Source organism: Malus sylvestris, chromosome 14 (assembly GCF_916048215.2).
Source record: "Malus sylvestris chromosome 14, drMalSylv7.2, whole genome shotgun sequence".
Lineage (NCBI taxonomy): Eukaryota > Viridiplantae > Streptophyta > Magnoliopsida > Rosales > Rosaceae > Malus > Malus sylvestris.
In genome coordinates this window covers 12836107-12907216 of record NC_062273.1, presented here as the reverse complement: position 1 = coordinate 12907216, position 71110 = coordinate 12836107, and the positions used below count along the sequence as shown (strand labels likewise).

General features: G+C 37.7%; 5 protein-coding genes, 1 long non-coding RNA gene and 1 pseudogene across 10 annotated transcripts; 4 read left to right on the top strand and 3 right to left on the bottom strand.

Moving 5' to 3' along the window:
- The first annotated feature begins 15773 nt into the window (after window positions 1–15773).
- On the top strand, window positions 15774–19156 carry LOC126599772 (cytochrome P450 76A2-like). Of its 2 annotated transcripts, none has more exons than XM_050266215.1 (3): window positions 15774–16768; window positions 17000–17615; window positions 18577–19156. In XM_050266215.1, the coding sequence occupies exons 1-2, from the start codon at window positions 15815–15817 to the stop codon at window positions 17612–17614; spliced, it is 1569 nt and encodes a 522-aa protein (XP_050122172.1). In that variant the 5' UTR covers window positions 15774–15814; the 3' UTR covers window position 17615; window positions 18577–19156. The 2 variants fall into 2 exon arrangements, with proteins under 2 accessions (XP_050122172.1, XP_050122171.1); XM_050266214.1 differs by having other exon boundaries at window positions 18530–19156.
- Window positions 19157–19308: 152 nt separating this feature from the next.
- On the bottom strand, window positions 19309–22131 carry LOC126599771 (protein PSK SIMULATOR 1-like). 2 transcript variants are annotated; one of them, XM_050266211.1, is made up of 2 exons: window positions 21845–22131; window positions 19309–21423 (listed from the first exon to the last, which is right to left on the bottom strand). In XM_050266211.1, exon 2 carries the CDS (start codon window positions 21353–21355, stop codon window positions 19625–19627), a length of 1731 nt encoding a protein of 576 aa, XP_050122168.1. In that variant the 5' UTR covers window positions 21356–21423; window positions 21845–22131; the 3' UTR covers window positions 19309–19624. The 2 variants fall into 2 exon arrangements, with proteins under 2 accessions (XP_050122168.1, XP_050122169.1); XM_050266212.1 differs by having other exon boundaries at window positions 19309–21417.
- Window positions 22132–27153: 5022 nt separating this feature from the next.
- Window positions 27154–30472, top strand: LOC126599770 (AT-hook motif nuclear-localized protein 1-like). Its single transcript, XM_050266210.1, has 5 exons — window positions 27154–27889; window positions 28346–28413; window positions 28560–28688; window positions 29267–29428; window positions 29879–30472. The coding sequence occupies exons 1-5, from the start codon at window positions 27454–27456 to the stop codon at window positions 30221–30223; spliced, it is 1140 nt and encodes a 379-aa protein (XP_050122167.1). The 5' UTR covers window positions 27154–27453; the 3' UTR covers window positions 30224–30472.
- Window positions 30473–52670: 22198 nt separating this feature from the next.
- LOC126599030 (protein kinase and PP2C-like domain-containing protein) lies at window positions 52671–55346 on the top strand (annotated as a pseudogene).
- Window positions 55347–55490: 144 nt separating this feature from the next.
- Window positions 55491–56348, bottom strand: LOC126599769 (uncharacterized). The gene is made up of 2 exons (XR_007615233.1): window positions 56043–56348; window positions 55491–55925 (listed from the first exon to the last, which is right to left on the bottom strand). It is a non-coding gene; the product is annotated as an uncharacterized LOC126599769 (long non-coding RNA).
- Window positions 56349–57314: 966 nt separating this feature from the next.
- LOC126599768 (ubiquitin-conjugating enzyme E2 22) lies at window positions 57315–61080 on the bottom strand. 3 transcript variants are annotated; one of them, XM_050266207.1, is made up of 7 exons: window positions 60914–61080; window positions 59356–59495; window positions 58726–58870; window positions 58543–58620; window positions 58229–58341; window positions 58013–58116; window positions 57315–57827 (listed from the first exon to the last, which is right to left on the bottom strand). In XM_050266207.1, the coding sequence occupies exons 2-7, from the start codon at window positions 59356–59358 to the stop codon at window positions 57452–57454; spliced, it is 819 nt and encodes a 272-aa protein (XP_050122164.1). In that variant the 5' UTR covers window positions 59359–59495; window positions 60914–61080; the 3' UTR covers window positions 57315–57451. The 3 variants fall into 3 exon arrangements, with proteins under 3 accessions (XP_050122164.1, XP_050122165.1, XP_050122166.1); XM_050266208.1 differs by having other exon boundaries at window positions 59356–59508; window positions 60914–61076; XM_050266209.1 differs by having other exon boundaries at window positions 60919–61075.
- A 5623-nt stretch (window positions 61081–66703) lies between these two features.
- On the top strand, window positions 66704–67585 carry LOC126599767 (uncharacterized). The gene is made up of 2 exons (XM_050266206.1): window positions 66704–67348; window positions 67452–67585. Exons 1-2 carry the CDS (start codon window positions 67132–67134, stop codon window positions 67565–67567), a joined length of 333 nt encoding a protein of 110 aa, XP_050122163.1. The 5' UTR covers window positions 66704–67131; the 3' UTR covers window positions 67568–67585.
- The last annotated feature ends 3525 nt before the right edge of the window (window positions 67586–71110 follow it).

Sequence of the window (71110 nt, the reverse complement as noted above, 5' to 3'; positions counted from 1 at the left end):
TCTTGAACTGTGCTGGAGGGTTTTCTGGTTCCCTTCAGAGTATAAGGCCGACTCAAGAATTTGAGGGTCAAAACAAGTCCATCAAATCTAGAGTACGTTTGACCTTGATGATATGGGATACTTTTGCTGTTGACTGAATAATGAATGTGGTATGGAAAGGTGTCGTGCTGTAGTGATCTGTTTCAGCTCACCGTTGAGCCTTCTGCTTCAATCTTTTGCATGGCAGAAGTGGTGTGCAACCTTTGCATTTAAATGGTCTTTCAGAACATTCCTTCATAGTGACTCATCCACGCTTGGCAGCTTCAGTGTAAAGAGCCAATATCTGATCAACTGTCATGAGGTATGTGCCAGTGGAATTCATGACCTTGACAGCAGTTGAGGATGATTTCTCGAGAGCAATGCTAAGTAAGCAACCAGGCAAAGGTCTCAGGCAGTCAGTTCCAGATTGGAGGTTTGATTTTAGGTTCCGACTGACTGCTCTCTTTCTCTTTGTCATGCGGGTGTGGACAAGGATGAAGACAAGGACAGGGAGAAAGCATGATATGGGATACTCTTGCTTTCGACCCTGATGATATGAGATACTCTTGTTCTTGGTGTGGCTTATTTGCTGAGGTATTATCGGGGGGAAATAAAGCTGAGTATTTCGAGAGGTTATGTTGAGGGTGCATTCTCGAATGCGAGAAAGGGTTGAGCATTTTTGCAGGTTTGCCTGTCCGTTGAGGAGGGAGGTTGATGTATATAGGGATTTCCCAATAACAAGTAGTAATGCTATTCCTTTACCCTTCTTGGTCACAGCAATGTAGTGGGAGCTGCCAGCTTCACGTGTTTTAACTTTGTCAGAGCATTTTGAAAAAGTGGTATGTGGTATCTGGAAAGCTGATGTTGCGTGTGAAGATTACAGACAAGCTTTATCTAAGGAAATCTGGCTCTCGAAGTTCTGAGAGCTGTGCCTCTTCGGTTTTCGAACAAGCAATCCTGTCGGGGATCTGGCTCTCGAGATTCGGAAAGCGGTGCCGCTTCGGTTTTTGAGAAAGTAATTATGTTGAGAGTCTTTTCTCGAATGTGAGTAAAGGTTGGACGTTCTTGCTAGCCTGTCTTGCCACGAAACACGGAGGTCGACACACATAAGGACTTTCCAGTTGTCAAGCAGTGGTGCTGTTCCTTTACCCTTGTGGGTAATAGTAGGGTAGCTGGAACTTCGAAATTCTCGTGCCTAAACTTTGTCAGAGATCTTTGGCAAAGTTATATGTGGTACCCGAGGAGTTGATGGTGCGTGTGGAGAGTGGTGATTGAACAGTAAGATTCACGTGCTTTCTACTTCACCAGAAATCTTCGACAGATTGCCCGTAATTTCCGCAAAGCTGAGTGTGCATGTGACAGGTGCTGACGAGGTTGAAAAAGCAGGTGCTTCTTCGATTTCTGAGATCGGCCCTCATGGTCTCTAAGTAGCCCAGCTTTTGAGAAAGGAAGCGCCTCTTCGATTTTTGAGATTGGTCCTCGTGGTCTCTGAGCAGCCCAGCTTTTGAGAAAGCAAACGCCTCTTCGATTTCTGAAGCTCCATCAAGTGCAGATTTTTATAGAGGCTGGCATTAAGTTCCACAGCACACCTGAATCTCCACCAGTAGAAGCTCCCTTCTTGCACTTCTAAGATCTTGATTTGTCTGACCTCTTCTCTCTTCAACACCTTTGAAAATGTCTGGCCCCTCCGACCGTCGTTTTGACTTGAACCTTGGAGAAGAGGCAGCCACGCCTTCTCCAGACAACATATGGCGCCCATCATTCATATCCTCTACTGGTCCTCTTACCGTTGGGGATTCTGTGATGAAGAATGATATGACCGCTGCGGTGGTGGCCAGGAACCTTCTCACTCCCAGAGATAACAGACTACTTTCCAAACAGTCTGATGAGTTGGCTGTTAAGGATTCTCTGGCTCTTAGTGTTCAATGTGCAGCTTCTGTGTCTAATATGGCCCAACGCCTATTTGCTAGAACCCGCCAAGTTGAATCATTGGCTGCTGAAGTGATAAGTCTCAAACAGGAGATTAGAGGGCTCAAGGATGAGAATAAACAGTTGCACAGGCTCGCGCATGACTATGCTACAAACATGAAAATGAAGCTTGACCAGATGCAGGAATCTGATGGTCAGGCTTTACTTGATCATAAAAGGTTTGTGGGTTTGTTCCAAAGGCATTTATTGCCTTCGTCTTCTAGGGCTGTACCGCATAATGAAGCTCCAAATGATCAACCTCCAATGCCTCCTCCTTCTGGGGTTCTTTCCAGTACTGAAACTCCGGATAACCACCCTCCGGTGCTTTCTCTTTCTGGGGCTCTACCGACTGCTGAGACTTCCCCTAAGCAACCTTTGTGAAGGCTCCCTCTTGTTTGTTTATTTTGATTCATGTATATGTACATATTTGTAACTTATCAGGAATATCAATAAACAAGATTTGCTTCATTTCAACGTATTGTGTTAAATACACCAATGCCTTCTTCACTAAGTTCTTTGAATTTTTCCTTTTGTTGAAGCTTGTATGTTGAAACTTTGTGAGTGAAGCATGTAGGTTGAGGTAGTGCTCCCTTAATTTCCCGAGTGAGGAAAACTTCTCGTTTGGAGACTTGAAAAATCCAAGTCACTAAGTGGTCGTGAGACTTCCGAGTATCAAGGTGCAGTAGCATATGGTAGGAGTCCCCCAAGTCTCTGGTCGAGGGAGTTGACGAATGAGGCATTTCCTTTCTAAGTGGTAGCCCAAAACTCCTTCTTCATATATATGTGTGATGAAAGTTGTTAGGCCCAAAGAAGAGGAGGCCTAGGTAATTTATTTTTTTTTTTTTAATTTAATTTTATTTTATTTTTTTAATTTTCAAATTTCCGGATTTTTGAATTTTTGAATTTCCGAAAAAATAATATATATATATATATATATATATATATATATATATATATATATATTTAAAAGCTTTGTTGGTGAAGCTTTGGTGTTGAAGCTTTGAAGGTGAAGCTTTGTTGGGCATCATGAATTGATTTTGCTTCACACTATCTTGATGAAGAGTGTGTGAAGCTTTTATATGTTTTGGTGATGAAATTTTGTATTGTAGGTGAAGTTTTGGAGTTGAAGCTTGATATGTGAAGCTTTGGTGTTGAAGCTTTATAGGTGAAGCTTTGGGGTTGAAGCTTTATAGGTGAAGCTTTGGGGTTGAAGCTTTATAGGTGAAACTTTTGTTGGCACCATAAATTAATTTTGCTTCACACTATCTTGATGAAGATAGTGCAAAGCTTTTGAGATTGATATTTGTCCTCCATTGATGAAGCTTTTGTTGGCACCATAAATTGATTTTGCTTCACACCATAAATTGATTTTGCTTCACACTATCTTGATGAAGAGAGTGCAAAGCTTTTGAGATTGATATTTGTCCTCCATTGATGAAGCTTTTGTTGGCACCATAAATTGATTTTGCTTCACACTATCTTGATGAAGATAGTGCAAAGCTTTTGAGGATTGTAGTTGTGTTCCATTGATGAAGCTTTGTTGAATTTCCCAATTTCCAATTTCCTCTTCTTTTTTTTTTTTTGTTTTTTTTGGTTTTTTTTTTTTTTTTTTTTTGTTTTTTTTTTGTTTTTGTTTTTGTTTGTTTGTTTGTTTTTTTTTTTTGTTTTTTTTTTGGGAAAACTAGAAATTTGAAAATGTGGGAGAGACAACGTATACAAATTTTGCTTCCATACTGTTAAGCGAGAGATTGTGATGCAAGCCACATCTTGTAGTAGTCGAAGGTTTGGATAAACCATATAAATTGAATTTGCTTCGAACAGTCTTGATCAAGAGCGTTTGAAGCTTTCTATGAGTTGTAGTGTTTGCATTGTTACAGAGGAGAAATGTCTGAAGCAGATGCAAGAGGGCTGAAGAGCTTGATCTTCGTATACCATGCATTGAAGCCATTGTTGGCTTGCAATAAGACTTTGTTGGTGACTATAGCTCTTGTTAGGCATAAGTGCTCCCCTAGTTGAGTTGTAAAGCTTGATGGTTTTTGATTATTTGTGAATGCTAGGAGTTCACATGTACAAGTTGTACCACTCGTCTTCTGGTTAATGGAATGAATGGTAGGTTGCTTTCATCACTTGGTTGGTGGTACGAATGTGAATTCCTTAATCACCTTTCATCATATTTCATCACCTGGTTGGTGACATGAAGGAGAGTACGCGTTGTACATTTCATCACCTGGTTGGTGGCATGAAGGAAAGTACGCGTTGTACATTTCATCACTTGGTTGGTGGCATGAAGATGAGTTCCTTCTTCACCTGATTGGTGATAACGGTGGCAAGTTTCCAAATAATATTAGAGTACGGGTTGTACATTTCATCACCTAGTTGGTGGTACGAAGGTGAGTTCCTTCATCACCTAGTTGGTGAGAATAAGGGCAAGGTGTCGAGGCACATTGTGGCAAATGTCGAATGACACAAAGTGTGTTGAACCCTTTCGAAGCACAGTTGGCTTATGTATGGATGTGTTGGAATGTATGATGTTTATGCATGAATGTGTTGGAATGTATGATGTTTATGTATGAATGTATTGGAATGTATGATGTTTATGTATGAATGTGTTGGAATGTATGATGTTTATGTATGAATGTGTTGGAATGTATGATGTAGATCCTTTGTATAGTCTTGTTGACACATACTTAGATTTTGTTTTGTATTGGAAACATTTGCGTTGAAGCTTCAACACTTGAGTGTTTCATTGCTCAGAATGGAAAAGAGTTTATGGCCGAGTTGGCTAAATCACCTCTTTATTGAATTCATACCAAATGTTCTTTGTTACATAGGATGCCGAACGGCTGTAGCTTAACACTTGTACAATGTGAGTCTATTTGTAATAGTACTTCAAGTGGTCAGCATTCCATGGATGGCCAAGGGTCTTGCCGTTGGAGTTTCTGAGCTTGTAGGAGCCAGGGCGGCTGATGCCGATGACCTCGAACGGTCCGTCCCAGTTAGGACTGAGTGTTCCTTCACTCGGGACCCTATCACAGGGTAATCTTTTCTTCAGTACCCAGTCTCCCACTTTGAAAGAGCGAGGTTTGACCCTTGAGTCGTAGTAGTTGGAAATGCGCTGCTTGTAGGCGACATTCCTCAGGTGAGCCTGATTTCTATGTTCCTCGACTAGATCCAGGTTGAGGGTGAGTTGTTTGTCGTTCTCACTCTGCATGTAATTCTGGATTCGGTATGTTGCTTGGTCAAGCTCAACCGGGACAACTGCTTCTGTACCAAAAGCAAGTGAGAATGGAGTTTCTCCTGTGGAAGTCCGATATGAAGTGCGGTATGACCAAAGAACTTGGGGTACGAATTCTGGCCAACAACCTTTAGCTTTGTCCAAGCTAGTTTTCAGAGTGCGCTTGATTATTTTGTTAACGGCCTCGACTTGTCCATTAGACTGGGGATGGGCTAGAGAGGCAAAACATAAGTTGATGTTGAACTTAGAGCAGAACATCTTGAACTTCTTGTTGTCGAACTGCCGCCCATTGTCCGTGACGATCGCATTGGGAATGCTGAATCTACAGAGGATGTTCTTCCATACAAAGTCTTCTATTTTTCCCTCAGTAATGGTTGCCAAGGGTTCTACTTCAGCCCACTTTGTGAAGTAGTCAACTGCAACGATTGCATAGCGGACCTTGCCCTTCCCTGCAGGCATTGGGCCGATCAAATCAAGTCCTCATTGGGTGATGGGCCAAGGGCTGATCATAGGAGTGAGCGGCTCGGGAGGGGAGTGAGGGATAGTTGCGTAGCGTTGACACTTATCACATGAGCGAGATATTCTGATGGCATCTTGGTAGAGTGTTGGCCAATAGTATCCTTGGCGAAAAGTCTTGTGTGCTAGGGATCGAGACCCAGCATGATCTCCGCAGACTCCTTCATGTATTTCCCGAAGGACAATTTCCGCCTCCGCAGGTGTAAGGCATCTTAGGTAGGGCAGGGTAAAACCGCGCTTGTAGAGTTGGTCATTAATGATCAGGTAGCGAGCAGACTTGTATCGAATCTGCTTAACTTGGACTTTGTCATTTGGGAGGGTGCCATGGGCAAGGAATTTATAAATTGGGGTGATCCAACTATCTCCTTGTTGTAAATTGCACACTTCCGCGACCATGGTGCTTGGTGCTGCCAACAATTCGACATGAATTTTTCTCCCAATCTTGTCTTCCACTGCCGAGGCGAGGCGGGCCAAAGCGTCTGCATGACTGTTTGCCGCTCGAGGAACTTGGGTGATCTGGTAGTGGAAGTGCTTGAGCAAAAGTCGTGTTTGCGCAAGATATGCTGCCATGGAGCTATCCTTAGCATCAAAGTTGTTCGTGACTTGGTTGACCACTAATTGGGAGTCACTGAAGATATCAATTTGTTTAACTCCAAGATGCTTGGCCAAACGTAAGCCTGCTAGAAGGGCTTCGTATTCGGCCTCGTTGTTCGATGCCTTGAATTTGAAACGAATAGCGTATTCTATCGCCACTTTGTCAGGGGTAGTGAGGACTAATCCTGCTCCGCAGCCCTGTTGGTTGGATGAGCCATTAACATACAGACTCCATGCTGGGGTTGCTGATTCTATCTTCTGAGCTTCCGATGGTAATGAAGCTATTGCTTCAGGTGTAGAAGCAATGTCAACAGGATATGTGAAGTCGGCGATGAAATCTGCTACTGCTTGACCCTTTTCGGCTGGTTTTGGTTGGTAGGAGATGTCAAACTCACCCAATGCTATCGCCCATTTGATCATTCGCCTGGACGTGTCAGGACTCTGGAGTATATGTCGAAGAGGGTGATTAGTAAGCACGATGATGGCGTGTGCTTGGAAATAAGGGCAAGCAGACATGACCAATGCTAGAGCTAATTTCTCAATGTTGGAGTATCGTGTCTCCGCATCTTGTAGGGCCTTGCTAGCATAGTAGACGGGTCGTTCGACACCACTGTCGTTTCGAATAAGAACAGAACTGACTGCTGAAGCCGAAACCGATAGATAGATAATGAGAGTGTCACCAACTTCTGGTTTGGAGAGCAGATGGGCTTTACTCATGTACTCTTTGAGGTTCCTGAATGCCTTGGCACATTCCTCCGTCCATGTAATGTACTTCTTATTTCCCTTGAGTGCTTTGAAGAAAGGAGCACATCTGTCTGTGGCCTTAGAGATGAATCTGGTTAAGGCTGCCACCTTGCCAGTAAGGCTTTGGATGTCTTTTGAAGTTACTGGCTCTTTCATGTCGAGGATTGCTTTGATTTTTTCAGGGTTAGCTTCAATGCCTCGTTGGCTAATCATGAAGCCTAAGAATTTGCCAGGGCCCACGCCGAAGGCATATTTGTTGGGGTTCAACCTCATTCGATACCTCTTTAGAATGGTGAAAGTTTCAGATAGGTTGGTGATGTGTTGGTCAGCATGTTTGCTCTTGACTAACATATCATCAACATAAACTTCCATGTTCTTCCCAATCTGTTCGGCGAACATTGAATTGACCAGTCTCTGATAAGTTGCTCCTGCATTCTTTAGACCGAAGGGCATGACTTTGTAGCAATATAGTCCCCTGTCAGTAGTGAAGGCTGTGTGTTCTTGGTCTGAGGGGTTCATGAGGATTTGGTTGTATCCTGAATAAGCGTCCATGAAGCTCAAGAGCTCACACCCTGCCGTAGAGTCTATAAGTCTATCAATGAGAGGAAGGGGGAAACTATCCTTTGGGCATCCTTTGTTTAGGTCGGTGTAGTCGACACACATTCTCCACAAGACCTTTTGAAGCAGGAGACTTTCCTTGGTCGGATTTTTCTTAACAAGGACAACATTTGCTACCCATGTTGGGTAATTGACTTCACGGACGAAGCCTATGTCCTTGAGTTTTTCAACTTCTGCTTTCATCGCCTCGTATCGTTCAACATCATAAGATCTTCGCTTCTGTTTTACTGGTTTAGTCTTGGGATCAATACTCAAGTGGTGACAGATGATATCGGGAGAGATGCCCAGCATATCTTTATATGACCAAGCGAAGACCTCGGCGTTCTCTTGCAAAAAGGAGATCAGCGACAACCGAATGGGTGGTGACAAAGTGGTGCCAATCTTCACCATGCGATCTGGATGGTCTTTGGAGATAGAGACATTCTCTAACTCTTCAGCGGGTTGTGCTTGCTGGGTGAATGAGTCATCTCGAGGGTCGTCGGGTTGACTGTTGCCATCATGAAGATCCGAGTTGGCTTCATCTGGACTGGTCTTTACTATCTGGTTATGTATAGAGAGGGTCTCCTTGGGGACAGGCAGGTGTTGTTGCTTAACTGAAGTGTTGTAACATGATCGAGCACTAAGTTGATCTCCCCTGATGTATCCATTGCCGAAAGGGGTTGGAAACTTCATCAACAACATATGTGTGGATACCATGGCCTTGAGATCATTGATGCCTGTGCGCCCAAAGATGACATTGTATGCCGTCGGGCAATTGACCACTAGGAAGTTAGTGGTAATAGTAGCTGTGTAGGGGCCTGTACCAATGGTGAAGGGTAAGTGTATACTCCCTAAAGGTTGCACGATATCGCCAGAGAAGCTTATTAGAGGAGAAATCGAGCGATCGAGCAAGTGTTCAGCTACATTGAGTGCCTTGAAAGCTTCAGCAAACATGATATTAACTGAAGCACCTGTGTCTATCAGGATTCGTTTCACATCAAAATTTGCTATGTGAGCCTCCACGATCAGCGGGTCGTTGTGAGGGTAGATGATACCTCTTTCTTCCTCAGGGTAGAAACATATTGGATCCCAGTTAGGCTTTTGATACTTGCCTCCCCTGATGTCTTCCACGTGAAACACTTGATGGCCAGGTCTCAAAGTTCGTTCACTGTTTTTCATGGCCCTATTGGAAGATTCAGACATAGGTGTGCCGCCGCTTATAGAATATATCACATTCACCTGGCGTTGGTTACGGTTATCCCTTGGAGGGTGAAAGAGGAACTGATCAATTTTTCCTTCACGTGCCAAAGCTTCAATATGATCACAGAGGATGACGCACTTCTCGCCATCATGGCCATTATACTCGTGGTAGCAGCAAAACATGCCTGTGTTTTTCGTGGACTTGTAATCTGACTGTCTTGGCTTTGGCTTTGGTATCAGATGAGCTATACTGGGGTAGATGGCCGCGCATGTAGCGTTCAAAGGTGTGTATGTCTCATACCTCGGGGTAGGGCCTGTCTTGACATATGATTGGCCCACTGCATTGACTGCCTGGGGACGGGCGTTATTGTGACGATATCCTGAGTTATCGCGATAGTGCCCCTTATTCTTTTTATTAAAATGAGATTGGTGAGGATGGGAATCTTTCCTTTTGCCCTGGGATTGATATGTCTGCTGACTTGGCGAAGCATTAAATGAGGCAGGGGGGTGTGCTGCTACCGTTTGGAAGGTTGAGGTCTTCTCATTCGGTTGGATCTGGCCTCCACTCCCTACTTGCTGATAAGGGGTGACTGTAGGGGGTTTCCCTTGATATGTTCTTGCCTCGGCGGAGGCATGGTTGTAAGTTTGTGCCATCACCTCAGAGTAAGTCTTCCAAGTGTTGGCATTGATCATGTACTTGAAGAAACAGTCACGTAAGCCTGCCGTGAAGGCCTTGAGGGCGGTCTTGTCATCTGCCTCAGCGCAACGAGAATACTCATGGCTGAAGCGGCCAGCATACTTTCGTAATGACTCGTCTGGCTTCTGGCGAATAGTGTACAAGTCATCTGCAGAATGCAAGCGATCGGTCTGGAAGATGTGTTGAGAGACAAACAGCTTCCTCAACTCTTCAAATGAGTCTACTGTCTCAGGCGGAAGACGGCAATACCAGTTTAAAGCTCCGCCAGAGAGGGTGGAGGGGAAGAGAAGGCACCGTTCTTCGTCGGTGTGTCTCCGATATACCAAGGTGGACTTAAAGAGGTTAAGGTGTTCAATCGGGTCTTCCTTTCCAGTATAAAGTTGTAAGCCAAGCTTCTGCTTTGTCTTTGCTTGGAGGGGGGTGTTGAGGATCCTTCTTGTGAGGGGCCCAGGCCTGGGTTGGTTCCAGTCAGGTATCTCGGCTTGACGTTCAGCCTTCAACTTATTTACTTCCTCCAGGAGTTGTAGGACAAGGGGGTCCTGAGTGGAGTCGTGCACCACTGAAGGTTTCTTCCGTAAGTCCTCATCGCCTCTTGTAAGTAGGAAAGTTTGATCAAGATAGCGTGATTTTTCTTTGGACTCATCACACTGACTCCTAGAGTGAGTATGTCGGAACATTTTCGAGTCCCCTGTACCTTCATGTTCTTATGGGACTTGTTGCCCATTCCCTAGATTAACTGCTGGCCTGGGTCGTGGGAGAGGACCGAGTCTTTCAGAAACTCTTGGGTCATTGATCTTCGAGCTTATGTGGATGGGATTCTCTCGACGTTGCTTTAGGAAGTCTCGACAATCGCGATAGACGGCTTTTGATCCTTCCACTCCTTCTGTGAGGAGGTGCTTTCCTCTACTCCTTCTGCTTCGGGTTGAAGCAGCTGGGTTGAGAGAAGTCTCATGTTGATTATCACATTGATGTGTAGCTCGATCCTTATCAGGGATGTCCGTGTTGGATATCGGTGACCCTCCGTGTTGGGGGGCATTCAGATGATTGTTGACCTCAGCAGGGGCGACGAGCTTGTGTGCTTGAGCATGCCTAGCCTCGCGAAGCATCTCAAAAAGTTTTTCATACTGCTCCTGGAGAACCTCGTTCCTCATCACTATCTTGTTGTTCTGAGCTTCTAACTCATCGACTTTAGCTTGAAGAGTAACTCTATTTCCTTCCTGCTTTCGTTGCTTCATACTAGGTCCAATGGGGGTGTCATTCTGTGTGCTATGGCTTCTTTCACTCCCCATGTCGGAGAGAGATGCTTGGCCAAAAGAGAGTGTACGAGCAGTGGAAACCAGCTTGACAAAGCTGAAGAGAGTGGGAATAAGTGTCGTTTCCCACAGACGGCGCCAAATGTTGATGCACAAAATCAGCGAGGACTTTGGTACAACAGAAAGTGTCAGGTTTGTGACCTTCGCTTCGTTGCTTCGATCACTAGTGAAGATAAGTACGTAAATGAATAGGGACAGGGAAGCAAACACAAGATGTACGTGGTTCACCCAGATCGGCTACGTCCACGGAGTAGAGGAGTTCTCATTAATTGTGAAGGGTTTACACAAATACATAGGTTCAAGCTCTCATTTTGTGAGTTCTAGTGAATAGTTTAGTACAAAATGACATTAGAGATTATTGTGGGAGAATGATCCCTATTTATAGAAGAGAGTTTCTAGTTTTGTTCTAACATTGACACATGTCGTGTTATGATTGGCTTCTGATGTTGACACGTGTCGAGCTGTGATTGGCTTCTGATGTCGACACGTGTCGCATTTTGATTGGCCTCCTGGTTGAAGGGAAGCTCTTCTGGGTCCTTGATGGTATAACGTTGACCGGTGCTCAGTAGTTTCAGGATTGGTCAAGTATGGTACAAACAAGGGTCACTTTGTAAATGCACAAATGTTCACAACTTTATATTATTACAAGTAAAACCAAAAAATTACAAAAATTTCATTGATGGAGTAAAACAATTTGTCATTTAGTGATTTTGGGCCTTTATGTAAAAACATAAACTTTTGGGTAAAGTGAAATACACAAAAGTATCAAACTTTATGTAATTGCAAGAAACCCCCAAAAATACCCTACTTGTAGGGTTGGTCAGATTTGAAGAGAGAGATAGTGTGAAAAACTTTTGGTGAGTTTCACAATTCAAAATGCGAGAGGAAAGTGGCCACTTAGTACTACGGTGTAGTGGTATTCCTCTTCACTTGTGTGAGAGGTTTTAGGTTCAATTCTCGGCAAAGATGAATTTGAACCACACTATTGCTAGCCCATTGTGAGGCTTAGTCTACTCCCTCACCCCCCTTAGTGTAGATAATGAGTGGAAAAGTACCACAAGTGGCCCTCTACTATAGTGATGGAAAGGAATGATGCCCTTGCACCACGGTGTAAGTTCAAACCCCGTCGGCTCTTTAATCTAACATCTAATCTAGCAAATCTATCGTTTGGCAAAAAAATAGTGGAAAAGTACCAATCTAATCACACAAACCAAGACAAACAAACACTATACTAAGCACAAAGTAATTTTGAATCAAAAACTCCCAAACTTTTTGTTCTTGTTATGAACGTGAAGAATACAACAAGAACAATTAAGAACATTCATGAAAACACATAAGAGTTTCATGAACATTTTTCATCCAAAGAAACCTAAAACTCCCTCAAACAAAAGAGGATTAACATATTGACGTACTTGGGTACTTAGGGATTCCTAATGTCACTTTAATACTCTTTGAATAGGACAAACATGAACCCAAAAATCCACCCATGAATTTGCCAAATTTCCCCCAACAAAAGGCTCTAAATTTTAGCTCCAAAACTCATGCTCATTTGAACTACATCTACAACTTTTGAGATGACAAATTTTCATGCAAAATTTACATTCCAAGAGGCAAGAATAAAGCTCGTAACTATTACAATATTCAAATCATAAGCTATGAACAACAAAACCCAAAAGGGTTCACCAACTAATAGACATAGGATCTTGATACTACTTGTAGGAAATTTTTTTTTATAAACTAAGTTCATTGAGCAACATAATACATGCATTTAACAATGGTAGAAGAGTGCTTGTATGCACTCTAAAACAAAATATAAAACATGAAATTCGAAGCTTAGTAGTTGTGTTAACCAAGACTCAACTAAAATCAAAAGGATAGTTGAGGTTTGTTATACCTTTGAAGCACCTGTTTGCTTAGCAAAGGTTAATCACCCATGAAAAGGCCTTCAATCCTTTGCATCCTTGCTCCTTGGCTCCATGAATATGGATGTAAGAAGTTTGCTTCTTGGCTCCTTGTCTTCTTGGATTTGGATTGAAGAATAGACTCTTCAAAAGCCACCAAAGTTGGAGGCCTCTAAGTTTCAACACACGGATGATGGAAGGAAAAAGATGAGTTATATGGGAGGAAGTAAATGCTAGTTTCCTTCTCCCATATGGCCAGCCTGTCTAGAGAGAAAGAGAGAGCTTGTGTTCTCTCATCTTTCCTCAAAGAAAGCCTAAAGAGATTAAAGCTATAAAGTTGCTCTTATACCTCTTTACAAGTGAATGGCAAACTTGTAGTAAGTCAACCATCACACTCGCTCTAGCATGGATGGTTAAAGCTATAAAGTTGTTTTTGAGTTAATTCCCATTTAATTTTAGTTGTCATACAACTTAAACTCAATGGGCCTTGTGGACCAAAATCTATTTGGGCCCCGAAGTCCGAAACCAACTTAAATTCTAAACGAACATTTCGTATGATTAATTAACATATTAATTAATCTTTGCATATCCAATTAAACTATTTAATTGTCCTTACTCAACTTGGTTATGTCCTTCAATCATTACCTTACACGGTGTGCGATCCATTAGGTTCTCCTTTTAGTGAGGCAGTGAGTGATTAGAAATCTTACTAATCAATTGTGAATTGAAACTTACTTTTCCTTTAGTGATTATACATCTTCAGGGATTCCACAAACCATGAGTGACACCTAGCAGTATGTCATGGCTACCTAAGCTAATTAGAAGAGGTTGGAGAGCCTATTTAGTTTAGGATTACAATGCAATACAGTCTTTCTCTAATCTAATACTCTTGATCACATTATTTGGTTGATAGCTTATTCATGTATACTATCCAATGTGATTCTCTTGTCCATATGATTATCTTGAATGTGATTTGAAACGACTTCCTAAATCTCATATGTACTCTAGCAAGAGATTCTTAATCATAACATAGAGTATTATCCCTCAACGGTTTGAAGGTTAGAGATCCCTTTGTATACATTGACATGCTCACTTGAATAGTAGCTTATTCCCAGGATGCCCTCAAATGGAATGCCTTTAACATAATCAAAGACTAAGACCAAACCACCAGACAACTATCATGTCTCAGGTCAAATGATTACTTTGCATTATCCCAACCATGAGTTCTCGAGTCGCATGAATATGGGAACTCCTTGTTGATCGCGTTCAATAGACTCACTCTCTATAGAGCACCTACATACTTGTCCTGGTGTCATTTAGACCAATGACTAGAGACCAGTCACTCTCCTAGTAGAGAAGACATAACATGTACTGACCAGTCTCTCATGAATCTAACTTCTTTAGATCACATTCTATTATTACATATTACTTGGACTTATCATTTAAGTATAACGTTTAATGAGACAGCTTTAAACAATAATCTTTCCCTTTACACTAAACTAGTTTAGTTTAACATGAAATGCTTGTAAAGTATCATTTTATAATTGCCTTTTGGGCACATTTCCAACAGGATGTTAGAGAATGAGTCTTATACAAGCAAACCGTTTCTCCTAAGGTTTAGGAATTAATATTTTAATATAATTATGATTGTATTCCTAATTTGTAGATATCCTTACTTGTACACTAAGTCTACACATTTGTATAAATAAGCATTTATGCTATGAATATAATTATCAAGTTTATAATTTCTACATTCTGTCTGTTCAAAAGTGGCCACAGAATTTGCGAACTTATAATCTTCTGTTGAGCAGGAAATATTTCTGGCCGGCTCGGAAACAATGGTCACTGACCGAGCTGCCATGCCACCCTGAGAAATACCTAAAAACACACAGGCTTTTGAGTTCTTTCCATTTGGAGCAGGAAGAAGAGTTTGTGCAGGCTTCCCACTAGCTCATAGAATGTTGCACCTTACTTTGGGCACCAATTTGACTGGGAACTTGGTGGAAACGTCACTAGAGGCAACATTGATTGGAAGGACAAGTTAGGGATAGCAGTGGCAGTGCCTAAAAAGTGCTCAACACTAGGTCAAATTATGTGGCCGGCGATGGCTTATAATCGTATTTCTTGGAAATAATTATGTGGTGGCCGAAAAGTTACCATCTTATTTGCCAAAAATCAGTAACGTTCAAAGTGATCTCACAGTTATCGCATTTTTGTTGGATAATGTTGTCGAATTATGCATACTATCTTGAAGAAATAATTTCCAAAACCCTAATCATGCATTCAAATCACTTTTTTTCTCACCAATGAATTGAGTAAATTAATGAGAATTAAGGATTAAAAAAAAAACACAGTGCAAAATTAGAAACTTTAAGTCTGGAACATTTTTTTTTTTTTTTACACGACGATATATTTACACTAAAGAGATAAAGAATTAATCGAATTCATCACAAACGAGATTCTTACTTAAAATATCTCACTTAAAAATGCAAAAGAATATTACTAAACTGTAATATTAGAAAACGGTATCATTTTTCCTACCTTATAGTCAAACACGTTTATTGTTATATGAGGAGTAGTATTAATATAAAAATGATTAAGGTGGGTTGTCTTGTCCTCTGAAAGTCCAAGGGATTAATCCAATCAAACGTTGCCATTTCAAGGTCTTCTGTGGGTAGATGCGTCACACAAACATACCAATTAATTTCTTTCAATTTACTATGGTTATATGAGACAAAATGATTCCTTCAAGTCTTGTGTTGATTCTTTCAAAATGATTCTCTAGTTTCAAAAATAAACTAATTAAAAACAAAATAAACACTAAAAATTTATTATAATATTTACATCACTGCCTAAGAACAGGTCGTAACTAATTTTTTATTTTTTTTTATGTCGAATGTCGTAATTAATTCAATAATGTTCTTTATTACCTTTTCTAAACAATAATCAAAAGGCTAATATTATGAGACTTTCCCATGAAATCTAGTTATAAATCAACAAAAACTTTGCTCAGTCTGCTCACAACATCCTAATGATTTTAGAGAGCAAAAACGTTACAATGCTTCATTTCTTCAACTTCAATGAGTGGAATTTTCTTGTCTGTTTGATAATCTTCTTTTTACCAGTTCTGGTCTTCTTGATCCGCCGGAGTTCATCAAGCTCGGGTCACCGTAGGCTTCCTCCCGGACCAAAAGGATGGCCTGTAATCGGCAACATGTTCGACCTCGGCACAATGCCACACAGGACTCTCACTGACCTAGGACACAAGTTTGGCCCTGTAATTTGGCTTACACTTGGTGTGAGAAACACTATGTCAGTTCAATCTGCCAAGGCAGCTGCAGAGTTTTTCAAAAACCATGACCTCTCATTTGTAGAGCGCACAGTCAACGAAAACGCTAGGGTTCATGACTACCACAAAGGTTCCCTGGCAATGGCCCCGTACGGCACACACTGGCGCGTGATGAGGCGGTTAGTGACAGTGGAGATGGTGGTGAACAAACGCATCAACGAGACGGCTTTCATAAGAAGAAAGTGCATAGACAACATGCAGTTGTGGATTGAAGAGGAAGCGTCCAAAGTCAAAGAAGGGCGTGGGGTTCATGTGGCGCGTTTCGTGTTCCTTATGACTTTCAACCTTCTTGGCAACCTCATGTTGTCTAGGGACTTGGTGGATCCGAATTCGGAAGAAGGGATGGAGTTTTTTAAAGCAATGAATGGACTGATGGAGTGGAATGGGAGTGGCAACGTGGTAGATTTTTTTCCATGGCTGAGGTGGCTTGATCCGCAAGGCCTGAAGAGGAAGATGAAAAGGGATCTTGGAAAAGCTATACAAATTGCCTCTAAGTTTGTCAAAGGACGCATCCAAGAGAGGGAGGTGGGTGGAGAGAAAACTAAGGACTTCTTGGATGTGTTGCTTGAATTTGAAGGCAACGGAATTGACGAGCCAGCTAAAATCTCTGATCACGATCTCAATATTTTCATACTGGTAAGTTTTTTATTAGCTCTAAATTAACCTTCAAATTTGTTGAAATGTTGTATTGTCATACTGCCTGAGAAATTGTGAATTTGGATTATCATTAGCTTGATTATTGCCTTAACGCTGTGTTCGAGATTGACATCTGACAATATATATATCTCGCACGAGAACATTAATTACCCTTCACGTTTCACTTAAGGAATGAAAAGTGAGAAACTGAAAATGTGTGGTGTGGTGCAGGAAATATTTATGGCTGGTTCAGAAACAACAAGCAGCACCACAGAATGGGCATTGACCGAGCTGTTATGCAACCCGGCAACGCTTGTCGAGGCGAAAGCCGAGCTCAATCGAGTAATAGGTCCAAGCAGAAAGATTGAAGAGAGTGATATCGACAATCTTCCATACTTGCAGGGCATAATCAAAGAAACACTCAGATTGCATCCACCAATTCCTTTCCTAGTACCAAGAAAGGCAATGCATGACACCAGTTTCATGGGGTACTTTGTACCCAAAGACACACAGGTGTTTGTGAATGCTTATGCAATTGGAAGAGATCCAGATGCGTGGCGTGATGAGCCGACGTTGTTTAAGCCCGAGAGGTTCATAGGCTCAAAGACTGATTACAGGGGGCAGAATTATGAGTTGGTTCCGTTTGGAGCTGGGAGAAGAATGTGTGCCGGTGTGCCTCTGGCTCATAGAATGCTGCATCTTACATTGGGGACGTTGCTTCACCAATTTGATTGGTCACTGGATGCAAATGTTACTAGAGAAACCATGGATTGGAAGGACAAGTTGGGGATAACAATGAGAAAATCTGAGCCATTGCTAGCAGTGCCCACGAAGTGCTTCTTATAAGGTTTGATCAAGACTTTTGATATGTCTCATTTGATTGTTTCTGGACAACAATCTTGCATGTTATTTTTTTTTTTTAACAAAATATATTATCTACACTAGGGGATGGGAGAGTAGGTTAAGCCTCAAAATGGGTCATCAATATGTGGTTTAAATTCGTTTTTGGCGATAATCAAACATAAGACCTCTCACTTACAAGTGAAGAGAAATAGCACTAGACTATAGTACTAAATAACGCGCATGTTAAGCTTTTTGAATAGTTGACCTTCACCATTGATGTTCATGTGTCTTGAATGCTTGGTTCTAATAATCGACTTGTTTAATATTGGAATATTGTGGCCAACACTAAATTTATTCACCGAAAGACGTGACAATGTTCTATTAATGCTTTTACCAATGACCATGATAAGAGTCCGCTTTGACACTCATTTATTTTGAAAAACAATGCTTGACTCCTCAAGATTAAGGAGGAATTCTTACTCAATTCATTTAGTGACCGATTCAGATAAATTTGTGTTTCTAGTCAAAACTGTTCATATTATAATTTACTCTGTTAAAATCATCTCTTTAAAAAATTAATTTTATAAGTTGTCTAGTCAATCAATTGTAACAAAAAATAGACAATTTTTACCAAACCCTTCTATTTATTTTTATACCATTCGATGATGATTGAAACATTATTGCTAATAAATAATAATATTACGTCAAACTGTTACTCAACTTATGTGCTACAACAACGTTGTATTATACGATGTGTGAAAGCCACAAGTTGGGTGAAAAAAGTCTTAAAATCTAGGTTGTATGGCATTATTGAAGAATCATTGCGTAGAAAAGGAGATCAATTGAATAATTACGCATGGTTTTTTATTAGTAAAAATTACATAACAAAAAGTTAATCATCTGGATTTTTCCTTGTAGTTGGTATGATAAGGGCCCAACCGGCTACCTAATCATTTGGTATGCAGACGAAACGAGACAGAACGGAATGGGACGGGACGGGACAGAACGGAGATGAAGCAAAGATGCCCTCGGATGGAAACAAGGAGGAAGAAGAAGGAGACGGAGAGGTTATAATTTTGCATTCCACAGATATGGAACAAGTCGTTCTAAGGGGGTGAGGCGGAACGAATATTCACCCAAAATTCGTCCCGTAAAACAGCGCATTCCACCCGTTTTAGACGCACCAAATGTGGAACGAAACGCCTCGTTCCACTTCATTCCGTCTCGTCCCACGTACCAAACGGACAATGCAGTCAAGACATGAACGATTTCTGACCGTTGATACATATGAAGAACATAATTAACCAACAGTCAAAACTTGCCCACAAGGACTGACCATAGCAAAATATGATCTTTCCAAGTTAAAGACTGGTTAGTGGTGTTACAAGATACAGCCTATGCTTGGTTCGGTTCGGTTTGACTTCAATTTTGGTCAACTCAGTTGTCTTCGATTGTTTTCCCTTGGTGTGCTTCGGTTTCCCTGTTTGTTGGTTTTTTTGCCCAATCCGAGTCTCTAATACTTCCGAAAGAGGAGTGATTTTGCCTTTTCACATCTTGCAATCCTCTTTAGACATTTCTTGTAGTCATCGGATTGAATAGATCAAATGAGAGTCAAGGAACAAAATGAGGCGTAGGAGTCGAGGAGGGCAAAAGGGAGTGCGGCAATCATTTCACCTTCCGAAAAACAGATATGGATATGTCAAAAGAGCAGTGCAAATATACCATTCCGTGATGCCGCAGAGTTTCGAATTACAAGATATGCTTTACAAGAAAGTGACCGTTGGCCCCCAATTCATCCATCATATGAACAAATGAAAGATTCTTTGAGTTCCACGAAGAAAAACAAAATACAAAAAGAGAAGCCAAACGTGTTAATTTGATGCCTTAAACATCTCAAGAGTGGAGTTATTCGATATCCGATCGCTTAGAAATACCTCTTCGAAGTGTTGTCATGTAACTCATGCTTCTCTAAATCACTTCATTGATTGAACATCTTCATCTTATAATGCAAGTTCAAAACGCTATTGCCGTCTCCAGAATTTCTTGAGAAATTTCATCCCGTTTGAGCATATAATCATCGTATGGTCGGCTGCCACCAGCGTCTCGCAAAGCCTTCCTATTAAGTTCGTCAACCATGCACATGTAGTTCAGACCTATGAGAAGCTCTGTAATTGCAGCTTCAGTTTTAGCCTGACTTGCAAAGTAGAGGGTCTGGACCAGAAGCACATTCGTCTTGGAAACTTCCTGCTGCTTCATAATTTTGCGGTCAGAATGCCACCGTATCATGTTATGGGCTAGTGGAGCAAGCCATTCCAAGATCTGCTCCATCGCCAGATTCCACTCTCCTGCAAGGTCAGGATTGTAGACAGATGAGCCCATAGTTTTGGCATATGACTTCAGTCTAGCTCTCAGAGCAGTCCTTATAGTTGTGGTCAACATGTTGTAAAGATTAGATCTTTCGTCAGGGCTGATCAAGTGAGGTGATGAAGCTATCTTTTCAATCAAAACAATCACATGTGCGTAATGGAGCGCTAGAGCAGCATCGCCAAGGGTAGACGGCGGAGCATTCAGTAGTGTACATTTTGAATTGAACAGGGATAGTTTAGAATAGATGCCATGACTGAAAGATTGGGATCCCATATGTGTGTACTTTAAGCTATCAAAATGTTTGATACCCGTACTTCTCAACCTCATAGAACCACCCATTTCAGGCTTGCAGCTCTCAAAAACAGGAGAATTACTTCCACCCGTCATGCATCCTTTAAACGGACCAAGATGAGCAAACCGTTTGGGTTTTAGTTGGGAGTAACTTCCATGTTGGATGGATGACTGGTGATGAGCTTGCCGCTGGTTGTTTGTTATATTCTTGCGAGCATTAAGTCTCGCCTTTGCAAGCGACCTCCCAAGAGGTCCAGACCCACATAGATTACCATCAGATGGATGAACAGAAGAGTGCATAAGAGCAGAAAATGAATGACTGCGAGAAAGACAAACAGAATTGATAACTTCAGAGCTATCCATTCGCTCTCCCAAAGCCATTTGATGAAATCCAAAGACAAACTTTATCCTATCTAACATTGTAAAAAGGGATCTTGCCAAAAGTCGGACAGTGTAATCATATGTTCTACTCCATGGAGACATCTCTTCTAAACCTTTTACTTCTTGACGCCGCCACATTACCTTCTGTTGAAACTCGAGCAATTTTACCCGATTTACATCAGGATTAGCGCGCATTCTCCTCAGAGTTTGCTCAAGCTCCGCCAGCACTTCCAGCTCCTGGGATAGTTGCATTGTTGCTTCAATAAATCTCTTCATTTTCTTCACTTTCCTCTCCATTTTCTTCCACTTGTATGCCCACCCAAGCCACTGAAAACCATTCTCCACAGGGTCATCAAAAAATTCTTCAAAACAGTGATACACAGGGTCGGTGCACTTCTTCCCAAGCCTGACAACAGACACTGCCAGATATCCCAAATTCTCAATTATCTCATTCAGTGCAATTTCCATCAAGTAATAGTCGTCATCAGACACAAGCCTTCTGACCCCAATAGAGTAAACAACCTCTTCCCTCAACCGAAGCATCTCATTCTCACTCACACTATTCCATAAATCAACCACCTTTAACATCAACCCAGCAACTTCAAAAGCCAGAACGCCAATCACCGGCTTGTCAGCCTCCGCCACACGACTCCATGAGAACCTCAAACTACCTAACCAGGACTCAGACACGATCTCACTCCCCATTTAAGCACATACACTGCAAAGTGCAAACTAACCCAAAACAGAAATCTCAGTAGATCTCTTTCCTGTCCCTAAACAAGAAGTTGAACTTTATTATATTGTTAAACACAAACAAAATCACAATTTCTTGACCCAAAAAACCCCAGAATTTCATAGAATTAACCCTAAATCCCAAAATCCACCTTAGCTCAATACTGAACCGAAACACTAATATACAACAATTCTGGTTCTAACCCTTCATTTGGTTGCTCGGTAAGAAATTGAAAATAGGGAATCAAACAGTAACTGAAAAATCAAATCCCCCCTCATATCAGCAAATTTAATACCCAAAAATCAAATAACGAAATTAATATTTTCCCGGGTCCCAAACACAAGAATTCCAACATTTTCTCACCAACCAAACAGCCCTCACAGATTCAAACGACAATACACCAACACAAGCATATACATGGTACCAACCCTGTGCATACAGACAGTAGGAGGAAAACTCACCGTTTAGCTCGAACAAGGTGGAAGCTTGACATCAATCTGAAGCGCAGAACCAAACAGAAATGATTGAGCTACAGAAACAGAGGGAGGAGGAGGAGGGTTTGAGCGATTCGGGGTTTGGGAGTCCGAGTTGGAGGGAGTGGGTAGGTTTTTACCGTACGCACCACCTGCGTACATATAGCCGCGCCCGCAACGCGGAAGGGAGACAAAGCTCAAGGCGAAAAGACTCCGAAACAAGTCATAATCGGTCCAATCGAGGTGAAAAAACAGGATACTACATGGCTTGGGGATACTCCAAATTCTTTCCATTTTTGGTACTTTATTATAGAAGCCTAAACGGACGGTTAGTTTCCGTGGGGATACGATTGTCGAATGATAGCTCTTAGTGGTAAAAATAATTAGGATTTAAGAATTTGTGGTGAAATATGTTAGGATTTATATTCAAAATTAAAAATTTCGTCTACTCTTCATCAATTATTAGCAAGTGAGCTACATATATAAGGCTAAAACATAACTCTTTTAATTGTTAGCACAAGAGTCTCACATATGAGTCTTATGTGCTAACAATTAACGAAGAGTTAACGAACTTTTCAATTTTAGGTCTAAATCCTAACAAACTTTCACCACAGAAGTTTAAATCCTAAGGTTTGTACAACATGAGCTATCTTCCGAGTACCCTATCACCACATGAACTATTAATCTAATTAGGTCTTTTTATATTAAGCTCACCTAATATATTTATTTAATTTATTTTTTCTATGCATAATTACTCGATGCACGTTAGCTTTGATCTAGTTGTATTTTTGTTCCGAGCACGAGGTTTTTAGTTTGAATTCTTTACTTTAATTGATGTGAGAAAAATTACTCGATATATATTTTTATACTTAAGTGATTATGAGTATTATTAATTACGAGATGTCATGTATCCTAAATGAAGAACCAAAGTGCATGCATTAGCACTCCTAAACAAGTCTTATATTAAAGTTCAAGGGCTTAATCTTAAACCATTGAATGCGGCCACAAATATGAACAAGCAAAGCATATAGGTTGAACAACTTAAAGACACTAAAATACGTATACTTGGTGGTGTAGTATTTGATTCTATGATCCAACAATGATTCTTATTTTTTATGAGGAAAAAAAAAGGCATGAACGTTATTTATATCATAAATGTGACATTGTCAAGGCAAAAGCGAGTATATTTTTGGAGGATTTTGGTGGGTTAAGGCATCTAATGTAATTTTATATTAATAGGGACGTGTATTTGTGAGTGGGCGTTGTTGGACATGGACTTGGTTTTTGTGGTTGGGAAGAGCATTGGGAATTTCATTGTGGGGTTGGGTTGGGCCGCCAGTGATTGAGGCCAACAACAACAAAGAAGAAAGAAAGAAACGGAAAAATTGTGGCATCAATGATAAGCTTGTAATCTCCTTCAGTAAACTCCTCCTTACAATTTTTGACCTTTGCATATCTCAAAGCATCACGAAGAGCAAGATTTTCAGCAACATAAATTGTCCTTTCTTCAAGATTGCGGCCGCCAACCACAATAGGTGAACCGCCTTAGAACCCACAATAGAGCCATCAAAATTAATTGAGATGAATCATGAACATGAGTTGCATTCTAGGTACAAATTGATCTTAAATTTTTATTGGCAAGGTAATATTGCCTGTCAACTATAGCAACAACCATAGGGACCTTAGCAGGATGGGCCTTGCAATCATGGAAAGTAGGATTATTGCTATCATTCCACACTTGCCAACAAATTAGAAGAGCCTTACTTAGATCAGAAAGTTCGAATTCATATTCACATTTAGCTGGGATAGCCAATAAATCAAAAATGAACTTGCATTCACGGGCATTGGCCCATTGGAGATCCTCCAAACATCTTGAGAAAAGCTGCAATTACAAAGAGACTATTACAAAAAGGGGTGTGATATCCATACACCCTATTTTACTTCTTACACACCCCTTGATAATTTATTTCCGTTGATCTTCTTCAATTCATTCGATCTGACGGCCGAAAATTAAAAAAGTGTGTGAGAAATAAAATGGGGTGTATGGATATCACACCCCTTACAAAAAAGGTAAATAGGGTTAGTATTCGGAAAAAATCTAAGCAATTTCTTTCTTGTTTGTAACCTGCCTCTCAAGAGCTGGAAGGCATCAATTATTTTTTTTTAGGACATTTAAAACACATCATGCTTGATTAGGCAAACCAGATAAGTTGGACTTAATTAGGGTCAGCCTACCAGCTCTTGAGAGGTATTTGCCTTCCAACCTGCAAGCTTCTTTTTAACTTTGAGAATAAGCTCTTTAGCATTAGTAGGGTCCATCCAATAAATTATACTATGGATTCCTAAATGCTTACCAATAGTTGTTTTATGTTGAATTTGCATGATATTAACAATATCACTTCTCAAATTGTAAATAGTATTATTAGAAAAATAGAGAGATGATTTATGGAAGTTAATCCTTTGTGAGAGGCCGAGGTTAACTTACCGAGGGTATTCATGATGCTCCTAGCTGCCTTACATGATGCTTTGCTAAAAATTAAACAATCATCTGCAAAAACAAGATTAGAAATTCTAAACTCAAAGGGGGAAGAGAGAATGCCAACCTTATTTTTAGGATTACTAGCTAACATATTCAGTTGTCTAAAAATATTTGTCGTTCTAATTCAAGAAAATTAGAGAAGATTAATTTTTGACATTGGATGATAATCAAACGGCTACATACGTACGGATATAAAAGTCTAACGAGCAAAGGGGGCAGCAGTGATGGCACACAGAATTAGCGTTGCAACATATTTAATACTGCATTGACCGTCAACGGTCTTACTCACATATTACTTTCCTCTGTTTTTTTGTATTTTTTATTAAACCTTTTATTTTATTTTCTTTATTAGGGCGCCCTGATTATTAAATTAGTAAAGTAAAATGTTTTTATCACAAGTTACAACTCTAAAATAAGAAATTTATATTTTTTTATACCACTATTATAGTTACACTATTAAATTGTAGTACTAAATAATAATATAAGAAATTCATGTAAGTGGAAAATTGATAGAAATCCACAACACTGCTATCAATGTTACTCAAAATATAGAAGGTATTCAAACTTAGGTGATGAAAGAAAATGTATTGCTTTAACCAACTTCGATATGTTTAGATATGCAAGTTACCTAATGTATTTGTTTTTTTTTTTTTTTTTTTCCTTGATGCTTTTCTTTTGTTGACCCAAATTGTTTCTTTTTTGTCAATGTACTGAGACGCGATTACTATTACAAAAACGTTATGATTTAATGGCGAAACACTTTGCACATGAAAGTGCGTTATTAAATCGAAATGCCACATCACATTAAACTCGTTTCATGCAAATCATTTTACAGGGGGAGGGTGCTATGTAGGGATGACAACGGTTTGGTTTGGAGACGAAAACACTATAATTAGCCCTATAACCACGAAAATTAACCGTATCCATAACCACAAATTAACCATCACATATTATCCATAACTATATCCACTAGGTGATGGATTCTCAATTGGTTAATGGTTATATCTATTTTCGTCAATTAAAAAAATTATATTCATTCAATTAATGCATTATAATATAATAGATACTAATTTCATCATTAAATATTCACATCCACTAAGGGAAAAAGACAAAACAAATTGTCAAATATCTCTTTCATAAACACCATTGAGTTATCATTGGTTTTGATTCAAAATTTTTGAGCTTTCTCACAAAATGCAACTTTTGTAATTCAAGATAATATGTTTGGTGAATATACAAAATATTATACAATACTATATTATATTATATATACAATATGTATTACTCGGGTCAGATTTAAAAACAGATATGAATCGGGAATCCCTATAACCTTACCTAAAACTATAACCGAATAATATTTTCGATATTTCTCCATATCTAAAACATAAGCGAATTTTCATCCTAAATTCATTCTATTCGAACGGATATCCACGATTGATCAAGTTTAACAGTTTGAACTTTGAATTGCCATGGTAGGGCTATGTTTATCAAAACTTTAGGCGCCCATTGGCATGAGTTTTTTTGGAAATAATGAAATCCGAGAAGAAACGATTTAGAGTTAGAAAACGTAAGCTTGGGATTTGAACTTTTCTTGCAGCTTAATAAATTAAAATATATTTTTATATTACTATTTTATGGCAGGTTATAGCTTTTACAGCACAGCGCTTGTTTGACTGCATTTTTAATCCAAGCGACTTCTTTTTTAGAATTCCAAAACAAGTTTTAATTTTCCCGGTCTTTCACACCAAACTTAAAAAACAGCAGAAATCGTTTGCAATTACAAAACTACCCTTCAAATTTAACTTTTATCCCGTCAAGGACCTCATTGCCATCTGTTGTGCTACCGATATTGCCCTTCCTTTTCCTTGGTTTTTATTTAAATAGTCAAAGTTCTCTTTCCTCAATAAAAATAAAAAGTGAAAAGTGTGTAGTGGCAATATTTGAATCTATTGAAAAAATAGCTTGTAGTGAAAGCAAGGCTTTTATCGTTTTTTCAGGATCTTGCACTAAACCAAATGATTTGCTTCCTCATAAAAAATAAAAAAATGATTTGCAATATGTTTCTTTCACTTACTTTTGGTATTTATATTTCCTTTAGTTTTATTATTTATTGACATTTCATTTATTTAAAAAAAATTATTTTTACCATTTATTTGTACTATCGTTTTAATAAAGTTGAAACATACCGGTGTTGCTGGGCCCTTCCTCTATTAGAAAAACGATACAGATAGATAGTAAATGTAACACTATTCTTATTTTTTTGAGTTTGTTTTTCAAAAATGTTATTCTTACTATCTATTGTACAATCTCTCTAATAGAGATGTGACCTACATGCAGACCCTACCTCTATTAGAAAGATGATACAACTAGATGGTAAGTGTAACATTACTTTTTATTTTTTGAACAAAGTTTGGGAGATTACATTTTTGTATCATGATGTACCATACGATGTGAAAAATTAATTAATAAATTTATCTCATTAAATGTTAATTATATGCATCATTTGCCGCATTAGATGTAAACCAATGTGGTATAAATTTATAATTTCTTTAGCATTACTTTTATTGTTAATACAACACTTTAAAATTGAAATTACAATAGTTAAGATATTTCCTTATCAAATTTGTCAAACCAAGAAAATATTTGTTCAAATATGTTTTGATATTGACCAAAAATAATATGAACATGAAAATAAAAAAGAAAAATAAAAAAGGAAGAAAGAAATTAATACAATGTCCTAAAATAGGAGGGGTAAAAGCGTAACTCAACTCTCAAATAGATAAACAGAGCCTGATGGTAATTTGGTTTGAGGAGAGAGACAGTGCAAGTCCAGACAAGAAAATCTGAGAACAGCAGTTTTCAGACCTTTTCACCTCCATTAATGGAGGGAAGGAAGTTTGTATAAACTCTCTCTCTCATATCACCACCTTCTACTACACTTCTGCCGCCTTTTCCAGATCAACCCTTTTCTTCCAATTAAGTTTCGACTCAAACCCCCAAAAGTTTCTTCAATTCCTTCTCAATCCTCAGTCTCTGTGTTCCTCCTCTGTTTCTGGTTATGGAGGAAAAGGAGAGCACCTTTTCTGGGTCACCCGGCAACTCGGAGACCGAGTCACCCCCAGTGACTCAGAAGGTGAGTATGCCCATGGCAGCCATGGCGGCCGTGGATGCCACCGTGAGCTCGGAGGAGAATTACAACAACACCCCTGTTTCGGAAACAACCCAAGCCACAGAAGTTGCAGCAGCAGCAAGTGTTGGGCGTGGTGATTTGTCTGGGAAGAAGAAGAGAGGGAGGCCCAGAAAGTATGATGCAGATGGGAATTTGAGGCCGGGGTATAATAGTAATAATAAAAGCAATAAGGGTGGCGCTGTCCCACCGCCTCCGCCGGGGTTTTATCTTTCATACCCCCTGTCGTCTGAGTTTTCATCTTCTTCCAAAAGAGGAAGGGGGAAGCCTTCTGGATCCGGCAACTGGCAGATTCTTGCTTCTTTGGGTAAGTTTATCAACGGGAAGGACTACCTGTACAAAAGTTGGAATATTTTGTTTTTTGGGTTTTCTCTGTGTTTGTTTGTTTGGTTGCCGAGAAAATGCTGCAACAGGAAAGAGATTTTGACAGAAATACAGGATACTGTGGTTGGTACTTGGTTTGGTTGCTGGTCAGTTGTGTTTATGTTTTTTTTTCCACATTTTCTGATGTATAAATCTCAACTTACCTACCTAATAGAAGAAAAAGAAACCTTTGTTTTTCTTGTTAAAATATGTAATTTGTAAAAATAACCAGAGTTAATGACCACAGCTTTTGTTTTCTTGCATTTTCTCACCAACCAAACAGTCCTAGGAAAATCAGTCTCACACTTATGGATGGTCAAAGATCTGAAATTTCTATTGGGATTTTTGTTTATAGGAGTTTAGATTTTGGTGTGTAATATTTGCAACTTGATTTTGGCAGGAGGGTTGTTTGCAAACACAGCTGGTGGGGACTTCACACCACATGTGGTTAATGTTAGCACTGGGGAGGTAAAATTTCCTCTATTCACCGATCGTCAACTGCGAAAATTCTTTGGTATTTCGGAGTATCCTATACTATGGGATTTTTAACCGTTAGATTTTGGGGTTGCATGAAAAAACTAACAAAAGGGTACACAAAAATTGTGGAAGTGCAGGATGTTGCAAGCAAAATATTTTCAATTTCTCACAAGGGTCGAGGCGTTTGCGTTCTCTCAGCAAATGGAGCTGTTTCTAATGTTACCATTCGCCAACCGGGTTCTTCTGGCGGCATTCTCACATATGAGGTATCATCTCACATCTCTTTCTGTCAACATCACTCGGGTTTTTTCCCTTTACTTTTTGGTGGGTCATGTTCCATGGGAAGCAAATAGTATCGCTCATCATCTAGCTCGGTTTAGTCCACAATGTTGGGAGTTATGGTTAATGGATTATATTCATGCCGAGTCTGTATCTGGTTTGTCATCTACCGACATGTGAGGCGTCTTTTTCCTTAGTCGAGCTTTTTCCCACTGGGTTTTACTCGGTTAAGGTTTTTTCAGAGGCTGTAGTTATGTTCACATGTGCGTCTATGTTTGTCGTGGTTATATGAATGAAATCATCTTTTGCCCTCAAAAGAAAAATATGTCTTAGAAATTTGTATCTTTTGGATTTGGTTTTTAGCCTCATGGTGCTTGAGAAAGTCAAATTAAAATTGTGCAATGAATCTTTCAAACCTTTTCGGGATTGATAACGAACTAACAACAGTTTTGCTGCTTTCTGCTATTTAATGCTGTTTTTTTTTTCCTGCTACTATTGTGCTCGGTTTGTATGTCATTAGGGGATTGGATCTGTTTAGCATCCTCTAAAACATAATTTTTTGCAGGGACGCTTTGAGTTACTGTCTTTATCTGGGTCATTTACCGTCACTGAGATAGGTGGTGTAAGAAGTAGAACTGGTGGCTTGAGCGTCTCGTTGGCAGGCCCAGACGGTCGCGTAATAGGTGGTGGCATTGCCGGTGTGCTAACTGCTGCGAGCCCTATCCAAGTAAAGTCCTTCCTTTCACATTTTCATTGGAATTGCTTGGTATTGGTAAAACCCGTGACCTTTTATCCCCTCATTTGCTATACCATTATACTTGAGCACCCTCAGAGTCTAATGATGTAAAATGAATGGAGGGACGGGAGAAAGTTACCTGCAGTTGGGATACTGAGGTGGCATTATTCCAAGTCAATCACGCGTGGTCATGTGTTTTTAACTTTCCCACAGGCCAATAAATGATTTGTCTAGGGATAGGCACAGTCGCCAATTTCTTTTGACATCTGTTATAGTTTATCACTACCCAGTTTAACGAAACTAATTTGTCTGCTTAAACTGTTGTTAGAAAGGTTGTGTTATTTCTAGTTATTTTCTTAGGTTGAGTTCTTTCTGGTGAAAAAAAATTAAAAGCAAAAATCGAAGCCATTTTTGACAAAGGTGTGTGTTGTTTATGGTTAGATTGTGGTTGGAAGCTTCATGCCAAATGGATACAAGGCACATAAGGTCAGGAAGCATTATCGTGAGAATACAGTAGGTTCCCCAATCTCAAGTGCTCCAGATACAGTCACTGCAGCAACTCCCATCTCTCAAGCACAACCTGAAACTGAATCCAGACTGAATGCAATATCCCCTTTACCGGCAAATAGCCACGGAGGAGAAGCAAATAAAAGCATGATCCAAATGCACGGCACCAGTGTTATATCCACTAATGCTGGTTGGAATGGTGCGGATCTCAAGTCAGAACACAGGCCATCCCCAGACATTAATGTATCCGTTCCTGGTGTATCTGTAACTGGTGCTTAGAATAAGGTGCGTATCATATGTATGCTGCAGTGTGACGAAGCTTCACCACAGACGTACTTAGAGGAAGACGCAGCAGGGCATACATCAAACTAATCAATTTTTTATTATTTATTATTGCTGTTGTAACATGGAGATTTTAGTGAGAGATTGTAGGAAAATTAATAGACATTTGCAACATTTGTTTTAGCTTGACATGCTTGCTTTATAAGCAACAATTATTGATTAAATACTCTCTGATGATGGTTATCACTTGCTACTGATCATATATACCTAGATGGTTTCCATAACGGCTATCGGGATCACGGTTACCTTGGTTTTCATCCTTCTTTGCTAGAGACTGAAAACAAGAAGCATCTTTCTTGGTCCTCAGTTGAGCTTCTCAGGCGAAAGGCCACAGTTGCATCCCACGTCTTTGTTGTCATCATCGCCATCACTGCCATGCGGAGCGCTATGATAATCATCGTCGCCATGTCGTGATAACGAAGCTTTTTCTGACGACTCGTTTCAGCCATATAGTTAAAAACAATGCTCTAGCTAGTAATCGGTAACATATTACATATGCTGTTGGTGTTATCAATTTATGTATAGGAGGAGAGGATAATGCAACTGATGCAATAACACGACTGCAGGCTTTTCAACTTGTGAAAATTTAATTAAACCGAATAGGTATTGCTCCAACTTCCAAGTTTCAATTCATATTTGGAAACTGAAAAGAAGAACCCCCTTCAAATTCGTCAATTGCTCAGCTGCTTGGAGACTGGTAGGGGTGTGTTCGGTTTTAATCGGTTTAGTTTTTTGCCGTAAGTTTAATTTTTTTTCGATTTATTTTGATTTGGTTCAATTACGGTTCAGTTTACGTTTTGGTTCGGTTTTATTTTTCATAAAAATTTAAAATAATTTTTTTAATCTAAAAATTCACATGAAGGAATATGCGGGTGTTCATTGAGATGGTGAGTGTGATGATGATGATCTACCAAGGAAACATGCATATATGATATTTCAACAAAATGAGGTATTTGGTTTCTCAGCTCTCAATCCCTCTTCCTCTCTGTCTCTGCCGTTGGATTGGATTGGATTTGTGCTAATTCCACAACCACCAAGCTGGTCTTGGGATTTCTATTTGGCTTGAAGTTTTCAACGTGTTTGAGACTAAAACTATATTAATAATCGATTTGAAATTGAGTTTAAAAAATAAAATCCAATATAAATAAAAGTAATTATATTTAATTCGGTTCAGTTGGTTTTGTTCAGTTTTGGAACCACTAAAACGGAAACCAAACCAAAACATTTTCATTCAGTTTTTTGTTCAGTTAAGTTTTTTTTCAGTTTCAGTTCGGTGTTCGGTTCGATTTTTTTGGGTTTTTGGTTTTTTGAACCCACCCCTAGATACTAGACGAGCTTTGATCACCTGCACATTTTTTTCACAAGTGATCGATTGAGATTTAACTAGGTCATTTCTAGTCAAGGAGGGTTAACGTAGCGTTTGTCCGTGTTTTAGCCCTCTAAAATTAATATTTTAAAGACCACTTTAGGGCTAAATTTTTTCATCTCCAACCATGCAGGACTATATTCTATTTTATTGCTTTTGGGGGCCAAACTTAGTTTGCCCTGGGGTTACATGTTGACTGCTTTAGAGATAAACTTAACCTGATTCTTTTAGCCCGGTTCCCTTTAGACCTTTCGCTGGTGACTGGTTTTGTCAATTTTAGGGCTAAATGTGACCTATAGCTAGGGATATAAATCAGCTCAAAATAGTTGAGCTCACACTCTGTTCGGCTCGTGTTTGGCTCGTCGAAGCTGGGCTCCTCAATAAACCAAGCCAAGCCTAGTTTGACTCAATTAATAAACAAGTTAAGCTTTAGCATTTGTATGTTCGACTTGTAAAAATTGTGAGCAACTCAAATTTTTTTACGAGACAACTCAAGGTAGACTTGAGCTCGGTTCAATTGTTCAAGCTCAACAAATAATAATACTATAAAAAATTCATGTCTTCACCTCTTGACAAAAATTCACTCCCTTAGTGCATATAATATCCTTTATTTTAGTTGGGTGTCTTTATTGGTACCCAACTTTAAATTAAGTTCACCTAACTAAAAAGTTCCTCACTAAAATTCTCAATTTGTCACTCAATTTTAAGTTCACCCAACCAAGAAAAATCTTCTCTCATTGATTTGTTGAAAATGTGTATGCAGAAGCTTACTCTTATTCCTAAGTTTCAGTGATATCATAAGTACAATTTGCAGAGTATAAATTTTCTTTTGAAGTTGAATTTGGGGAGTAACAGGTGCTCGTGGTTTTATTATTTTGCTTTCAATTTGAGGTGGTGTGATATCGAGGTGTTGGAAAACTACAAAAGTATAGTTTCTCAAAATTTTTGGTTTCCATATTCTTTCTTTCATTAGCCTGTCACCTTTAACCCCATTACAACCGTAATAAAATCCTATTGATCCAAGGCATTACCTAAATATTGATAGCGAGCTAGATGGACAAGAAAGCATATGGCGGCATGTACAATGAGATCACTTGAATGAAACACATTAACCAAAACATATGAGTGAATGAGCGTATGTCTTGTGAGAAACTCACATGTTTGCATATGATGATTTAAGGGAGCTTGGAATTGAATTGACATGACTAGCTCACAAATGACATTTCAAGGTTTTGTTTGAAGGAAATTTGGTTAACTATTGGATGATGTTTTGAGCTCTTGTTGCTTAGTTCTTGGTTGTTTGTTTCATGGTTGGCACTTATCTCTAAGATCAAAATTGAGAAGTTCGCTACTAAGTTGTTGAGTCAAGTCTTAGTTGAGTAGTTTTGTTTTGCTAGAGGACTAGCAAAAATGTAAGTTTGGGGGTATTTTGATGAACCAATATTTATACCATAGATTTCCCCCTTTTATATTTCTTTTCTTGTCTAGTTTAGTTGGAAGTTTTAAGTTTGTGTGATGATTTTGCCATTTTTTGTGTTTCTAGGATCAGCAGGATCGAGTTTGGTGGAAAAGTATAGAGATTGAAGATGATCATATCAAGTTTTTACCTCAAAAATTCCCAGCCAATTGTTCCCAATTTAAGAATGAAGAAAGCAGACGTTTCAAGCTTTCTAAGGACATCTCATTCATTGAAATCTAAGGACTTTTGGTCTATCAAGAAATTATATTTCCACAAAGGGAGAGATGTACAAGGGGTACATTTCGTTAGTTTTCTTGATAGCGATTTTACCACTTGTAAAATCAGGGTTATACCATAGAAAATTCTTGCAAGAGAACAAGTGTTTGTAGTATAGAATGGCTCAAGCAAGGTGGATCTCCTCAGGGGCTTATATAAACAATTTACGAGTTATTTATTTATTTATTTAACTTAGTTAACTCTAAGAACTACATTAATTCGACGAAACTAAATACTATTGTATGTGACTTAAACAAATATCTAAAATGGGAATTGGCTTATAGGAATAGTGATCAAACTAAACAAAACAAGTAAATATAGAAATTCAAGATAATACAAATAATTGAAGAAAATTAGATTGACAAGGCGCTAGAGTTCAACCTTTACCAACAACACTCCTATGTAGCTCTTCCAATTGCTTAAGTAATCGAAAACACACATGCTTTGAAGGTTGGGTTTTCCTTGTGTATGTTTTACTTGTGACATTCAAGGTAAAACGCATACCACTACATGCAATTTATCCATGACATTTGGATTAAATATAAACATGAGTGATTCATTAATCTGGGTGAAAATCCTTTTGTTAAACCATGTAATCCCTAAAAGTATGATATTTATTGTTGAACAATAAAAATACATGACGTATAAAAAAATAAGGTCCATACAAATTGGGTCAAACTACAAGGCAAAACAAGATGTAATCCAGCCCAACAAAAATGAGGATGGGCTTTACATACATCCATAAATAAAATAAAATAATATATGCATTTACCTACAAAGGAGAGAAGAAACATACAAAATCAGCGACTCCCCCATTTTCTGCAACAAAAAGAAAAGTGGAGTCAGTTTAAGAGAAAGTGGCGAAAAGAAAGGCCTCTATCCTCCCCCACGTAAGAACTCTGGAAACGTCCTAAGATGCCTATAAATAGGCATCAACCACAGCAAAAAACGGGACAAAAAAAAAAAAGGAGACACTGCAGAAATTGAAAAGCATAGAGAAGACAACAGAGAGGCAAAGCAAGAGAGCAAAGGCACAACAAAGGAAAAGAAAGAAGAAGAAGAAATTAAGAGCTACAGGCAAGAACAAAGAGCAGGAGAAACTACACGACATTTGAAGGTAAAGCCGTTTCTTTCTTTTTAATTTTTTTTCTGGGTTGGTTCTCTTCTCTGCTTTGTAGGAAGAAAAGAAGCACTTTGCTTCTTCAAACTGTCTCATTCCCCAGAGCAAAAAAATGAAGGTAGAGACTCTAAATAAGCAACCCCAGATCCTTTCTCTCTCTCTGGTTATTCACCGAGACCTACGAAGAAAACTTGGGAAATTTCTCTTCTCTGCTCAACTGATGGCAGCAGGTGTTGATGCAGCGACCAAACCGCAACACCATCGCTCTTCAACCGTTGTCTTCAGCAGTCCTTCGGAAGAAGCCCAAGGGCCCCGAGGACGGTGAACCAAGCAATCAAGCAAACCGCAACACTACCACTCTTCAATCGTTGTTTCCGGCAGTCCTTCGGAAGAAGCCCAAGGGCAGTGCCATCCACACTCCGAGGACGGTGAGTGATGTAGTTAGGCACGTGGGTCCAGACCATCAACAAATTCGACAAAGGCTCGTATGAGAAGATGGCAGCAATGGTCAGTGTGAAGAAGTGAAAGAAAAAATGCAACACCAATCGCCATGAGCCATCCTCATCCCACTAACAGTGGCGAGAATAATCCAAAGCCTTCAGAAAATTTGGAAGACATCCGAAGGCAAGAAAGCCGAGAATTTGGGAAAAGAGAAACGTCCCTAGGTCCAAGAATGTAGCAGAAGTGGTTCTAAAGCTACACTTTAAAACAGATTACAGAGGCTCAAAGGCTATCTGTGAAGTTTCTGTATCCATATCGACGACCGTGCTATATTATTTGAGATTAGGAAAGTTTGAAGTCTTCAAAGAGGAGGAAGAGTTTGGCATGCCGCCCGTTTTCGTCAAAAGTCAAAGATGGAGGGAAACAAGCAGCAGCAGCAAAGAAGTGGTGTATTATCCTTCCGTTCTCGCGGATGAACAAGCAACGATAGAGGAATAAAATAAAGCTGTTATCTTCCTCTCATGGGTCTTCACTACACTACATATTTGAATAAAAACTCTCAAAAAGAATTCAAAGACTTCAGAAGCTCTTCAACCAACCAAAAGCAAAAGGTGTTTAAAACCTTTTTCACTCCGTGGCATGAATCCCACCAAAAAAAAAGAGTTACTGCAAGAGGGAAACAAATAGATGTTTATTTCCATGTAAAGTCCTACGGGGCTTGGAAGAGATGAAATTCACAGAGAAAGAAAAAAAGCTTGCTGACAACGCCCCAAATCAAATGGGAGAGATACTCACGTGTCAACTGTAAAATGCCATAGCTCTTCAAACATAAAATCATGAGGTTTCTTTCGAGGGAAAGTCTGACTATAAAAGTTTGGAAAATGCATTTATAAAAAATAGTGCTCTGCCACTTGCTTTTATTAAACAATATGAAATCAAAGGCTCGTTGTGTTACTGTGCAAAGATAAAAGGTGACGACTAAGGGACATGCATGATGACAAAATGACATGGGTTTCAAGACAACATAAAGAAAGGCAAATAAAAGAAAGAAAAGTTGCTCATCACGTGGGAGTCTAAGTCTCATCCTAAAAGCACTAGGCATTGATTATTAAAGGAAAAGACATGGGTCATTCTTGTCAAAACCCATCAATTCATTTTTGCCAATCATCATCTTTTGGCTCAAATAAATCAAATGGACACCTTACGTTTGCCAAAGTCTTAAGTCAAAATCCCAAATCCACGACAACAGCACCGCTCTCATCTCCTTTGCAACCTCATTGTCGTAGCAAATTTTTAATGAACTACGCCGGTTTGATTCCGTTAAGGATACGTAGGCAATCTAATATCAAGTTTTAGACGCAACCGTGAAACCGAAACGAATCCCTGGTTTATATAAACTAAATTCACTCCTGCTATCAAATACCAAAATGGCACGAAGCCGAAGAAAAGTTTCCAAAGGGCATGAAGCCGTATCAAAGTCTCAAATGGCACAAAGCCGAAGAAAAGTCTCAAATGGCATGAAGCCATATCAAATTTTCAAATGCTCCTCGCCCGCACGAGCTGAAACTGCACAAGGCATCAAATCCAAACAAGTACCAAATACCTGAACTACGAGTGACTTGATCCCTTAAGAGGGTACTTAGGCAATCTAGGATTCGACCTAGGTGCAGTCACAAAATCAAACAAACACCAAAATCCTCAAATTACGATTTATTCGAATTGGAATCAAAGGGTATTCCTTTCCCAAAAGAAGAGTTGTAATTCATAGGCGTGTAGCCTAGAATGGGTCGAACTCGAATTAATAAAACCCTCTTCGAAAAAATGAACGAGGGTGAAATTGTGTCAAGTGAATTATTTGTTTACATATTATGTACAATTTTTGCTCAACATTTACCTTAGGAGAAATTACAATCCTCAATCACAAGAAGCATAACCAATTTTAAAGTGACATTCGTTCAAAATTGCATCCAATGACTTTTCTAAGCATCCTAATGGTGATCAAGTATCAAGGCACATAGATAGTTTAATTTAGTGATTGAAAATATCAAAGCAAGCATGTAACAACACTTAAGCAATTGAAAGAGAAATCTACATAATCATGTTGAGGCTCATGGCCTCACTCTAGCAAAAGGAAATTAGTTATACATACTTGTTTTAATACATAAGGAATTATCCATTAAAAATCAAAGAAAGAAAACAACCCTTTTTTTACAAGAGGAGCTTTCTGATCATCTTCTCCTCGAAGAGAGGAGCATGCTTCTTCTTCCACCCAATTTGGAGTTGTGACCCCCTTTTTCCTTCCTGCTCTCTTCTCTCCCTTTGTTTTCTCCCGATTTTGCTCTCTCTGCTCCCTCTCTGTTGTGTTCTGCAATCTCTGCAGAAAACTCCAATCAGTTTATTCCTCTTCTGCCCTGCTCTCTGTTGCCGTGTGTTGATTATTTTATTAGTCAATGGAGTGGGCAGTTGTGCTCTCCACTTTGTCCTCTCGGCTTTTCTTTTGCTCCAAAGGCTAGTGAGTGGAATTAAAACCCACTTTTCTGCCGAGTGTTGATGACAAAGCAAAGCACAAGGTGCATTTACTTTCTTATTTTATTAGTTATAGTGGGCAGAATTGGCCATAACGTTTGGTAGACCAAAAGTCCTTAGATTTCAATGAATGAGATGTCCTTAGAAAGCTTGAAACGTCTGCTTTCTTCATTCTTAAACTGGGAACAATTGGCTGGGAATTTTTGAGCTGAAAACTTGACATGATCATCTTCAATCTTTATACGTTTCCACCAAACTCAATCCTGCTGCTCCTAGAAACACAAAAAATGGCAAAACCATCACTCAAACTTAAAACTTCCAACTAAACTAGACAAGAAAAGAAATATAAAAGGAGGAAATATATAGTATAAATATTGGTTCATCACTCATCCACACCCATCTTCATCATTTCTCTCTGTAGCATAAAAGTGTTGGAGAATAGGAACCTACATCGGTCATATGACAAAATAATATACAATTAATACATTAAAGTTTCCACCTCTAATAGGCCAAGGGTAATACTAGGGAGACCAAATTTTTAAACCAAATTTTGTAAACCAAATGATGTGGATGTTGATGATTTCCTATTGGTGACACATCATTTAGTTTGCAAATTTGGTATAGAAATTTGGTCTCCCTAGAATTATCCATAGGCTAATATCACCCATGCCTTTTGTAATAAAATTCAACACCTACCATTAGGTGGTTAAGTTGAACAATATCAATGATGTTGGTGGTAGATTATGTTGGGCATTTATCAACAAGGTTCTGAACACGGCGGCTTTGAATTGCGTCTTGAGATTGAGAGTAGGAAGTGTAAGATTGAACTTATCAAAACATAAGTTAAGAGATTAAGCTCATGAACCACAAATTTATACAATGTTAAAATCACAATTCGATAAACACAATAACAAGCTAACCAGTAGAAGTAGAAGTAGTAGAAGAAGAAGTCAAAGTAGACTTCTAAACAATGCACCTTCTCATCTCTAGCAAAACCAAAAGTACTCAAACTAACAATAGGTGTTTGTTAAATATTAAGTGTATGTTTTGTGAGAGCAGAGGCCACTATTTATATTGAAACAATTGTCGTGATTTCCCTATTAATATTAGTGTAGGAAACAAACACACAATTCCAATCCAACTACGAGTGCTAAGTATGAAGATTTAATTAAAGTTTTGATCCTGAACTGATTAAGAAAACTTTAAACTATACAACTAGACCTTTCCATACCAATTGAAACACTATAGTCAGCTTCTAGCACCCACAATTATACTCATATTCTAACATTCTCCTTTTTTAGTGTGATATGTGCTTGAAACACAACTAATCAAATTATTACAGAAGTGGTCACATAAGTCTTCTATAAAAAGTTCTCTATCACATACAATATAACCATACATTTCAAAACATAGAACCAAAAACCTCCGCTGCTACATGATATGTCCATTATTTCTTATTATTGCGTGTTAATTATCCCTACGTTTTATTAAGGAATTGGTCTTAAAAGAACCTTATTACTTTCCTTTTCTCAGTTTCAACCAATCTATGCACTCAAGACGTTTTTGGTGATAATTCGACTATTTGGAGGAGTTTTAACACAAGGCCAATTGGAGAAAGACGCTAAGAAGCTGAAGATCATTGTGTTCTAATTTCATAATTTCCATGAAGCCATTCATTCTAGTTTTACAAATCAATCCCAAGAGAGTTGCAATCCCGTCAATACTGCACAACTTTGGAAGAATGATGATTTGGACCCTTTCCCAATTTTCCTAGTGGCATGCGATATATGCTTAGAAAGATAAGACATAGTTGTGTGCGATATATGGTTGGAAAGAAAAAACATAAAGCTATGTTTCTCAAATTTTTACAGAATTTTCCATAAGCTAAATCGACCCCAAAACTGGCGTCCAAGTTAGATGACGTGTTTCCCAAGCCAAGAAGGATTCTTTCCTAGTTTGTTTCATTAATTGTTTAAGATTTTGTTTTATTTTAGAAGAGTTTCTACCATACTTTCTAAGGTTTTCCAGCATAACTATAAGGCCCTGATATCTCTCAAGAGACGACCATCATACTACACCCACTGTTCTAAAAATCCCCGCCTAGGCTCTAGGTGGTTGGCCACCGTCCCGATTAATGCCTAGGCATTTGAAAATTAAGAAAGGATGCCTAGACTTGCTGAGGCGCCCGCCTAGACCGTCTAGGCACCCACCTAGCCTACGCAGACCCACCTAGACACCTGCCTAGGTTGTAACTCACTTAAATATAAAATAGATAAATTTCTTTTTGCATTTTATTGTTTCCAATAAATTATAAGAGACTTATTGAACACATACACACACAATATATGTTTGCTAACCATGTTTCCATTATGTTCCAATACTTCATAATATATATATATATATATATATATATATATATATCATTCTATTTTCTAGTTTATGATGAAATTATATATTTTTTAAGTATAAATACAATAGATTTACTTAAATCTGCCTAGGCACTAAGCTCCAGCTCGCCACCCAACTAGCTCTTAGCGTCTTTTAGAACCTTGACTACACCATCCCCCCACATCACCACCACGCCATATTACACCATCTCCACAATTCACGAAGATGAGCTTAGGGACGTGCTTTGCCATGGACTCCGGGTTCTATCTTTCTTTTATTTTTATTTCTATGTGTAAGTTATTTTCTAAGGTTTATGATGAAGCCATGACATGAATATTTGCGAAGTACTTTGTTAATTGTTATCCAATTATATGCCATGTTATATTCTTAATCTGTGTGTGTATTTTATTTTAGATTCGGATTTCTAATGACTAATCACCTTTAGGAATTTTGCATCTAGATATTTATATAAATCTATGAGGATGACCAATCAATTAGTTTTACTGGAATTAAGATTAAGAAGAGTAGACAAACTAGTGAGGATGACCAATATCAAGCTAGTCCTACTTGGTTAACATGATTCTTCTATGCTTAATGGGTTTTTATGTGTTTAATTGTATGCCTAACCAATAGGATATAATTATAATATAGAGATACAAGAGTTGATGTCTGACCACGGATTAATTCGTACCTTAGAAAGAACAACTTTTAACATTGACATGGTAATTGGATAGTAGTTGGCTCTAGGAAAAGTGAATAGGATTGTTGTTGGTGGTTTCATAACCTTAGGCTTTCTTTTGTCATGTGTATATTTTAATTATATTTTCCTTTTCTTGTTAATTTTACTCTTAATCATTATTTTATTCAATTTTCCTTTGTTTGTTTAATTAAGTCTAGCATGACTAATCGGTTAAATTGGTGTTAAAGCAATCCATGTGGGATCGACCTCGTATTTGCATATCTTACTACAATTGATTTGTGCGCTTGCGAGTTTAATTTGGCTTAAATTAATCTATTATGTAGGTTAGTTTAAATACACATCACTACATAATGCAGAATTGGTTCAAGATTACTGATGTCCAATCTGTATATAAAAATGTGACTCACTTATAGGAAAAACCAAAATTATTCGCTCCCACTCATCTGACCAAACTTAACAACAATAATTTTAAGCTTCAGTTAACAACAAACTTTGCTAACTTCCACAGTACTCGAACACAATGAGTAATAAAGTAATAATTCAACCAATTGTTTAATCATACCACAATTCGATTAAAAGCAATCGATGTGGTAGAAACCAACACACAAATTAAACCCTATAAATTATGCAATCGTAGTACGAGTAAGTAGGGATCGTTCTATTCCGGGGATTATAAGGGATGCTAATCAACACAAAAGTAAATTTGATTAAAACAATGAGGGGGGATTTTGGACGAAATTGATTAAAACAAAAGTAAATTGCAGCAAGTAAATTAAGTTGTTAATGAAATATGGATGAAGGGATAGCTAAAGGATTCTTCTCCACACATGAAACATATGCATACAAATCGATTTCCAGTTATTCTTCCTATAAACCATGAATGACAGTGCCCCAAATTAACTGTGAACAGCACTAATTAATTCTCAAATTTTCCTAAGTTCATTGAATTTGACTCAGCAACGCAACCAAATTATTCTTCTCAAGTTCCCTAACTATGAAAACATGATAAAGATACATCTCAAAGATCATTAAGTTCTGTGAAAATCATAAGCATTGACAAAGCATTCGTAACTATGAAAAGCATGATACTCCTGCCAAGCATTTACTTAACTCAATCATGACTAGTGACTTTTACTACTTGCAAATATAAGTTCATAACGATTAGGTCAAATTCCCTTATATTCTAGCATCAAATCCTTGCATGCAAACTAAGTATGCATCCTTAATAAACATACAAGAATAAGTTCTCTATAAAGCAGATAAGTAACTCGCATTCATGTTTTATGAAATAATAACTGGATGTAATCAATTTATATAAAACATATGATCATGGCTTCGAATTCACCTCTAGCTAAAAGGAAACTTAGTTACACATGTTCATCATAACTGAAAAATCATCTAAAATAAACATTGAAACTTAAAATAAAGATAGAAAGAACCAAGAAAACTCTTGCGACTTCAATAAGATGATTGCAGGTTACGGCACACTCCTCCCCTATCTAATTTGTGGCAATAATGTATATATAGGGTAAAGGCACAACTAAATCCCAAGAGGAAAAAGATTAGGTTGTTTGAATTATTTTAGGACTCCTAGAATCAGATAGGAAGTGTTGGAATGTGATAAGGATTCCTCCTTGCAGCTAGAGATAAGATAAGGTAAGATTGGATAAGATAAGATAAGGTTGGATAAGATAAGGTTCCTCTCCAACTAGGATTCCTCTTTCTTGTGTAATTCCTTGTCTTCCAAGCCTCAACTTTAATTTCTCCAAATTTTAGCACATATCTAACACCATTTAAACACCAAAAGCGTTTAGCCCATATGCTATCCACGCATGCTATCCAATCCAAGTCCAAAACTGCTCCAAATTGCTCCATTTAACTATTTATTGTCATCTTTACCAAATGGACCTACAATAATACGAAAATAACATAAATTACCAAAATAAATGCAAATTAACGAAGAAAATGCAAGGAAATAAGATAACAAAGTCGTATAAATATGCTCATATCAGCATCAAAATAAATTATAACTTCACAAGAGGCCAAAATTGTATGCTCACGTTTTCCATGCCAAACTCAGTATTAACACATAATACTTAGTTTCAATCAGCTCATTACTCAAACGTAATCAATAACATGAGCATCGTTCAACAACTTGCTTAATAAAAAAATTTAAAACATCCATAAGCAACAACATGAATGATTAATATTACAATTCCACCAATTGTCTTATCAAATTAGAAATGATTTATAGCATCATAAGAATTATAATTTAAAACTAATAGTTGTCCTAAATACCCTTAGATCTATACTCACATTCGAACATATCATTCTCCCCCTTGAGCATAAGGTGAAGGTATTACACAACTAATGAAGAAATAAGGGATATGAACCAATTGGTTCTTGATTTCTCAATTGATAATGCATAATCTCAGTTTGATCAATAGGCTTAAACCCTTATGCACCAATTTATGTATCAAAAGACAATCTCATTCATCTAGGGAAACTTTTCTCACGCAAACCTAAAATTACTAGTTTCTACTATGATCAAGAACAGAAAAGCAAACATAATATTTGCATTCAATTTGATCCTAACTAGTTCATTGTCCATCAAACAAGAATAATGTCTGGATATATATCACAACAATATTTCTTGATTAAAGTGAGATAATCAAGACCATTATTTCTTCTGTAGGTCTCAAATTTTATCTTCCTCCCTATTGTTAATTTAATTAAAACATCGCAGCAGAAGCATGCATCAAAATTGATATCTCAAATACACAAAAGAGGAACAAAAAACACAATTAGGTAAAAACGTAAAATTCAATTCACGAACCAAGATCTTAACTCCATGATATTCACAATACAATAAACGTATCATAGACAATAATAAGTCAATTACATAACAAGTACATTCTTGCGAATAAACAAAAAACCACATGGTGAAAATGATTAAGACCATTACGAGTAGTCAATACAGTAATAGACATTAACTTTAGATGTCTAAAACATGCGTGACAATATAAAAGTTTGTAACGCTCATATATATATATATATATATAGATCTCAAATGGTCAAATAATGAAGTCACGATTATATCTATCACAAAATCAAAGGTGATAGATATACTTATCATCATGAAAATATTAAACAAGATATATGCTAATAAAAGCATCAGGATTCCATTAGAGTGAAATTGTTTGTTTTTATCTCTCTAAAAAGTCAAGAATCCCACGTAAATATACGCAGACACAAGAATCCAAACCCCTTCACATGCAAAATACCACGTGCTAAATTCATTCAAATAGCATTATGTACATATTTGTAAGTATGAATAGATCCGACAACTTCCAAATAGAAATCATCCATATATGCATTAAGTAACCATCACCATAATCAGTAAATATGTATAGGAAAAATTAGTATCCGGTCCCTCTTTCTTACTATTCATTGACTAAAACCTTATTAGTTCTCAAATTTTGATTCAAGTCCCTAGCATTAATGTGATAATGAATTTACATGTTTATTATATAATTTTTTAATATAAAAATTAGTAATTAATTTAGGGTTTAATACTCACACCTCTATTAAACTTCTAATTAATTTTCAATTCAAACATTTCCAAAATAATAAAAAATTAAGTTTCTACCTATTAGTTTTTTTTTATATATGTAAAAAGATTCTCAATTTTTTTATCTTAAATGTACCCATTCATATAATTTTTCAATTTTTTTAATCTTAAATGTACCCATTCTCAAATATATCAATTTGTTATATGTAAAATGTACCCTTTTTTTAATATAAAATCCATTGAAATTTTTTAATCCATGTTTAAACTTATATGGGTACATTCTTTTTCGTTGATTTGAGAATGTATCCATGTTTTGGTACAATAATTTTTTTTGTTAATTTTGGTTAATGTACCCATACATATATGTACACACACACAATATAATAGAGAGTATAATTTATATTTTATTATTTTTAATCCCATAAATTATGGGTTTTATTTAAAATCTCATTAATATAAACAATTACAAATTTCAATTTTTAATTTTTAATTTAAAAAATATGGTAACTTACATTATTACATTAATGTTAGGGATCTCAATCAAAAACTAAAAACTAACAAGGTTTCAATCAAAGAATTTTGATAGCTAAGGATCGCATCCAAAGTGTCCCATATGTATATTAGCAATTCAAATCATTAACATAACTAGCATTTGAATCTTTTATACTTGCGATCTATACAACTTTGATTGAATTAACAACCTACAGAGAAATTACGCACTCATGCACCAACACACAACAATGCATCCATATATATGCATATAGACTTAAACACATAAATTATAACCATCAAGCATATTCGGGATAGCAAAAGGGCCCTAATTCATCATGATTTAACTCATCAAACTATCATACATATAACATAACAATAAATCATGCATGAAACAGTGAACTGAGTTTATCCATATGCATTATTGGAGCCGTATTCATCGACCGGACCCAGATTCCTCGACCCTAAATCATTCACACAAGTCGCCATCATTACATACCCATGGAACTAGAATCATTGATAAAGTCCTCAACTAGTATCTTGTCGATGCAAAATCCCCAGAAAAAAACAAATTATGAACGTGAGTATCTCTTAGCGGAAACGACAACATATTAATGTCTTCAAACCAAGAAACCTCAAAATCAATATTTCACCTTCAGGAACACTAAGATATTGAGCCCTTAATTAAACAATCATTCAAAAGTTTTATATGGTAACAAATACCAAAATATGATTTTATAGCTTATTCATGCTTGGCACATATATGAATTTTTGCCGATAAGGTTCACCAAACAATTTATATCATGCCATACTAGGTATAGATACAAAAGTCTATTTGTGAGATGTTTTACAACGATATATATTCACATGGAATAAAATTTCAAAAGAATCTATATGGTTTTTCTATATACAATTCATATCTTTACAAGTTGTGCCAATAGTATATGCACGATGATAGTATGATAAAGAAACCCATAATCTCATTCAGGAAATTTGCATATCAGCACAGTTCAAATAACAATATACTTTATATTTTATGCATAGAATCAAAACATTGCCAGCCTAATAAAAAACAACAAAACGTAAGAAACATATATCGCCACAATATCTGATTTGGGTTACTAATGAAATTAAGATCATTACAAAATAAAATCCAAATTACACAAATGTATACATATTTGCCATATATGCACAATAACGATTCTAGCCAAAACATATTTCACATATATATGTTTATTCATCTGTTCATATATTTTCTTGTATACATTAGTGTGTTTTATTCAAACAAAACCTCGAATTCATAATGGAAAATCATGAGAATTCAAAAACAATTAATCCAAAAATGTTATCTTTGTATGCATATAGATTTGATTCATATATGCCATTATATATAAATCACAAAGCAATTAGCATCCACATTATATATTGTAATAGATTTGTGTTTGTGCTTCCTTATATAATATAACGTATATATATTATCTAGCAAAATATAATCAATGAACAACACTCAATTGCACATAAAATAACATGGTATAACAAATTATCAAAATTAAGAATGAAAGTTTTTGTAGAAAATGATTCAAGATAAAACCTTATAAAAACCCTACAGATTTCCTCACAAACGAAATTTGATGCCTGGTAATTAATCATAGTCTTTTATTTTATTTTTTTAATTTCAATACTTTCAATTTGAATTCAAGAGAAAAAAAATCTAAGGCTCTGATACCACATGTAAGACTAAACTTATCAAAACATAACTTAAGAGATTAAACTTATGAACCACAAATTTATACAATGTTAAATCGCAATTCAATAAACATAATAACTAACTAACCAGTAGAAGCAGTAGAAGAAGAAGTCAAAGCATACTTCTAAACAATGCACCATATCCTCTTTTGCAAAACCAAAAGTTCTCAAACTAAAAATAGGTGTTAGTTAAATATTAAGCATATGATTTGTGATAGCAGAGATCACTATTTATATTGAAACAATCATCGTGTTTTCCCTATTAAAATCAACATAGGAAACAAACACACAATTCCAATCCAACTATGAGTGCTAAGTATCAAGATTTAATTAAAGTTTCAATCCTGAACTGGTTAGGACAACTTTAAACTCTACAACAAGACATTTCCATTCCAATTGAAACACTATAGCTGGCTTCTAGCACTCACAATCATACTCATATTCTAACAATCATTTTTGTAAATTTCAAAAACAACCTCAATCATCCAAAAGCCTATTTCCTTGCATCCTAACATAGCCACATTTACACATCATACACATGTAAAACTCACGTCTAGACAATTAATATCTGCTCGTTCGGGCAAAGGTTTGGTTGTGGATAGTGACACACCCCGACCCGGAATGCCCACTTGGACTCCGAATTGAGCTGTGTTGGCTGACACCTAGAAGGTGACGAAGCCATAAAGTGTAGTGATGTAGAAAATGTATATAAATTTAAACCTAAAAGAGCCTAATTTTAAGAGTGCGCTTGTGAGCAGGAAAGAACCCATTTCACACGTGATGTCAGAGCATAAGTAAAGTACAGTAAGGCAGGATGAGAATCGTACCCATAAAGGTAATCCCAATACCAAGATTTGCCAAGAATCCTCATCAACACGAAAGCTCAACTAATAAAACCCGGAGGGACGAAAAACAAGGTTTAGTGGGCCTAGAAACAAATCTTTGTAAAAACCTTTCCGAAAACATAGTAACCCCTCGCTGTAAAACCAGTATAGTTTCAAAATTATACATACTACGTATAGTAAGAAAATACTTACCGTAGCCTGCAAAATCTCAAGAATTCATTACAGCACAATATCTCGTAAATAAGGGCATGACATCCAAAATCACAAAATCTCACATAAGTAACATATCATAATGGGTGCTCAATGACACATGCTAACACACGAGTTCATGCAAAGGTATTGTAACATGAACATGACTGGGTGTAATCATAATATACGCTCTAGTGCTACAATCATGTGAAGACTGGCGGCATTCGCGGTCACATACGAGTTGGAGTTGCCTATTGCAACATGTATGACAAGACTAGCACCTAATTGGATCCAAGGCGAGCGTGCGGTGCGGATGTGAACATACACGTGAAAGACTGGTCCTGGCCTTAGGTGAGCACTAACACCGGGTGCAGCAAACGATGAGTAGATAACACAAATATAGTCATGCCACAGTGATTCGATAGTTCTAATCAACATTCTAACATTCATAGTCGTAGGTATAATTATGGCATCAAAGATTATAAGCCTACATGTACATCATGTAGGATGTAGCATATTTCATAAATTCCGTCATTTCGCTAATTCTTATAAACTTTAGTCTAATCCAAGTGTACTTAAGAAATTCTTTTTCAAATGCATAAATGGAAACTATCAATCATACACACACACACACACTATTAAAAGGAAAAGACCAACTCACTTGAAGTTCGCGCTACAACTCCTTAGTACGAATATCAAGGCATCACGAACGATCGTCCCCTAGAACAAATATCAAATCACATCTCAGAATTCTTATTGATAGAACATGCAACTTACATAAAATACATCCCCAAAGACGTTCTAGAATTATTTGTAACCCATTGACCAAAAGTCAATCGTCGGTTAAAGGTTGATGGTAGGGTCCACAAAACTACGTATCTCGATTCAGAAGATCTACACCTTGAATTTCCAATCAGTAACTTCCAAGTTCCACATTATGCTTCTAAAAAAAATACTAAAATCTTACCACGATCTAATAGTCGGATCATTGTCAATCACGATTCAAGTGGCGATCAACGTTTTATTTTACGAACTTACAAATACAATTCAGGAAGATCTATACGACGGATTCTAGATCCATCAGTTCATATGGTCCTCAAATATTACGTACTATAATGTATTAAGGTTTGGTGACGATCCAATGGTCGGATCGTTAATTCATATAAAGATCAATTGGAGGTCTCTATCAAAACTATGTTCAAACGATGAGATTTCATCAATCAGAATTCACCTATGGAATTGGGGTATCAAATTTAGCCTAGGAAGGTTAGGGGGTGCCTTAGCCCACTCGTCGCCGCACACGACAACCTGCCTCCTCAACTTACCAGAAAATTCAACTATTTCCAAAAATTACCAAATTTTATACACATGTAGAGCAAGTCAAGGGGAACAATTTTCATACCTGGGCCGAGGTCCAATTAGGCCTAGAAACACCTACATTTTTCCTCGATCCACAGGAAACCTTAGAAATTGGTGTCCCTTGAATCGTCCTCAGTTCAAACCCCAACGCCCCTAATCTTGTTTAGGCCTTGTTCTTGACGTTGAGAGAAGTTGAATGAATGTGGTGGTTATCGTCAGAGCTAGCAAGATCGACGAATCGTCATCGGGTGTCTCTGGCACCCACCGGTGCGGTTCATCATAAAACTGGGGTTAAACTCAGTCGAGTTTGGATGGGAAAGCAAAAGAGGACATCGGTGAGTCTGGTGGTGGTGTTGGATAGCTTCAACTCGCTGGAAATCTGACATAAATGGCGACAGAAACTCGCCAGAAAATGAGTTGGAGTCGGGTGGGGTGTATGGGTCGACAGGATCTGGTGTTCCACACCTCTTTCCCTTCTCTTGTTTCTGATTGGCTTCCCACCCTCCTCTTTCCTCCTCTGATTCGTACCCCCTAATTCCTCTATTCTCTCCCGCAACTCCTTCCTTCCTTCCCCTTATTTTCTAATACTCTCCGGCAACTCCTTCCTTCCTTCCTCTTATTTTCTATCAACTAATATTAAAATAATAATATAAAAACCAAATAATGTTAAATAAAATAAAATTATAATAATATAATAATTATGAGAAATATATAAAATAACCAATAGTAATCTTTACAAAAGTACTTTTCGGATTAGTAGCTCCGTAAAACCCCTATCATAACTCCGATTTCAATTTAGATTACGCTTACGCGATCGTCCTGTCGAGAACTTCGAAAGTACGGTAAAATAGTAACTTGCACGAGTCCCAAAAGGACAGTCAACAAAAGTCGATAATCTCGCCTCTAAGGTATTTTCGTCAATTCATGCTTTTAAAATTTATAAAAACGTAAAATTAGAGACGGGTTATCACAGTTCGTCCAAATTTTCAATTGAAATTTGGGCAATAGTCATCCGAATCTAATTGACAGTTTCAGTTGGATAACACTAAACAAGCCAAATCTTTATGATTAGGTGTTTTCGGACGTTGTACGCCGAAAGTTTTCAGATGAGTTATGTAGTAAATTGCCGAACATTGTTCGTTAAATTGGTCTCCACCATTGAGTATTATTTGCGTTGGCCTCTTCTATCCAAGTTTGATTTTAAAGACCTCGTCTTCAAAGCAAACACATCTGGGGTTCGTGCCACTTCCAACAACATTCGATTTGACCAAGAAAAAGAAAAGCAATGGAAGGTGAAGCCAGAGAGATTCACCGAAATGTCTGTAAATTATTCTTAGTTTTAAGAGTAATGTTAGATAGACTAAATTTGTAAACAAAATAAATCCCTTTGTTTTTTTTTTTTTTTTTTGGAAAACAAGGAGAGAGAAAAATAATTTTCTAACTTGTGTCCAAAATATAGTGATGTGGATCCTTTCCAATATATACATAACACTACATCATAATATTATTATTTACTTCGTTTATAGAACACTATAACCCTTTGAAGATATGATATTTTTTTTTTAAACAACTGAACCAACTTAATATTAGAAATAGCTCAAAATACCTTGAGCTCGGTAAACTTGAACATAGTAATACTCCGTTCAGCTCAACTTGTGTACAGCTCTACCTATAGCCACATTTTGAATTGAGTCAAGAATTATAAGGCCCAAGATTAAATTGTTTTTAGTAGCCCATTATGAAATCAATGTTTTCACATAATTAGGACTTGCTTGATAACAATTTACAAAACAGTTTTTCATTTTACACATACAAAAATGCGTTAGTATACTGTTTTGTGAAAATAAACTTAAAAAACGAAAAACGGAGAAAATAATATTTAGCTTAAGTTTTGTAGAACATCAACTTGAAAGGGTTATGTATCAAAATCCATCAAATCCATGTATCCGGATCATTGAAATTTAATCCAATGGCTAAAATGAGTCCCTGTTTGTAACCGTTAGATTAAATTTCAATGGTCCGGATACATGGATTTGGTGGATTAGGATACATGGATCCGGAGAGGACCCCATGTCCCTTTTATGGTACCCTCTTTATGTTGTGAGTAGACAAATTCAAAAGGGATAATGCTAAGGAAACTAAATCTCTAGACCAAATAATATGGATATTGATGATTAGATTATGAATTTTAATTAACGTACTTATTTTCTATTGGTGACACATTATTTAATTTGCAAATTTGATTTAAAAATTTGGTGTCTCTATGCATTATTTAATTCACAAACTGGAGAGCTTGGAAAAAAGATGGAAAAAGAAGAAGAGTAGCATTTGATTTAAAAAGTTGGCGCTTTCTATGTTTTAGTATGGTAGTGGAGTTGGAGAGGAAGCAGCGTTGGGGGAGAGAGAAATGCAGCAGCAATTCCATTCCTCTCCTCCATCCTCCACCTTCCTCTTACACTCTCCTCAAACCCATTGTCCGAGGTAAAGGTAATTATTAACACTCCCTCATAGGCCCCTGTTTGGCTAATTAATTGATTTTTTTTGCTTGGATTATGGGACTAATTGTGCCAGTAGGGGCTGAGAGTTGCTGTCAAGAAACCCATCCATTCTACTTCTGATGATGTTGATAAATTCCACAAGGAATTGCATTTGCTTTGGTATTATATATATAGGCATATGAATCTTGATAAATTCCATATAGGAGTATTGGTAGCGAAACAGATAAAAGGTCGTACCCAGTGCATAAGGCTCCCGCTTTACGCAGAGTCTGGAAGAGGTGAATGTCGGCTAGCCTTACCCCCATTTATGGAGAGACTGCTCCCAAGTCTCGAACCCGAGACCTACCGCTCATGGGCGATTTCATCGGTAGGATTCACTCCAGGGGCTTCATATCCAAACTACAAGAATCACACCGGTAGGATTCATGAAATCGCTCTTAGACGCATTATGCATCACAGGATTTACTCCTAGAGGCCTTTATGAACAAAAGAATTGCCCTTTTGATTAAACTTAATCAATACTTTACATGAAATGATTTAAAAGATTACAACAGGATTGGCTTTTAGGGCACATTTCTAACAATTTGGAGATTATTTTCAGTCTACTCTTCTCCAATACACATAGAACATGTTACATATAGACTTTGAGGTCAACTATGCAATAACATTAATCGTGCCATCAAAGATATTTCACAACTTCTGCAGCGGATATTAGATAATGTTTCACCGCATGAAGCCCTTAGTTATGATATCTGTCAATTCATCCTGGGTTGTTATGAACATAGTGAAGTGCAAATAATCCCTTACATGAGGTTTTCCTTCAACAATATACTACAAATACCTTAGGATCCTTTATGCCACTCCTATATGAGTCTCACTGTTACATGAATTGAGTCAGCTTCTCAACAAGTAGAGCAACTTCATTTGAATCAATATATTATACACACCCTAACCCCAAATACAACGAGTTTCAATTGAGCGATCCCTCAAACAACACTGTGGGGCACCTTGTAGGATCCACATTTCTTCAAAAGATCAAGTGCATTCGAAGATTTTTCGTGCAAAATACCTTAACATTAAATATAGTTGTACAATTATAAATATAAATGTTTTCATATCACAATGAATACTTGTGTAACCAAAATTGCTGATGTAGAACAAGTAACCAAAGGTTAGAAATCAGAAAGAGATTTAGAAGACAAGAGGAACTAGGTCTGAATATAAGAGAAATAGAAGAACTGAGAACAAGAAAACAGAACGAGCAGATAGACCGAAGAGAAATCTAGAACAGAAGGGGGGATCAGGGTATCCAACATAAATTTCTCATAGCTTTAATGCTTTAACTATGAACGTGACTACTCAAATATGTCACTGAATAGCTCATGGTAGCTACTAGCTGATTGGTGTATAATGCTGGCAGGCGCACACTGTACTGGAGATGAACTACAAAGAGCAGCAACTTACAGCAGCAGTGGTATCAGATGGATTGCGGCCAGTTCTTGCTGATCCTGAGTCTGGAGTGCCATCAATTTTATTGTCATTGATATTGAGATGTTGGGATGCAAATTCTCAAAACATGCCTTCTTTCGATGTCATAGTTACTGAACTTGCTATAATTTTGGAACAGGGAAAGAAAAGAAAGGAGCCAGATATTTCCTTTCACGACTCTCTTAATTCTCTTGGTAATCAGCCTAGAGATGTTGCCAACAATCTTGAAGCTTATCAAGAGGGGGTTAGCTGGTTTACTGAGGGAGAAATTCCGTCAAAAGAGCTTGTGAACCTAAGCATGGTTTGGAAATGTGGCTTCGGCCTTCAAATGATCCTTTGGCATATCATCCTGTGCTTTCTTGGGGATCCTTAGCTACATGTGGCAGAAGGGAGACCGTGGAGGACACACATTTCTTTTAGCCACACATGTGTAATGAAAGGGATGGAATATCCATGTTTTTGGTACTTTTGATGGTCATAGAGGTGAGTTTTGTTGATTTATCTAATTATAATTGTGTATTTGGTACTTCTACTGGAAACCTGATTCCAATACTGTGCTACAAGGATATAACTGTAACAAAATGCAGGTGCAGCAGCTGCTGAATTTTCAGCTTGAGCTTTTCCAGGATTCCTGCAAGCTATAAGTTCGATTAGCAGGTTTGTTACCTTCATTTTTTTCTCTTTTTGACAGTGGATATTTTATTTGAGTAATTGACTTTATCTCTAAATGCAGTCCCAGCAGTGCATTGTTCGAGGCATTCGTTAAGACCAATATAGTATTTAGAGCTGAGGTGGGCTTATATCGGAAATCCAAGAGAGTTATCCAGAAGGATTGGCACCCTGGTTGCACTGCGGCTGCTGCTCTTATTGCTTGAAACAAACTTTTTTTGTGGCTAATGCAGGAGACTGCAGGACAATAGCGTGTGGTGCTGGGCTGGCCACCCCTTTGTTCTAAGCAAGGTGACTAAAACTTGATACATTCCTGTTTGGTCGTTCTGGTTTAGTACAGGGTTTTATTCCTCAGAATAATGAATGAGATATTAGGATCACATTGCAAGCTGTCTCGTGGAGAGTGATCGGGTTATTAGTGCAGGGGGAGACGTAAGATAGCAAGTCGATAATTGGAGGTGGGTAGTGCTGCTCTTCAGGTTTGTGCCTTCAGATATCATGATGTTTGATCTAATCTTGTATGTTTTGTTTGTTTCATGCTGACTAGGGAACCTTATTTCGAGTACAATTTATAATTCATTAGATAAATAAATTTGACAATTCATAAAATTTGTCTGAGAGGGAAAGCAGAAATAATCAGCTTCCATTGTGAAAAAAAAAAGGATTATTATACAAAATAATCTCTGAGATTTGCAAGATCAATAGAAATGGTCTCTGAGATTGAAAATCAATAGAAATGGTCCCTGAGATTGTCCACCATCCATGATTTTGGTCATTCCGTTAAAAACTCTTTGGGCAATTTTTAAAACTTCGTAACTCAATCGATTCTTAACCAAATTCGACCCATAATATATCAAAATGAAGATAAGAAAGTGTAGAACACGATTATACCATTTTGAAGCCTAATTATTGCCGGAGATGGCCGAAAAATAGCCTTAAAGGTGACTGGTTCGCGGGAAAACTGGAAAACTATCTGGAAACTAGGTAAATTTTAAACGTTCATAACTTCTTCAATACTAAACGGAATCAAGTGATTCAAAAATGAAAATCATACTTTTCGACGAGATGAAGAGAATGAAATCTTTTGTGACTGCTAACTAGCCGTTTTGTGGCCGGAAAACTGCTCGAAAGTGGCTAACTCGAAAATGGTTAGTCACTTTCGAGCTGTTGTCCGACCAAACCACGGCAAGTTAGCCTTCAAAATAGGTATCATTCTCTTCATCTCATCAAGAAGTATGATTTTTGTTTTTGAATCACTCGATTTCGTTGAGTATTGAAGACGTTATGAACGTTTAAAATTTACCCAGTTTCCGGTGAGTTTTCCAGTTTTCCGCGGACCAGTTACCTTTCAGGCTATTTTCCGGCCATCTCCGACAACCATTTCCAAATAGGTATAATCTTATTCTACACTTTACTATCTTCATTTTGATATATTATAAGTCAAATTTGGTTAAAAAACGATTGAGTTATAAAGCTTTGAAAATTGCCCAAAGAGGTTTTAACGGAAGAATCAAAATCATGGATGGTGAACAATTTCAGGGACCGTTTCTATTGATTTTCAATCTCAGGGACCATTTCTATTGACCATGCAAATCACATGGACTATTTTGTATAATAAAATATGTGTTTCAACAAATACACAGAATCATCATTGGATCAGGTACTCACTCACTCTGGACTCTGGCTCCGGTTGTTGTACTGGAATCCCCTTGGGGTTTCGATTCCTTGATTCGAAGCGCGAGGATATGTCAATGGAACAAGGAGGATTGAGGTATGTTTGATGCTGGTTTTTGAGCGTGTATCTGGGGTTTTGGGGGTGTGTAGCTGGGTTTTGGAAATGGGGTTGAATGTGGCAACTGGGTGGAAGAATTGGGGACTTGCAGTGCTATTTGGAGTGATTGTACCTGCATTGCAAGGCTGCACATGGTGAAGAGTTTGCTAATGGCAGTGAGTGTTTTCACTTGCTTGTGGATGACGGAAATTGCTGATGCGGTTTATGTAAGGCCTACTTGAACCAAATGCTTATGCTACTTGTGTGTGTTAATTGTATGTTGTATATGTTTAATTGCAAGTAAGACAGCTTTGGTAATCCAGTATTAGTAAAACTGTCCACCAGATTGCTCATGTTGTTTTCTTAAGGTCAACTTGAACGAAATGGTACTTGTATGTTAATAGTACGTTGTACATATTTAGTTACAAGTAAAACAGCTCTTGGCGTTTGAGATCTTCATGCTTGGGTTGCCTCCACAACCTCGACTTTTCTTTCATTTGTTTTTATGTCAACTGCAGTGCTTGTTTCCTGGTGTTCCAAACATCTTTTCTTTGGTGTCTCCATTCTCCAAATCATGCTTACTGTCTAACGTAGCGTTATTGCATTGAATGAGATCTGTGCCGTTATGTTTTTCTCTGGCTTCACCGTTCTCAAGTTGATGCTTACCATCTGAAGCAGTAGTACTGCCTTGGATGCTTGCTGTAGTTGAACCGCGTGGTTGCTCAAACGCTGCTTCATCTGTTTACAAACACCGAAACCCGGTTCAGGTTGAGGCCATTTTCGCAACGATAGACGTGTGTGAAAGTGTGTTGTGAATGTATATGCACCAAAAACCAGTTTAAAGTTTAAACCAACCTAGCCTTGGAGCAGTATGGCCTTGTGGATGCCTTATGATGAGAGGGTTGTCAAATACGGAGGCAAAGTCCTCGGAAGGTCGATTTCACCAGTATTTAGCTCCCATGAAGTGCTTTTAACATTGCATTCCCAAAACTTGCACTTCAACTTCAATGTGTCTTTTAGGCCTTTAACTAACATCCATCCTAAAGCTATCCCATAACGCGTTTCAAAACCAAAACCGTCTATACGTAGGCCCTCGTTGTTTGTTAGATAAAGTTGAAATGAAAATGCAGAGATATACCTCCCAAGAAAGTAAAGGAATCGCAGAATATACAGGGTTCTAAACTTTGTGGTGGTTAGCAAGAATGCACTCGACGGACCAGTATTTGTATGGAGTGCTAAAACAAAGGAATCAGAAAATAATTGACCAAAATGATATTTTTACCTTGTCAAATTGAAACCACTCGTAAAAAGATGCCATCTATTTCAGATTTTCCACCAGCGGGAAATATTTACTTGTCGTTTATGGAAAAAGTTGCCTGGGTTCTTGCGTCTTGACTTGCTTTGTTTAACTTTAACTTTATTTCATTTGGGTGTTGTGAATTTGTTTTTGTTAGGTTGATTCGTGTGTCCTAATAAAGCTGCAAATGCGTTGTTTTTTTTTTTTTTGGGAATTTGAGATTTGAATACAAAGTTAAAACACAAGTACGATAGGAGTCGAATTACAATTAATAGCTGATATGATAATTTGAAGTCTTATATCAAATTATACGTTTTTTTAACTAAGTTATCAAATATTATTTTTTTCATTAAAGTAAAACTTTACAAGGTTGTATTTGTTAAAAAATTGTTAGAAACAAAATTTATCTGTTGAAATGTTAGTAGAATAAGAGACCCACATTAAACTAATAAAAAACAAATTTGACATTGATTGGTCAAATTTGACTCCTAAACACAAAGGCTTCAAATACAGTCAGCAAGTAACATTTCGGTCGAAATGATTTTTGATGTCAAATATGCAGTCATATCTCCACTTAGGATTTGACATCTCCTTTAGAGATGTTTTAAGAAATTGGACTGTATTTTTGAAACGAAAATTTAAGTTTAGCCAAATTAACTAAAACAAAGTGCTCCCCCTCTTTACACTCGAGTTTCTTATGAATTTAGTATACTTTTTCATTGTAAAATAATTAAATCATAAACCATTATTTTTTTAAATAATAAACGTAAAAACCAACAGGTCCATCCAGGTTTTCAAGAGCGAGTTACGGGTAAGATAAAAGATTGAACTGCAATTTAAACCAAAACATATTTGCCAAATTCATGTATTTCTTACACACGTTTCGGCTCTTTGGAGCTACAACAAGGACAAATAAGTCACAAACTGCATAACACAAGTTTCAATCAATCATTTATCCCTCTTAACTTCATAATCTCTTTAAACTCTTCTTTCTCGCATCTATTTTCTTCTTGTCCGCCTGTGCTTTTGTCAATCCGCCATCTTTCCTCACGGTAGTAGTTGCTGCTGCTGATGCAGCCGCAGCAGACCCACTTACTCCAGTCTCCATTGGAGCTACAACAGCTGGCTGATCCTGCCCGTTTCCTCTAGTGGTGACTGTAATAGGCGCCAGTGGGGATGGGGATGCAGAAATCACTGGCAAGGCAGCACCAGGTGCTGTGTTCTTTTGATCAGCATTCAGTGTCGAAGTGTTAGTTTGTTCAACATTCAGTGCAGTTGTCGACTCTGAAATAGCTCCCGTTTTAAACTTGGGTTTCGGCTTTGCATGGATTCCAGTATAAAGCCTACATGCAAGAGGTGAAGTCTACTTAAGTTTCATAGTCATGCCACAATATTATCTATAGTCGGCATATGTATCTTTCATTTTCTATTCATAAGCAAATGAAAAAAAACCAGGTATGCAAAGGTTTACATATAAACTTCCCCTGCTCCAGTCACCTGAACACAAAGCACCACGACTAAAACTCACCTTGCATGTCTTGCATACTCCTCATAATTTTCAAGAAGCATCTTGCCTGCCTGTTCATTCAACGCTGATTCAGGAAATGGTTCAATCAATAGACATCTGACTACCTGTTATCACAAAGCACGAAGCCAAGACCAACTAAAGTTTGTAAGGGAACACAAAAATCTCAGATGAATAAGCACAAATGAAAGAAAGTCAACAACCATCAAGGGAACTTACAATCAGAACATGTCGTAATCCAAGACTTGGATTCCAATCTTTTTTCAAGGTGTTGACACAAATCTCACCGTTAGTCGCAATGTTTGGATGGAAAATCTTAGTCAGGAAGTAGCCTACAACAATTACATTCCAGAAGTTATAATCCGAATAGGGACTAAAGAGTTAAATGATATCAAGCCTTCCATCAACAAAAACCTTTCTTCAGCTGTATGGTCACGCTTCCAAACAGAATGAGGCAACAGAAATATGACATGTCCACTTAAATGATAGTATCATCGATTATGTCATTTATGATAAAACATAGTCAAACCAACCTTTAGGAGGAGAGTGTGGAAAGTCCCAAGACAATAACAACTTCATGCGGAAAACACCATTCTCGTAAGGAGTACCAGCTGCAAAGGCCAAGGTCGTAGCTCAGTAATCATCTCAAAATTATTCAAAAACTGCAGGAGCGAAAGACTATATTACAGTTTACGCCAAGAAATAATTGTACATGCCTGGCCCTTCAATATCAGCATATATGATAGAAAAATCATCATCGTTAACACCAACTTTTATGCCTTCAGGAGGGGATTCATCAAGACTCTTCAATTCCTTTGCAAGTTGCTTAATTACATTTGGTGGGAGATTTTCATTCGTAGCCTGAAATGTTAACATGACCAAAAGAATTGTAGGAAGAGTTTGAAAGGAAAAAGAAGAAGAATTCATCAGGTGCAAACTTGTAGCTAAGAACAATCGTGACAATCCATTTGTTTCAAGGGAAAAAGATAGACTCCATAAACAAAACAAACTATTTGTGCATATAAACTCTGAACTGCTATATTCCCATGGCGATGTTTCAATATTACAAGGATTAGTTATTTACTACAGGAATGGAGTTCCATGCATACATATTGCTGTTGATTGTTAAACCATCATCTACTCTTAAAAGTAGAATGAAAAAATCTCAAATTAGTTTTGGGTGAGAATAGCATGCCATTAAAAGATCTATCTGCCTTTAATAGTCCAGTGCCAGTGTATGGACTGGACCATACTAGTCCATATAACTATCATGTTATATTTTATTATAGTTAAGCAATGATGAAAAACAAAAGAATGAATTTTTATGTACAGAGACAGAACATTACCATAAGAAAAAAAGGAATGAAGTCCTCAAGAAACTTTGGCTACCAAAAGAGAACCAGCAACTCAGCTTATTTATGTGCCACAAAATTCCCAACTGCACTGATTAGAGTGCTAGAATACGGCAAGTTGTAAGCGGATATACCTGCAATAACAAACTAGCATTTAATATGAAAAATTAGGAAAGTAGAAGTAAGATCAGTCATGTCTCATAATGAAAAATAGAAGACTAACAAACAACCACGAGGCACAAACCCTTGCCGCTCAAAAGTTAAACAGAGTATTATTAGCATTTGATTGCCAACAATAACATAGAAACTGTAATGCAGACAGCGGGCAAGTAGGTTGGTAGAGATTAAGAATAACTGAGACCACTGTTTGGCCCGTGCAAGAGTCTGGATACCAAGAGCCAATCAATCAAACAATATAGTTTGATTGATTATGAAGTTTCCAAAGTAATATGATTATACTGGACATGACATTACCTCCATAAAGCATTGTGAATCATAAATTCCTCATAACTATCAATCCAATCCTGTATATGTCCCTTACAATTACAACTGAAGCAACCTAAATGGTTATGGCACATCACCTAACTTCACGGATCAAGTTTGACTTGATTTCAAACATGCAACAATTAAGTCCTCTCCTCTCACTTTTTCGTCTTGTCCACTATTTTTTCTACATTCTCATTTCCAAACTTTCTTTTGCAAAACTAAAGCAGACCACTTAGTTTCCTGATAAAGGCATAGTTCAGATGATTTGAGCATGACAGCACGAAACTGTTTTGGCTTTCTAAGGGTTGTCTGAGTGTCAGTTAGGGGATCAATGGCTTGGAAAGCTGCAAACGAGATTGGGCCTGTTTTTCTCCAATTGCTATATTTACACAAATATAAATCAATAAAGTTCTGAAAACAAGATATGTTTGAAAGATATGTTCACAAAAACAAAAATCATTAGTCATTACAATCCAATTACAGGCATAATTACTTCAAGCTAAAACTTAAGACAAACACAACAGCGCGTTCAACGAACGAAGACGACAAAAAGCCAAGAGAAGTGCAAAAGCTAGCCTATTATAACTTTTGAAACCTCTAAAACACGAGCGATGAACAGCTAAATCCTGAAATCCACTAAGACCTAAAGGCATTAACAAAACCAGCTCACTCACTTCAAATCAATATCAATACAAATATGATAAAGTCAACAAAACCCAAATGGCTTATCTTTCCTATGAGATAGAAAGGAGAAAGCTTTATCTTTCAAGCAAACACCCACAGAAACAACAACCCTGTTGCCCAGAAAGCAAGAAAAGCACCTCAAAGGAGAAAACCTAAATCAGATCAAAGAACCAAAACCCTGATGTCCAAAAATCCCCTTTTTTTTCCCATTTCACAAAATACAAATTACAGATTGATATGTATTTACTCAAGAAACAAAATCAGAACCATACAACTCAATAATCAAGAACACAAAGGCATCCAAGAAACACCAAATCGACCAAACTGACCGTCCAGAAAGACAGATTGAAAGCGGAAACCGAAACCAAAGAAAAAAATGTACCAGACCCAGATGAGAAATCGCCAAAAAAACTCAGTCAATTGCTGTCCTGCAAGGCGATGGTTGAGGGCTTTAAGGGCCGCGATGCAACGAGCAGAGAGAGAGACTGTGCGTGCTCGAGAGAGAGAGAGAGCGATTTGTCCTTGAAATGATTGAAGGGGTTGAATTTGAGGAAGGAGAAAAATATATATTGAATTATTATTTAGACAAATAATTCAAATTTTACTGACTTACTTTTAAATTAATTATAAAATACTCTAAATTTTAAAATAAAACCACGCAACGTTTGAAAAGAAGGGAATAAATAATGAAAAAGACGTTGGATTGTCTGTTGGTAGTGTCAAACACGCGCCCTTGTTGCGGTGCGCCGCCCATTTTTTAATTTTTAATTAGGGTTCGATAACGCAGGTCGACTTAATCCCAATTCGACTTTTATTAGTTTAACTAGTCGGTTTAGAATGAAGTAAAAATCAGTTTGATTTTAACTCCATCTAGACTTAATCATCCAAATTGTCTAATTTTTTAGGCGTTATTCATAGCTAGTTTATAAAATGATTTGCCCAAATCACAAGTCATATGACTATTAATAATGGCCATTAATTTTCGAGAAGCACCGTGTTTGTTTATCTATTTTCTTGGTCATGATTAAATGCATTAATTGTTTCAAATTTCACTATGAATATAGATTTGAAAGATAGCAGTTTGAATTTTTAAAATTAATGCAAGAGAAAATGCTCAAAAAAATATGCACCTAATCAAATTCTCACATAAAATCATAAAAACCTCAAATTTGGGATTCTACTATAAGGACTCTTTAATTAGAGGCGATTCGTTTAGGTACACAAAGTTTCTTTTTAAATCCTTAAATGAGTACTCAAAGATGGTGGTTTTGGAGATGCTCCATACAGTCCCTATATATGGTTATATATACTAAGTATCCAATGAATTCTTATACTTTAAGACTCACTAGTCCCCTCCCCACTTAGAAAAAAAACCAAAAGAAAAGTAAAAAGTGAATTGGCGCGGCTACGCCCCGCAACCTTTTTAACGAATTATGTATTTATAAACATTGGTGACTTCTCTATTTAGTATTTACTTGTGTCCAAGTAATAAAAAGAGAAAAATAATATCCAATAAAACAAATTAGGAACTCCACAAATGAAAAAAAAAATGAAAAGGAAGGTGTTTAAATATTTGGAGTGTCGCCATTTAATACTACAGTCTAGTTGTATTCATCTTCACTCATAAGTAAGAGGTTTTAGGTTCGATTCTCGCCAAAAGCGATTTTGAACCACATTATTACTAGCCCATTGTAAGGCTAAACCTATCTCTACCCCCTTAATGTAGCTTATATTGTTTGTTAACAAAAAATTATTGAACTACCAAATATAGTGCAAAAATTTATATACTAAATGGATTTTGAGGTGTCGAGCCACCAACCAAAATTGAAGGGACCAAACCCATTTGAAAATGAAATGGGATGAGACGGAGTGGATCGTGTGTATTTTAAAAATAAAACTGAATCTAACCCCGCCCATAATGGGCCAGTTTTTGCGGATGCACAGGTGTACGAGTCTTGCAAAGGGGTGAAGACTTGTGACAACGAAGTTGCACTGCGAATTTGGGTCTGAAAGATTAGGAGTCAACAAGAGTTGACAGACTGAGAGAGAGACTAATTGACAGCATACACTAAGAGACAAAGGGTTAGCGCCAATGACCCGTTTTCCTACATATTTGGACTCATCCCAACCCTCGGGTCCAGAGCCCGTTTGCCTACACCTAACTTATATGGATTGATGCACATGATGAAAAAGATAAAACAATAAAAAGGGAAAATGTTGCCACCACTGCGCCAAGTACACAAGGTAACAACCAAGCCCATGCAGGCATATTCCTTCAAACTTTTGGGAGGACTATCTCGGACTAGACTAGTTTTAAGGATTAAGATGGATTGGCTTAGAATAGACTAAGCTGGACTAACTTAGTGAAGTGTTTAGTATAGTCTCGAACTAAAAAGCAAGATAATAAAAATCAATTTTTTTCTTTTTTCTTTTTGTTTTTTTTCATTTTCTAGAATTCACTCTATCTCTCCATTTTTCTTTGGTCAAACTATCTCTCTTCCTTTTTCCCATCTCTTTCCTTTTCATTTCCCGTCCAACTCCTTCTCCCCCACCCTCTTACTCATTCACTTCATCTCACAACTTCATAATCGACTGCATGTCTTCAAAAACAAACCACAGAGCAAAATCGAGTGAAAATTAAGGAGTTGGGGTGGGGTGCATGTGTAATTGGCTCAAAGATGAAAGATAGGGAAGATCTGTGATTAGGGATTTTTATGTTTTCTGGGTTTGGTTTGCTTTCCACATCAATCCCATCGTTGATTCAAGCTCATCCCACATAATTTTTTTGGGTTTTATGAGTTGGATTTTCTAGTTGTGGGATGCAAGGAAAAAGGAGATGGGAAGGGCAAAATAGAGCAGATGTAGCAAAAGACCCGTCTTTGTCATCGTTTGGGTGGACCCAGATGGCGAAATACCCCAAATCACCGACCTAGATGCCAAAAAAAAAAACACTGGGTTTGTCGCGATGGAGATCGGCGACAGCCGTTTCTGGTTTGGTCATCAGAGAAGAGGTGCTGATGCTACTCATGTTGGTTCATGGGACGCTTGCAGATGAAGGAGGCGAGACTAGCAATCCCGTTGTTTTGGAGGGGCCGTGCTAAGACCTTCTAGTGAGAGATTTAGTCAAGGCGAGTCCTCCTTTATCCCATTAAATTTAGCCTTGTCTATAACAAACACATGTCTATACTAATATATAATCATGTCCAATCCATTGAAACTTAATGAAGCCAAACAAACACACCCATAAAGGATTAGTTGATCCCCTCCTCCTCTGTGTGTGTGCCCCTCAACATAAGTTCAACTTGAAAGTGGCCATCTATCACAGTAGTAAAGATGAGTGTTGGTCTTGCACCACTATATGATTTCGAACCCCGCCGGCTCTCTAATTTAACATATAATATAACAATCGTTTGACAACAAAAAAAACAAAAGTCCGACCTACGTCCCTCTTCAATTCCCAGAAAAAAAAAGCATATAACAATAGATCAAATGATACGATCCATGTGTCTCTTAGAATGAATTGTGAAGGTATTTAATTAACACAATTCCTAAAAGATTAAAAAAATTATTAGTTTTTAATAGTCTATTGAGTATTATAAATATTATTTTAACTGAAGATAAACAAAAACCCAACATTAAGAACACAATTTCCCAAAAAAATTTAGATATTGGCCCCAAAACATACATATATGATTCTTTTGGTCTATTTGGCAGATAGGGGTTAGTGACCGTTGAGTGGTCATCTTTCAAACTAGCCGTTGGAGCCTTGGAGGTGCCAGCAGCGGCAGCAACCTGCAGAATCTTTTTTATTTTTAATTTCCGTTTTGCAAACAGCAACAAACCTACAAAGCTATGGCTTGCTGTTCTGTCAAGGTATTACAGTAGGAGGTAGATTGTCTGCCCTCCTGTTATAGTGTATTTTTTATTTTTTTCTATTTGTGCGGTCACGGTTAAGTCACATCAACATTTTATATTTTTATTATTTTTTATCTTATTATCTCTATAAAAAAATCAATATAAAATATTGACGTAGCTTAATCGTAACTGCACAAATAGAAGTGGATGAGAAGGGCACTATAACAGGAGGACAGACAATCTGCCTCCATTACTGTATACCATATTCCAGATTTATTTTTTTATAATCTATTTTTGTATTATTTAGTTTTTTTTTTTTTCCTTTAGAAAACGTTGTTGTCTCTAGGCTTATGTTTTGCAATGTCTTTGTCTTGAAATGTAAATTGCGTTATTTAACAGTTGAAATGTAAATTGCGTTATTCAACACGTTGAAACTCAAGTTTCGTATTACTTTGGATTTGGATTCTCTCTTGAGCAAAGGATAAAGATCCTCCTAACCAAGCTTATTGGGCCGTTAAAATTTTATCCAAATACTACAAACAAGGATCCTTCTATAAGTTATAATAATTATAACTATTTGGATAAAATTTCAACGGCCTGATGAACTTGGTTAGAATGATCTTCACCATTTGCTAAGGAGAGGATCGTGATCAGTATTTACTTTATCACATTTCGTCAAATATGTTGGTTCCTGTGGCATAAGTGGAGCCAACTACTTGCTGACATGTTTTCCATGTCATTACCACATCAGCTTAAAATATATTTAATGTTTACAAGAGATCAGTTAAAAAATTAAAAATAAAAGAAACAAATAGTGAATGAACGGCAGCGGAGAAGGGCTTTCATGCGTACGTAGAAAAGCTTCAGGTTTGGTTTTAAAGAGAAAATAAAGCTACAGACTTTTCGTTCTGTAGTAAGGAGCCTTCTAAGTTTTGCTTTTCTGGGGGTTGAAGAAGAAGTTGAAGAGTCAGAGGTATTTGTAAATTGTAATTCCATTTTTCACCGTAACTTTTAATTGGTTACTCTTAGCTTATTTACTTGATTCAGTTTATGTTGAATGCGAATCTTCAATCCTTTTCCAAACTGCTCAAGAAGATTTCTTTTTTATTTACCAGTACACCGTTCACAATTTTTCTTTTAGAACAACCTAAATTCTGCTCTATTGGTTCTTTTTTGTGGTCGAAAACAAAGCAAGCAGTTCCATTGAAACATAGGGATAGCTAAAGCCCAATCAGCAAAAATGCAGAAGATAACCTGCACAACACGACCTCGACTGCCGCCATCACCTTTCCAGCAACCACATAGGTAATCACCCGAAGAAAACCAACTCTGCGTTGAATTCGACGAAGGAAACGTAGCGCAAACCAAACCAAGACTGATACACTGGAGAAGAGTCAACATATCTGAACCACAAACACAAGCACCTGCAAGTAGAACCAAAAACGAAAACAAAAGGGACGAGGATGAGACTAAGGGGACAAAATCTGGTTTGTTGCTCGTGGCTTTGAGTAGAGGTTGAGGGAGGGACGGCAGGTGGAGAGGAGAGGCAAATGAACAAGTGGAAGAGGGTGGATGTTTGAGGTTGAAGGAGGGTGGTTGTAGGATAAGGATTGGGTTTACCAAGACACAAAAAACGGTGATGAAGGCTGGGATATGGCGAAGAATGCTACGTGAACTACAAAGAAAACAAATAAAAACATGGGTGATTTCTCAAATCGATACCCATGGGCATCGAATGAGCAATACACTAGATTTCTCATTCGACACTCATGGGTTTAGAGCAGCTAGGGTTTAGAGAACGAGTTTAAAATTATACGCGACTCTGCTCTATTGGTTCTGTTAGGCTTCTTTCGTGTTCAAATCCTCTATATAAAAGTACGATCCATCAAATCTACTTGCAATAAATGCCTTAGTTTTCATGATTTATATCTTAATAGTTGTTCTTGTTCTGCACCTTTTGAAGATAACATGGTTTAGTGGGGGTTTTTGAAGCTTCAGAGCTCGTGAATTGTTCTATTATATGAAGGGCGACCCGGTTGATTATGGCGAAGAACACAACAAGGCTTGTGGGCATTCACAATACGATCCAGGAGTGATGCAGCTACCTGACATCGCCGCAGCCGCAAGCCTCTCTCTTCCGCTGCTACTTCTCTCGCTCTCACAAGTCTTTTCCTCTAATTTCCATCGCTAATTTTTCAAAGTGATTCTTTAATGTTTTTAAAATATTAAATTTTTTATGTGTCAATGATGTGGCAACACATGTCAGCAACTAAGTGGACTTGTGCCACATTAGAGACTTAGGGTGCGTTTGTTGCACCGGACTATCTCGGACTGGACTAGCTTTAGGGACTAAGTTGGACTGGGTTAGACTAGACTAAGCTGGACTGTCTTAGTGAAGCGTTTGATGCAGTGTCGGACTAAACAACAGGATAACAACAAATTCTAATATTATATTTTTTCATTTATATTTTATTAATATTTTATATTATTTAATACATATTTAGTAATATTTTATTACTTCCACTGTCTATTTGCTTTTTCATTCTGAAACCACCCATCTCCATTTCTTCCTAATTTTGCTCCGACCCTTTCCCTCTCTTCGTCTTTTTCTTTTCCTTTCCACTCTCTCCTCCCTCAAAACAGCGTCATTCATCACCCCCTTTTGTTCTTTTTTTTTTTTCCCTTTCCTTTTCTTTGCTGTTGTGATTCCTCTAAAGACCGAGGCGAACGCTAAGCCGAGGGAGGATGACGACGAGCCTGAAGAAGGAGAGATCGTCGGCAACCAAGACTCGGCGTCGTCGAAGCCTTCGAAGGGAATTGCGCCGCAGTCTCACTCCCTGGAGCACTCCTGGACCTTCTGGTTCAATAGCCCTGCCGCAAAGTCCGCCAAGTCCAAGCAGGAGGATTGGGGCAGCTCCATCGGCCCGATCTACACCTTCATTACCGTCGAGGAGTTCTGGAGGTTAATTTCTTTCATTTCATGTGGTTTTGGGTTTAATTTTGTTTGGTTGGTAGGAAAACTGAGAAAAGATTGAATTTTTGCGTTTGTTATGTGCTTGCTGTAGTTTGTGATAGAACAAATTTGGCCATTTTTTGGTGGTGGAAGAACCCTCGCAGGGAGGAGGAAGAAGCCCAGAACTCACAGAAGGGCTCTCAGGGAGGAGGAAGAAACCGGTCTTAGCAAGTCCCATGGTTTGGGGAGTGCCTCGCTAAGAACCTTTAAGGAGACCTTTAGTCCACACGAGTCCCCTTTAGTCCCACTTAACTTAGTCCCATCACCTATCAAACATGGGACTGTAGTCCAGTCCAGTCCAGTCCCTCCTAAGGAGGTGAAACAAACGCCCCCTTAACAGATTTGATGGAATGTGACAAAGTGAGACAGGATCATGTTTCAAAGTCTTTAGTGACGCAATTTACGTTTCAATTATGAAAGGGTGATTGATGTTAAGTTCCATAAGGCATTCCAAAAAATAATCCATGTCTATATACTTTTTTTAAGGCTACCTACTATGGGTGTTTTTTCATTATATATGTGAGACCAGATTTTCCACCTCTTTAGAATAGTGAATATATGGACCCAATTTGTTGATCTGAATATCGTTACCTCAGAAGTTCGGTTATGGACTCATTAGCTCCGAGCGAAGTTGGATCCATTGGAGCAGCGGTGCCACCACAGAAGTTTAGTCAGAGCGACTTCGCTAGAATAACCAAGCTTGTTCCGCAAGACACGAGATCTAATCTAGTATGGAATCAGTTAGATCTCGATAAGTCTTGGAGTTCCTACAATCTAAGGACTGGCGTGAGCTAGGAGTGGGTTTGGTTTTTTGCCAAAACCAAAACCAAACCGAAACTTCCATTCAATTTGATTCGGTTCAATTTTCTTTTGGTTCAGTTTTATTTTTTCGGTTTGGTTTTGTTCGGTTCCCTTTTTTTTTAATATGGAATTTATAAACGAGGCTTGCATTGGAAGACTAATAATAAGAAAATGAGGAAAGTGAGAAGGTAGCTGTACTAAAGGGATTCAGCAAGGGTATGAAAGCAGAGAGCATTGGTAGACTAATATTTAATAATAAGAAAATCGCAGGGTGAGGTTGTGACTTGTGAGTGGAGCAGCAAGGGTATGAGAGTAGAGAGCATTGGTAAACTAATAATAAGAAAATTGCAGGGTGAGGTTGTGACTGTGAGTGAGTAGCGGGCTATGAGAGGAGATAGCAGATGAGGCGTAGGTTTAAATACTCTAAACATAAAATAGGGTCGTTTTAAGTGTAAAGGGATTTGGTTCAATTCGGTTTTATTTTGGGTAAATTACATAGTAGCCCCTCAGGTTTGAGATCTATTACAACCTCATACAACAACTTTAAAACATTTCACTTTCATACATCCAGTACCATTTTATTTCAAAATAACACCTCCGTTAGATTTTTCATCCATTAGTCTGTTAAATGTTAACGTAGCTACCACATTTGTGCTGATGTGGCTGCCACATGGAAAAAAAATTATTATTTTTATTTTAAAAAAAATATATTTTTTTATTTTTTTTAAAGAAAAACACCTAAATCTTCTAAATATTAAAATTAAAAAATTAAAAAATTAAAAAAAAAACTAGAAAATCCCGAAACACAGATCCCTTCTCCCCCTACCCTTATGCAACTCCCAAAATCCTCTATTCTCCCCGTAACCCCCAAACCCATATCCCCCATCTTCATCTTCTTCCATGCAACCCAGAAATGATAACCTCCCCCCCCCCCACCCTACCCCACCCACGTCCCTCACCCCAAAACCAGAAACCCAGAACACCCTCCCCCCCCACCTGCGACCCTCCATGTGCACCCCCCAACCCACGACTCTCCCTCCCTCCGCACCCACCCTCTTTCCTTCTCTACACACCCTCCATTCCACGAACCCGGTGATGGCGAGATGGGATCTGGGTTTTTTTTTATTTTTTTTTTATGGGTTGCAGGTAGGGGGTTGGGGGAAGAAGATGAAGATGGGGGAGAAGAGAGGGGAATAGAGGGGAAGAGAGGGGAAGATGGGGGAAAATACGAATCGAATGGGGTTTTTTTTTTCTTCTTCTTTCTTTTCTTTCTAGGTTGCAGGGAAGAAGATGGAGATGGGGGATATGGGTTTGGGGGTTGCAGGGAGAAGAGATGAGGATGAGGGAAGGTTTCAGTTTATATATATATATATATTAATATTTAGAAGATTTAGGTTTTAAAAAAAAAAATTAAAAAATTATTTTTTTTGCCATGTGGCAACCACATCAGCAGAAATGTGGCAGCCACGCCAATATTTAACAGACTAATGGATGGAAAATCTAACGAAGGTGTTATTTTGAAATAAAATGGTACTGGAAATATGAAAGTGAAATGTTTTAAAGTTGTTGTATGAGATTGTAATAGACCTCAAATCTGATGGACTATGTAATTTACCCTTTTATTTTTTCTTTTTTGATTAAGTTTTTTATCGGTTTTTAATTTTTCGATGTTAGTTTAGTGTCCGGTCCCCCTTTTTGTTAGGTTTTTAGTTTTTTTAATCTATCCCTAGTGTGTGCCACAATTAATCATAACTCCTAAATGGTGCAATATCTACTTCTACATATCCTCTAGGATTCTCCCAGCTTATAATAAGGATTTTATCATTAAAATGTATCTCTTCTGGTTCACACAAATACACCTATCTAGGATTTGTTTCCAATAACAGAATCTCTGCACTCGAATTATCTTGCCCACTACTTGAATCTTATACTTGATTACAAACTTGACCGTCAAAGAGCCCTTGGCGCACACCCACCCACCGCCAACCCCCTTGTGCCCAAGGCTTGCTCATGGTTGTTTGTTCTTTTACAGGTTACATGGATTTGTGCATCTCCACCACTCACGGTGGTGCACGAATTTGGTTTTAACAAGCATGAATATATCAACATCCCTACCAGTACCCACTTTTAACTTTAATGGCACTATAGTTAATGGTATCAAAAATCTCACTCTGAGGTATAGGCAAAGGATACCAGAACTCATTGATAGGCAACATGTTCTCTTAGACAGCTTTGGGAACATCCAACTTAAGCAATCATGTAGCAAGTGACTGTTTACCACAGTGATGGAAATGTGTTGAGCCCTTGCATGGCTGCGTGGGCTCGAACCTCGTCGATAGTTAATCTAACAAAATCTATCATTTGACAAAATAAAATAAAAAAAATTAAGCAACCAGGTATGAGGTTAGGACATAAGAAAATATTAGAGCCTTACAACAAAAGTTTGATAATTTTTATTTTAATTTCCATCAAAGCTAGCACCATATTCATTCCCTTGAAAATAGCCTCCAACTACTTTCTAGAGATCATGATGCACCTGTTGAGCAAAAATTGTACACAATATGTAAACAAATAATTCACTCGACACAATTTCACCCTCATTCATTTTTCCGAAGAGGGTTTTATTAATTTGAGTTCGACCTATTCTAGACTATGCGTCCATTAATTACAACCCTTCACTTAAAGAACTGAACACCCCTTGATTCTAACATGAAAAATATGAATTTCGAGGGTTGGTGTTTTTATTTGATTTTGTGGCTGCATTTAAGCGAAAGGCCTAAATTGCCTACGTACCCTCGTTGAGGGATCAAGCCGCCTGTAGTTCTTTTGATTTGGTATGCGGATTTTTAGTGAGTGAATGACCCACTAAAAAGGATTTGGTGTTTGGTTTTGTTTGGGTCAATTTGGTTG

Excerpts from the sequence above, each read along its gene's own strand:
- LOC126599772 (XM_050266215.1), top strand. The coding sequence starts at position 15,815 with ATGATTTTAGAGAGCAAAAACGTTACAATGCTTCATTTCTTCAACTTC. Across the intron at positions 16,769-16,999 it reads ATCTCAATATTTTCATACTG|GAAATATTTATGGCTGGTTC; the intron begins GTAAGTTTTTTA and ends GGTGTGGTGCAG.
- LOC126599771 (XM_050266211.1), bottom strand. The coding sequence starts at position 21,355 with ATGGGGAGTGAGATCGTGTCTGAGTCCTGGTTAGGTAGTTTGAGGTTC.
- LOC126599770 (XM_050266210.1), top strand. The coding sequence starts at position 27,454 with ATGGAGGAAAAGGAGAGCACCTTTTCTGGGTCACCCGGCAACTCGGAG. Across the intron at positions 28,414-28,559 it reads TTAATGTTAGCACTGGGGAG|GATGTTGCAAGCAAAATATT; the intron begins GTAAAATTTCCT and ends GTGGAAGTGCAG. Across the intron at positions 29,429-29,878 it reads CTGCTGCGAGCCCTATCCAA|ATTGTGGTTGGAAGCTTCAT; the intron begins GTAAAGTCCTTC and ends GTTTATGGTTAG.
- LOC126599768 (XM_050266207.1), bottom strand. Across the intron at positions 58,621-58,725 it reads TGCTGATATTGAAGGGCCAG|CTGGTACTCCTTACGAGAAT; the intron begins GCATGTACAATT and ends TGGCCTTTGCAG. Across the intron at positions 58,342-58,542 it reads TCCACACTCTCCTCCTAAAG|GCTACTTCCTGACTAAGATT; the intron begins GTTGGTTTGACT and ends TAATTGTTGTAG.
- LOC126599767 (XM_050266206.1), top strand. The coding sequence starts at position 67,132 with ATGACGACGAGCCTGAAGAAGGAGAGATCGTCGGCAACCAAGACTCGG. Across the intron at positions 67,349-67,451 it reads ACCGTCGAGGAGTTCTGGAG|TTTGTGATAGAACAAATTTG; the intron begins GTTAATTTCTTT and ends TGCTTGCTGTAG.